The 72,089-nt window shown below is 47.7% G+C and overlaps 2 protein-coding genes across 2 annotated transcripts; both read left to right on the forward strand.

Annotated features, from left to right (window-relative positions):
- The first annotated feature begins 14,007 nt into the window (after positions 1–14,007).
- LOC148140858 (class I histocompatibility antigen, F10 alpha chain-like) lies at positions 14,008–18,381 on the forward strand. Its single transcript, XM_087979037.1, has 5 exons — positions 14,008–14,194; positions 14,619–14,894; positions 15,011–15,289; positions 17,273–17,392; positions 18,308–18,381. The coding sequence occupies exons 1-5, from the start codon at positions 14,008–14,010 to the stop codon at positions 18,379–18,381; spliced, it is 936 nt and encodes a 311-aa protein (XP_087835163.1).
- Positions 18,382–25,958: 7,577 nt separating this feature from the next.
- LOC148140859 (cytochrome P450 2K1-like) lies at positions 25,959–60,109 on the forward strand. The gene is made up of 10 exons (XM_087979622.1): positions 25,959–26,128; positions 32,870–33,187; positions 38,083–38,245; positions 40,384–40,533; positions 48,951–49,111; positions 50,140–50,313; positions 51,656–51,797; positions 54,356–54,540; positions 57,019–57,160; positions 59,560–60,109. The coding sequence occupies exons 2-10, from the start codon at positions 32,996–32,998 to the stop codon at positions 59,736–59,738; spliced, it is 1,488 nt and encodes a 495-aa protein (XP_087835748.1). The 5' UTR covers positions 25,959–26,128; positions 32,870–32,995; the 3' UTR covers positions 59,739–60,109.
- Positions 60,110–72,089: the final 11,980 nt, after the last annotated feature.

Below are 72,089 nucleotides of genomic sequence, written 5' to 3' on the forward strand. Positions count from 1 at the left end.
CACAGAGCCATGAAGACAGCCAAGGACCAAAACTGATCCAAACTCGAGACCCAGACAGACACCCGGCAACTATGGCAAAGGCTGAATGACATCACAGGCTTGAAAAAGAGACAGTGCAAGATAGCAGACGATGACACATCCCTCCCAGATCGTCTCAACACCTTCTATGCTTACTTTGAGCAGACCTCTGGTGGAGAGGTAACACCTATTCCAACAAGTCCTGATGAACCTCTCCCAACCGTCGCTGCATCAGAGGTCAGGTCAGTTTTCCTGCGTGTGAATCCAAGCAAAGTGAAGGGACCAGAGTACCAGGCCGTGCACTCAGATCATGCGCAGATCAACTGGTAGAGGTCTTCTCAGACATCTACAACCTCTCTCGGCTCCCCACTACTCTTGACCCACTCCAATTTGCCCATTGGACCAACAGATCCACGTCAGATGCCATGTCACTTGCCCTTCACTCGTCCCTAGAGCATCTTGACTCCAAGAACAGCTACATAAGAATCCTACTCATTGACTACAGTTCAGCCTTCAACACTATTATCCCCTCGAGACTGATGACTAAACTTACTGATATTGGACTAATCCCCACTCTCTGCAACTGAATCCTTAGTTCCCTGTCCCACAGGCCACACTCAGTGAAGACTGGGGACAATATTTCATCCTCACTAACACTCATCACTGGAGGCCCCCAGGGGTGCGTACTCAGTCCCCTACTGTACTCACTGTATACCCATGACTGTGTCACCAAATACCAGACTAATGCCATTTACAAGTTCGCTGATGACACAACCACAGTCGATCGAATCTCAGATGGCAATGAACAGTCTACAGACGGGAGGTGGAAGACCTGGAAAAACGGTGCACTGAGAACAACCTAACTCTCAATGCCAGCAAAACCAAGGAACTCATTATTAACTTTCGGTGGGATGTTACTCATGCCCCCCCTACACATTAACAGCACAGATGTGGAACGAGTGGAGAGTGTCAAGCTCCTGGGAGTGGTCATCCACAACAAGCTTTCTTGGACTCTTCATGTGGACACACTGGTGACAAAGGCCCAGCAATGTCTCTTCTTCCTCAGGCAGCTGAGGGAATTTGGCATGACGCTCTGCCAACGTTTATAGGTGTGCCATCGAGAGCATTCTGTCTAGATGTATCACAACCTGGTATGGCAACTGTACCATTCAAGATCGGAGACGGTTACAGAGAGTGGTGAACTTGGCCCGGACAATCACAAAGGCCAATCTCCGATCTATAAAATCCATCTACCAGGCCCGCTGTCAAGGAAAGGCCGCCACCATTCTCAAAGCTCCATCCCACCCTGGCAATGTTTTTCTATAACCTCTACCATCAGGGAGAAGGTGAAGAAGCCTGAACACATGCACCAGCTGGTTTCAAAACCGTTTCTACCCGACTGCTGTTAGAATACTGAATGGACTCACAAACTCTTAACATTCGCCTGTACCTGTGTTTTTGTTTTAGCCGCTGTTTACCTATTATTTACTATTTCTGCTATTTCAGTCTGTGATCTGCCTGTATTGCTCGCAAGACAAAATTTTTCACTGTGCCTCGGTACACGTAACAATAAATTCAATTCAATTTAAAGTTTGATGTCACTGTTCTAATACTCCCCCATTTCTGGATGGTACACAATTGATTTAAATTATTTAGATGCCTGATCTCTTCATAATTTCCTTGAATAACTTTGATGTAAAATTTGATCCTTGTTCCAATTGCATTTCTACGGTTTGTCTGTAATGAGGGAAAAATACTGAGTAATTCTTCTACACTCCTTTCAGCCATGCTATCTCATTCTGGAATGGCCTCTGGAAATCTCAGAGACACATCCATTATGGTCAACAAATATTGATCCCCACTTTTTGTTTTAGGGTTGGGTCTGATGCAAATAATTAAAACTTTTGTAAAAGATTCATCAAATGCTGGAATAGGTATTAAGGGTGTTGGTTTGATCAATAAATGAGTTTTCCAATTATCTGACATGCCTGACATGTCTGGCAAAATGCAACAACATTTTGAAGGGCTTTTGCCAGAACCATGGATTTTCCTGCTCCACGGATACGGCCTGACCTGCTGTGCTTTTCCAGCACCACTGTAACCTTGCCTCTGATCTCCAGCATCTGCAGTCCTCACTTTTGCCGAACATCTTTCTGCAGTCCAGGCCAATAAAAATAAACTTCTATTTTCCTTACTTCCAAATGACCTCCTACTGGTAACTCTCATGGTGCTACCCACAATACCTCCTTTATATCACACACCAGTAATACAACTTGATGAGCTTCTGCCCATTTTTCATCCACTTGAATATGTGATGGTCTCCATTTCCTCATCAACATTTCATTTTTAAGAGAGTGACATTGTGGGACAGGCGCAGATTCACCTTTTCAGTAAAACTGTGTTATCTTTCCACCTTTCTGTTGTAATTTCGCTAACATCTCTGAGCTACAAAATGTATGCTTTGTTCTCCAACAGTTCTTGCTTTTTCTCAACAAATTGAATAAATATAGTTTCTGATAATTGAATTTTAACTTGCTTATCTTTTCTCTTTGATCTGTCCTTCTGTTCAACCTGTGGCTTTGTGACCTTGTTATCACACATTCAAGAATCATTCCAGAATGAACTGTTTGGAACCGAGAATTTCTCTGTTACTCCATCCAGCACTTTTCATCAGACCCTCTAACTTCACCTTACATGAAAAAACACTATGTTTCTCACCATGGACTCCATGAATTCTAGCAATACTTTTTCTAATTACACATCTCTGTATCTCTCCCTAGCAAAGATTGACTTGCTCCCATATCTCTAAAAATCTTAATTTCTTTTCCTACTCGTCTTGGTAAACATGAGGAAACTTTCCTCGCACAAGTGCTGCAAAGTTGAAGAGAGTACTTGTGGATTGGAAGGTAGAAAGTTAGAATTTGGTATTTGTAAAAGGCGAGGGGTGGGTGGGGGAAAGCATTGCTTGGTCCCTTTAAAAATCTAGTGCTTTTTCCATGTTTAGAGATTTAAAATGGATGTCTGTGAACAGCAGCTTGAAGGTTTGCAAATCCACAGACAGCACCCAAATTGAAACACTATATTGAAAGGCTATACAGTTAGCAGGCTAAACACCAGTTATTTTTTCAATACAACTGGCTTTTGAATTTAGCCAATTAATTTGAGCAGTGACTTAGATACCAAAAATCTATTAAATTTAAGGCTGATGATTTTAACAACAGAGGACCAATCCTATTGTGTGAAATATTGATATGTCATCAAGGAGATGAAGGTAGGGGGCAGTTGGATAAAGACCCCAGAGCTTACTGCCCTCCAGCAGAGCCAACGGCCCTCAGCTCTTAAGAGAGAATCATTGGCTCTCACAGCCTCATTTATGTTTCAGAGAAAGTGCCATGAAAATAAAAATGGTACCAGTGGTACAGCCAGTTAATATTCCTGAGAAGAATTGTTGGAGAAGGCACAGAACATTCCAGAAGGCACGTAACATGGATGTAATTTTGAGAGACTAAATATTTTTATGTATAAGTGGGACTGTTCTTTATTGGAACAGCATACCATTAGAATCTTGCTGTAATTGGGAATAGTTAGAAGTTAATCGGGATTAATTCTGCTTGTTAATAGTTTAGTTAATTTGTTCACTGTTCGAGTGAGATAAATAGATGGTACCGAGTTGATTTTAAAGTGAGTGTCAGGGATTTATTTTATTGAACCACTTGAAGTTGCTGAGGTACACCACTCTGCAAACCCCCTTTTACAGATTATGAGGTGAGGTGTTCCTCTTTGGGGATGGGGGGGGGGGGGGGGCGAGCAGGGTCAACCTCCACTTTATAACACAAGGAAATTCTTCGCAGTTTTAACTCTCTGCTCTTCATCATGAGTTGCCAATACTTCACAAAGTGAATTCTTGAACTCCAACAAAATAGTCTCTCCAAGACTGTGATATGTGTCTGATTTATTTTCATGGCCTTATCCACTTCGCAATGTTACTTTGTTTGAATTTTTCAAACTTTGACCAAGTTCTTCCATTAGATTTTGAAATTGTTTTCTTTCAGCTTCTGGTACAAGCTCATATGAACTTGAGAGGCTGTTTTTAGAATCATGGATTCATAGACTCCCTACAGTATGGGGACAGGCCATTTGGCCCAACAAGTCCACCCTGACCCACCGAAGGGTATCCCACAAAGACCCCACACCCTGTGTCCTGCCAACGGGAGAAAGGTCAGTTTTCCCTGTGTCTGTTTCACAGCGAGTAACTCAACCTGTCTGTGTCTGATCTCCCTGGGAACTGGTGACAGAAATCTGTTCACCTCTTTATTGGGTTTTTTACTGAGACTGGGACTGAGACTGGTTCGGCAACTTCAAGTTCAGCAAATGATCAAATTACTTTGTCGATCGGGAAATGGCATCATGGGTAGGAAAGAATGTTTATTTTGTTAATTTTTCAGTTTGTGAACAGCAGATATTTTCCAATCACTTTTTATTCCCAATCCCTGACTGGAATAGGGAGAGTGGATTCACAGAATGTTGCTGATCCTTTTCTCCATCTCCCTGTGTTTTTCCTGGGTCTCTCCCGGTAAGTACAGAATTCAGCTTTCCACTCTCTCTCTCTCTCTCTGTGTGTCTGGGTGAATGTGAATCTCTTGGTGAGAGTTAGAAATGGGGGATATTTGATCAGCCGCCTGTTATACAGTCAGCCTGATCTTTTACACATTGAAGGCAGCACAGTCTGGGAGACTCTGGGATTTGTGTCCAGGTTCGTAATCTAAAAGCTTCTTAACAGTGCAAGGTTTGTGAAGGTTTGTAGCTCAGGTTGAGGTTTAGGTTGTAGGTTTGCTCACTGAGCTGTAGGTTTGATGTCCTGACGTTTCATTACCTGGCTCGGTAATATCATCAGTGGCGACCTCCAAGTGAAGTGGAGCTGTTGTCTCCTGCTTTCTATTTATATGTTTGTCTTGGATGGGTTCCTGGGGTTTGTGGTGATGTCATTTCCTGTTCGTTTTCTGAGGGGTTGTTGATGGGATCTAGATCTATGTGTTTGTTTATAGCGCTGTGGTTGGAGTGCCAGGCCTCTAGGAATTCTCTGGCATGTCTTTGCTTAGCCTGTCCCAGGATAGATGTGTTGTCCCAGTCGAAATGGTGGTTTTTTCATCCGTGTGTAGGGCTACGAGGGAGAGAGGGTCGTGTCTTTTTGTGGCTAGCTGGTGTTTGTGTATCCTGGTGGCTAACTTTCTTCCTGTTTGTCCTACGTAGTGTCTGTGGCAGTCCTTGCATGGAATTTTGTCCGCTACGTAGATGACACTTTTGTCATCACAAAACAAAACAAGATAGAAGAGACATTTAACATCATCAACAACACCCTCACAGGCAGAAAGTTCACCAAGGAGGAAGAAACCGACAACAAACTCACATTCCTGGACGTCACAGTCGAAAGAAAGGACAACGGAGAACTACAAACCTGCGTATACAGAAAACCGACAAACACTGACCAAATACTTAACTACACCAGCAACCATCCCAACACACACAAACAAAGCTGTATCAGAACACTATTCCAACGAGCCACCACACGCTGCAGCACAGACGAACTTCGGAAAACAGAGGAGAACCACCTATACAACGTATTCAAGAAGAACGGATCCTCAAAAGAAAACAGTCCGCAGATTCCTCAGGAACAAACCATGACAAGCAGACCAAACACAGCCAGAAACCCTAACCACCTTACCATACATCAAAGAAGTCTCAGAAATGACAGCCAGACGACTAAGACCTCTCGGAATCCTAGTAGCACACAAACCCACCAACACTCTCAAACAAAAACTAACAAACTTAAAAGACCCAGTACAACCCATGGACAAAACCAACGTCATCTACAAAATTCCATGCAAGGACTGCCACAAACACTACGTAGGACAAACAGGAAGAAAGTTAGCCACCAGGATACATGAACACCAGCTCGCCACAAAAAGACACGACCCTCTCTCCCTCGTAGCCCTAGACATGGATGAAAAAAACCACCATTTCGACTGGGACAACACGTCTATCCTGGGACAGGCTAAGCAAAGACATGCCAGAGAATTCCTAGTGGCCTGGCACTCCAACCACAACGCCATAAACAAACACACAGATCTAGATACTATCTATCAACCCCTCAGAAAACGAACAGGAAATGACATCACCACAAACCCCAGGAACCCCATCCAGGACAAACATATAAATAGAAAGCAGGAGACAACAGCTTCGCTTCACTTGGAGGTCGCCACTGATGATGTTACCTAGCCAGGTAGTGAAACATCTGGGTATCAAACCTACAGCTCAGCAAGCAAACCTACACCCTTCTTAACAGTAAATATGTTCATTTTCTTGGAAGGCAATAACAAAATGTGAAATATACAGGCAGGAGACTGGAAGAACATAGCAAGCAAGGCAGCATCAGGAGGTAGAGAAGTCGAGGTTTTGCATATAGCCTTTCTTCAGGATTGGGGGTCGATTTCGGGGGGAGCTACAGATAAATGAGGAGGCGGAGGAAGGACGGTGAAGTAGGGATTGGTAAAGACAGATAGAGGATATGACCTGGTTGGTGAATGGGAGGTATGTATCCCGTTGATGGCAGGGGCCAGTGGGAGAGCTGGGAAGTGAGTCCGGGGATGGGGAGGGAGGTTATTGAAATCTGGAGACCTCGATGTTGAGTCCTCCGGGCTGGTGTCTGCCCAGGTGGAAGATGAGATGTCGTTCCTCCAATTTGCGCTGTGGCTCATTTTGGCAATGGAGGAGGCCAAGGATGGTCATGTTGGAAAGGGAGTGGTTGGGGGAATTGAAATGGGCAGTGACTGGGAGGATGGTCATGTTGGAAAGGGAGTGGTTGGGGGAATTGAAATGGGCGGTGACTGGGAGGATGGTCATGTTGGAAAGGGACTGGTTGGGGGAATTGAAATGGGCGGTGACTGGGAGGATGGTCATGTTGGAAAGGGAGTGGTTGGGGATATTGAAATGATCTGTTACGTTTGGTGAACCATTCCCTAAGCTAACGTTCAGTCTCCCCGATGTAGAGTAGACTCCACCGGGAGCACCTGATGCAGTAAACTGGGTTGGAAGAGAGGCAGGTGAACCTCTGTCTCACCTGGAAGGACAGTTTGTGGCCCTGGATTGAGGTGAGGGGTGTGTTGAGCAGGTTTTGCATTTCTTCTGGTTGCACAGGGAGGTATCTGAGGGTTCGGGGGTTTGGTGGGGAGAGTGGTGCAAAGCAAGGAGTGTTGGAGGGAATGGTCCTTGTGGAAAACAGAGAGGGTTGGGGAGGGGAAGATGTTGCTTGGGAAGGGGGAGATGTTCTTGGTGGTGGGGTCTAGTTGGAGTTGGCAGAAGTGTTTAAGGGTGATGTGCTGGGTGTGGAGACTGGCGGGATGGTAGGTGAGGACAAGAGGGGCCACCCCCTTTATCTGCAGCTCCCCCCATACCCACCCCAAGTCCTGAAGAAGGGTTATCCCCAAAACGATGAGCTCTCCACCTCCTGATGCTGCCTGGCTTGCTGTGTTCTTCCAGCCTCCTGCCTCTCTGGTTTGGATTCCCAGCACCTGCAGTTTTTTTTGTCTCTGTCAATAATAAAATGTGAGCTGTGGTGTGGATGGTACTCAGTTTGAAATGTGTAAAAACAGTGTATTTTTATTGTGATTTTTAATATTGTGGACTGAAATGGGAAAGCCCTGTTTTCCAGCAGGGATTTACAAGGATGGCTGCACATTTTGGAAGTAAGGAATTCGATACCTTTTGTGAACCCTGTTTGTGTAGCTGTTGGTTTCAGCTGAAATATCTCCACCAAGGCTGGGATCCTGTCACCAAGTCACATGTTCATAAGATCTAGGAGCAGAATTAGGCCATTCTGCCCATCAAGTCTGCTCTGCCATTCCATCATGGCTGTTCTGCTCCTCACCCCCATTTTCCTGCCTTCTCCCCATAACCCTTCACCCCATTACCAATTAAACATCTGTCTCACTCCTCCTTAAATTTACTCACTGTCCCAGCATCCACCGTACTTTGGGGGAATGAATCCCACCGATTCACAACCCTTTGGGAGAAGTCGCTTCTCCCCAACTCTGTTTGAAATTTGCTCCCTCTCATCCTACAACCTCCCGTCCGAGGATGCCCCACAAGGGGAAGCATCCATTCCCCATCTATTTTATCCGTGACTTTTATCATCTTGACAACCCAATTTGAAGTCTCCTCATTTTTCGAAATTCTAGACAGTATCAGCCTACACTGGTCAATTTCTCTTCATGTGACAAACCCCTTATCTCTGGGATCAATCTCATGAACCCTCTTGGGAACTGCCTCCAATGCCATTACATCTTTCCTCAAATAAGGGAACCAAAGCTGTGCACAATACTCCAGGTGCGGTCTCACCAATGCCTTGTATAGCTGCAACAATACGGCCTTCCCTTTATATTCTATTCCCTGAGCTGGGAAAGACAACATTCCATTCACTTGCTTTACTATCTGCTGGACCTGAATGCGAGCTTTCTGTACCTCATGAATGAGGACACCCACCTCCCTCTGTACCTCAGCATCACAAGTCTCTGCCCATGTAGATAAAAGGTCACCTTCCCATTGCTCGACCCCAATGCATGACCTCACACGTATCCGGGTTAAACTCCATCTGCCACATTTTGGCTGACTCCCCTACCCTATCTGTTGTAAGGTTCCTATTTCCTTATTGCAATTTACCATCCCACCTATTTTTGGCAACCTTCCCTATATCCAAGTCGTGAATGTAGATTGTCAAAAACTGGGGCCCAAGGACCAAACCCTGTGGCACCCCACTCGTAACCTTTTGCCATCTGGCAACAAAACCCTATTTATCCCGACTCTCTGTCTTCTGTCCATCAGCCAGTCATCTGCCCAAGATAATAAATTACCCATAATCCCATATGATCCAACTTTATGAATTATCCTTTTGTGCGGCACCTTATCAAATACCTGCCAAAAGTCCAGATACATTACATCTAAAGGATCCCCAGTATCCACTTTGCTTCTCACATCTTCAAAGCCATCCAGCAAATTAGTCAAACATGATTTGCCCTTCACAAACCCATGCTGACTCTGATGGACCACATTCTGACTTGCCACCTGTCCTGATATTGCTTCCTTGATAATTGATTCCATCAACAGATATTAAACTAACTGGTCTATAATTTTTGAATAAGATTAGTATTTTTCTAATCCATGGGAGCTTTTCCCATGTCGAGGGAATTTTGGAATATTGTAATGAATGGATCCATGATCTCCACCGTCACTTCCTTTAATACCCTCGGCCCTCGGCTCTCGGCCATCTGGCTCAGGAGACTTGTCTGCCCTCAATCCTAATAGTTTGCCGAGTACCTTTTCCTGATCAATGCTGATTGTTTTACGTTCTCCCCTTTCTATTGCCTCTGACTCGAACCAATAAGAATGGTCCTTCACTGTGAAAACTGGGGCAAAGCATTGATTTGGCATCTCTGCCATTTCAGTTGTCCCCACGATTAACTCTCCAGTTTCACCTTCCAAGGGACCAACATTCACATCAGCGGCTCTCTTCCCTTTTGTATACTTATAGAAGCTTTTGCTATCCTTTTTGATATTTTGTGCCAATTTTCTTTCTTCATTTACCTTAGCTCCTGTTATTAATTTTTTAGTATCCCTTTGCTTATGTTTGATAGTTTCCCAAGCTTCCAGCCTGCCACTGGCCTTTGCAATATGGTAGACCTTCATTGTTGACTTTATATTGTCCTTGACTTCCTTTTTTAGCTATGGAAGTTTTTGACCTTCTACCCCCTGCCCTCCACCCCACCTTCCCCCCACCCCGCCCCACCACAACGCTTTACCACCTTTCTTACTCACTGGGATATAGTTTAGTTGTGAGGAATTTTACTAGCCCCTTAAACAACTGCCACTGCTCATCCACTCTCTTACCTTTGAGCCTTCCCGCCCAATCTACTCGAGCCAAATCTGTTCCCATGCCTCTCTCATTTCCATAAGACCATAAGACATAGGAGTGGAAGTAAGGCCATTCGGCCCATCGAGTCCATTCCGCCATTCAATCATGGCTGATGGGCATTTCAACTCCACTTACCAGCACTCTCCCCGTAGCCCTTAATTCCTTGTGACATCAAGAATTTATCAATCTCTGACTTGAAGACATTTAGCATCCTGGCCTCCACTACACTCTGCAGCAATGAATTCCACAGGCCTACCACTGTCTAGCTGAAGAAATGTCTCTGCATTTCTGTTCTGAATTTACCCCCTCTAATTCTAAGGCTGTGTCCACGGGTCCTAGTCTCCTCGCCTAACGGAAACAATTTCCTAGCATCCACCCTTTCCAAGCCATGTATTATCCTCTAAGTTTCTAAGTTTCCCCTTAATCTTCTAAAGTCCAATGAATACAATCCCAGGATCCTCAGCCGTTCCTCATATGTTAGACCTACCATTCCAGGGATTATCCATCTGAATCTCCACTGGACACACTCCAGTGCCATTATGTCCTTCCTGAGGTGTGGGGACCAAAACTGAACTCTAGGATGTAGCCCATCGGAGCCAAGAGATTTATCAATTTTAAGACCTTTTAGCTTTTCTAGCACTTTCTCTTTTGTGATGGCAACCATACTCCACTCAGTCCCCTGACTCCCTTTAATTGTTGGGATATTACTCATATCTTCCACTGTGAAGACTGACGCAAAGTACTTGTTACGTTCTCCTGCTATTTCCTTATCTCCCATCACTAGGCTTCCAGCATCAGTTTGAAATGGTCCAATGTCTACATTTGCCTGTCATTTGTTTGTTTCTTATGTATTGATTTCCTATGTTTAATTCCAGAACACGAGTGTGGACTCCACTTTCTCCCCCCAAACTGGAGTCACCCTTTATTTACAGGTACATAGCACATGACAGTGACTCAGCTAGCACGGAGCCAGCTCCTCGAGTGGACAGAACCCCTGACCCTCCTGTTTATATCTGTCAGCTGGGGCTTCCTGATAGGATGAAGTTAACAGCCACAATCAGGGAACTCATATTCGATGAGGGAAACCTGAATGATAACATACGGATCAGTACACCAGTAAACTGGGGCTGAGGGGTGGTTTAAAGTGAAGCTGATTGGTTTGTGGCCTCATGGCCAGTTGTAATGACAGAGCTCCTCTGCCCGCCAACAGCAAGGTGATTGGTTGTCAGGGAACTGAACAGCTCAGGGCTGACCGCAAAATTGTATTGAATTTATTGCCAAATGTACTGAGGCACAGCGAAAAGCTTTGTCTTGTGAACAATACAGGCAGATCACAGAGTTAAGTAGCACAGGTAAGTAAATAATAGGTAAACAGCAGCAAAAGCAAAAACGCAGGTACAGGCGAATGTTAAGAGTTTGTGAATCCATTCAGTATTCTAACAACTTAGGGTCGAAATGGTTTCAAAACCAGCTGGTGCATGTGTTCAGGCTTCTGTACCTTCTCCCCGATGGTAGGGGTTGTAGAAAAACATTGCCAGGGTGGGATGGATCTTTGAGAATGCTGGCGGCCTTTCCTTGACAGTGGGCCTGGTAGATGGATTCTATAGATGGGAGATTGGCCTTTTTGATTGTCCGGGCCGACTTCACCACTCTCTGTAACCGTCTCCGATTTTGAATGGTACAGTTGCCATACCAGGTTGTGATACATCCAGACATAATGCTCTCAGTGGCGCACCTATAAATGTTGGCAGAGCGTCATGCCAAATTTCCTCAGCTGCCTGAGGAAGAAGAGACATTGTTGGGCCATTGTAACCAATGCATCCATGTGAAGAGTCCAAGAAAGCTTGTTGTGGATGACCATTCCCAGGAGCTTGACACTCTCCACTCGTTCCAGCTCTGTGCTGTTAATGTGCAGGGGGGCAGGAGTAACATCCCACCGAAAGTCAATAATGAGTTCCTTGGTTTTGCCGGCATTGAGAGCTTGGTTATTCTCAGTGCACCATTTTTCCAGGTCTTTCATCTGTAGTCTGTATCGTCGCCATCTGAGATTTGACCGACTGTGGTGGTGTCATCAGCGAACTTGTAAATGACATTAGTCTGGTATTTGGTGACGCAGTCATGGGTATACAGTGAGTAGTGTAGGGGACTGAGTATGCACCCCTGGGGGGCTCCAGAATTAAGTGTTAGTGAGGATGAAATATTGTCCCCAATCTTCACTGATTATAGCCTGTGGGTCAGGAAACAGGTCAGGTTCAGAGAGTGGGGCTCAGTCTGAGATCACAAAGTTTAGTCATCAGTCTTGAGGGGATAATACTGTTTTAATTTTTTTTAGAAGTTACATCCTCAAGTGCATTTTAACAAGTGGTATCATGTCGGCCCAGATAAAGTATTGAAGGTGTAAACTCCCTGTGTGAGAATGTCTGTGCCACAATGGTCAGAATGATTCAAATCTAAAAACGGATTTACAGACTCTTACATGGATTCATGCAGTTTTTGAGCAAAGTACAATGTAATTCTGCAAGTACAAATTCACCCACAAACTTATATGTATATGTGTGCATGTGGGTGTGCGTGTGTGTATGTTATGTGTGTGTCGGAGTGTCTGTGTGTGCCCGTCTGTGTGTGTGTGCATGTGGGTGTACGTGTGTGTATGTTATGTGTGTGTCGGAGTGTCTGTGTGTGTCCGTCTGTGTGTGAGACATAACAAACAATCCAGGTCTTTTTCAATATATGGTTTCAGTTATATCACACTGTAAACTTTTGCTGTAAATTCTGTGTCCTACAATCTTATTCTCCACAATCACCTGATGAAGTAGCAGCTCTCCGAAAATTAGTGCTTCCAAATAAACCGATTGGACTGGAACCTGGTGTTGTGTGATTTTTAACTTTGTCCACCCCAGTCCAACACCAGTGCCTCCCAATTAATGAAGCAAATCCCAGTTCGAATACCGAATGAAATGATGTGGCACAGCTCCTGTTTAAATGACAGGGATAAATGAAGCGAAATTGGACATTTTTAACATCCAATGGCAGAACTAGGAAACATCAACCAAATCATTGAGCAAACTTCCTCGTCTCTTGCTTTCTCCCAACAATCTCTCTCTCTTCCTTCCCGCTGTTCTCTCTCTCTCTCTCTCTCTCTTTCCCCTCCCCAGTGTCTCTCTCTTCTTCCCTTCTTCTTCCCTTCTTCTTCCCTTCTTCTTCCCTTCTTCTTCCCTTCTTCTTCCCTTCTTCTTTCCTTCTTTCTTTTTCTCTCTCTCCACCTAACCTCAGCCTCTTTCCCATCCCCTCCCCAATCTATTATCCAACCTTCCCCAGAGTCTCATTTCCCTCCCTGGTCTCAACCCCCCCCCCCGCTCCCCATCCCAGTTTCTTTCTGTCCTGTGTAATCTCTCTCTCCCCCTCCTTCACAGTCTTTATCCCCTCATCAGTCCCTTTGCTCCTCCCAATCCCTTTCCCTCCCCTGCAATATCTTTGCCTTCTACGCCTGCCTCTCGCCCTTCTCGATCTGTAACCCCTCCCATTCTATTCTTCCAGGTCCCAGTCTCTTTTGTCCTCATCCCAATGTTCTCTCTTCACCTCTGACCTTCCTTATCTCATTTCCAAACCCTCCACATTCTCTCCTCACTCCTCAGTGTCCCTCCTCCATGCTGTACAGTCTCTCTTCCTCATTTCCCAGTTCCTCCGCAGTGTGTCTCTCTCTCCCCCATCCCCAGTATTTATTTTCCAATGCTAGTCTCCGTCCCTCGTCTGTCTCCGTCCCCTCGTCTGTCTCCGTCCCTTCCCTGTCTCTGTCCCTCCCCAGTCTGGCTCTCTTAATCCCCCAAGTCTCTCTTCCTCGCCCCCACCAGCCACATTCTGTTTTGTTTGCTAGTTCCTCTCCCTCCCAGTTTCCCTTCCAGTGCTTGTTCTGCAGTTTGATAACCAGCTCCTCGAACTGTTTATATTACAGAGACTAACTCACGAACAATAAAATATACAATTGTCTCAGGAGAACAAGATTTCCCTAAAATACTGTTGTTGCGATGGTCAACGGAATACAAACAGGTTACTTTGACAGTGATACACGTCGCTGTGTCCCTAGGCAAAAGTTCCTGGCTGATTCACTCAGTGCGAAATTCTGGGATGATGCTACAGATCAGGCGATCACACACACCGGGCTGGCAAAAGGGAATCTGAAATCGATCATGAAAAGGACAAACCAGACTTCAGGTAAAATCTCACCGTCAATTGTCCACATTATCTCCCAGGTCACTCCACTCAGTCCATCTCCCAGCACTGACCCCTGGGTCTGTCCACTCAGTCCATCTCCCAGCACTGACCCCTGGGTCTGTCCACTCAGTCCATCTCCCAGCACTGACCCCTGGGTCTGTCCACTCAGTCCATCTCCCAGCACTGACCCCTGGGTCACTCCACTCAGTCTATCCCCCAGCACTGACCTTGGAATGTAAAGTGAAATGAGGACTGTCAACTAATTCTGCAACTTTAACTTGAGATTGGAATCCTTTCCCCTCTGATCAGACTGTGACCCTCATCCCCTATTTCCATCTGATATTTGATCCCCTTTCCCTCTGATCAGACAGTGTGTGATTATCTATTATTTATTGATGATTGATCCCTGTCTGGTCACTGACAGGAATTCACCCTCTCCAATGGATACATTCTGTTGAGGTCAGTGAAGATGGCTCTGTGAAGAGATCGATGAGATTTGGATTTGATGGAAAGGACCACATTAGTTTAGAGCCAGACAGAATGAGATGGGTTGCCGCAAATCACTTTGCAGTGATCAATAAAGAGAAATGGAATTCGGATCAATCCTGGAACTACTATTGGGAATCATATCTGCAAAAAACATCTGTTGAACATTTAAACAGATATCTGGAAGTTGGAAAGGAATATTTCACAAGGAAAGGTATGTATTTCAGTTTTGTTCCATGTTCGGATCTAACCTCACTGATCTATGAAACCGTTCTCCCATTCCATTCAGTGTCTGTCTATTGTTTGTGGTTTCACCCTTTCCCATCACAGTTCAGCCTGAAGTGTTCATCTCCAGGAGGGAGCCCAGTCGTCAGGAAAAGCCGCTCACTCTCTCCTGCCTGGTCACTGGGTTTGATCCTGCAGACATCGAGGTGACCTGGCTAAGGAATGGAGAGGTCATGTCTGAGACCCAATCCTCGGGGGTTCGACCGAACCACGATGGGACCCATCAGATCCAGAAAGAGATTGAGATCAATGCTGGGGATGAGGAGCAATACTCCTGTCACATTGAACACAGCAGCCTGGCAGAGAGCAAGCTCTATCAGTGGGGTAAGGGACTGGAGAGTGTGTGTGTGTGTCTGTGCCTGTGTCTGTGTGCCTGTGTCTGTGTCTGTGTGTGTGTGTGTGTATATATATATATACATGTGACAGATGAAACTATTTAGAGGACACTTTTTCACTTCCTTGTTTGCAACTACCCATCTTGTTCTCTGCGTTGATATGTCATGTTGGTCTCAGTTGCGTTAAAGATTTCAATTCTAAGTTTGAAAGGGTCTCCGAATCCCAAACTTCCAGCACCTTTTGGGGATTCCAGATTCCCACAGCCCTGTTATTGGTGAAGTACTCATCGATTTCACTCCGGAATAATCTCACCAGAATTACAAGAAGATTTGCTTGTATTCCAGGCTTCAGCACCAGACATGGGCCCAGATTGTCCAGCAGCCAGACAGTCAGAGACTGGACACACCTTGAGAGAGGAGGGTCTGGACCCCTCAGAATTCCTGACTCACTGAATGGGATTTGTTTGGGAAGTTTCAAACCGTACCCGGAACCCTCTGGAAAGATCTCAGGTTCTGAGGTTAGGGATTGGAAGCTTCTTTAACTCCTAGTGTGATGATGCTGTCACTTTAAAAGGTTGTTGGTGTCCTAGTTTTTGTTTTGAAGAGAGGTTGTAAGGCAGAGGCACCAAACTCGCTGCTGATCATGACTGAGGTAAACAAGTTGTGAGGTCTTGAAGTTTTTTTTTAAACTGGAACAATAGAAGCAGTCTGAATGGGCGTGGCCAGCTCTCACAGATCCAGATTTCTCAGTTTGGTTTTTATCAGTTACGTCAGAAGCCTTTGGGGTCTCAAAAGAGTTGGCAGGTTCAGTGAATGTCACCTGGCTACTACTGTCTGCATTTTCTTCTTGATATTGTTTCTCCGGGATTGGAGAACTGCATGTAAGAATCTGTGTCTGAATTTACCTTTTTGCCAAGGTGTTTATAGGATGTTACAATATTGCAACAGTTAATTAGTAATAGGTACTATGTTCAGTTACATTTTTCAATCGTTAAGTTATTCAAAATTCCTTTTTCTTTTGTTTGTATTTTAATTACAGCGTTTAAATAAATTGTGTTTTGCTTAACATTGAGTTGTTTGAACACTTGCATTGCATCTGGAACACTGCACTTCCCATCCAGTTTTAAAAGAAGAAACGGTTCAGATCTCGACTCCCTTCTTCAGATATTTTGAGGGGGCCTGGTGTGGTCCCTAACACCAGAGAACTAGAAAACCGACCATGTCCAAACGTACTGCTGATCCCTCCATTCACACACTGACGAGGATATCTGGTCAGCGTGGGAAAGTTGGACAGAACACGCACACTTGTTGTGTGACTCTTTAACTCTTTGACTCCATCCCCTCAAACCTATGACCTGATACTCTGCAACCATTACTTGACCTCTCCCCAGCACCAACACCAGCTCACCGCCTCCAGACGTCTGTCAGACTCGCAGTGCATCACCCTGGACAGACAACTGGGACACAACACAGAACTCCACAACTGGATCCCTAACAAGGCCCCCTCACCAGCCCACTGTGGCACCCAAACCCCATTCCATTGGTACTCAACATCCCCAACACTCACCAGTGAGTTCCCAAACTGCCCCTTGCCCAACCACTGAGGAAGTGCCTTTCTGGGACACCGAACGACAACCCTCCAACCATTCACTCACTCCTTCACCTCACCCAAGGCCGATCTACCCCACCAGCACTAGTAAGGACAGGACACAGAGATATTGGGGAGAATGGGAACTGAACTGTCTGGGGAGGTAACCCCCAGGACAGGTACAACACGATGTTTATACCCCTATCAATGGGATCCTTGGTGACTTCACTGGAGAGTAAAATCGGGAGAGGGTCAAACCAGCATTTCAACCAATCCCAACAATTCCCAACAGCTCGGAGCAGTTATAATTGTTCCCAATCAACACAGAGCTAGAAATAAATCCAGGAACAGAGAGAATCCTGATATATTTCCAATGTGTTTCAGAAAATCTGAAAAGCAATTGGCTGCATTCCCAACTTGGAAGTCTCATTGCATCAATGGTCATTCTATTGGCTGCTATTGTCGGGATAGGCGGAATAATCATCTGGAAATGGTCACGGAGAGGTAAGAATCAGAGAGAGGGGAATGTGGAACTGAGGGGACTGGGTGAGTGCTGGGAGTACAGGGCACTGTGGGGAATGGAACTGATTGAATTCCCACACACAGATACACTCGTATAAACACGTCTCGTTCCCTGTCTGATCTTCCTTTACATGATCAGCCCAGACCAGGTCTAATATTTATCATTAAACCCACTGCACCTAATCAGATCCTCACTGACTGACTATTAATGGAATGGAAGGGATTTTCTGCATCTCCATTAAGTGTAAGGATGGACGGGAGTATGGGGATGAGGATTTCTGACACAATCCCTGTAAAACCTTCCTTCCTGCCTTGTTTGGGCACCATCTCCTTGATAAATTTTGAAGATCTCTCTCCCTTAATGAGTTTGTGCAGTTTTGGATGACTTATTACTTTGGTTTGACCCTCGGCGTGTGACTCTGATACCGATCATGTTATTCCAGGCATTTGGTTTGTCTCCAGTACCACCGTATTTTTAATGTTTTGGAATGATCTCTCTGCCCCATTTAATGGGATTCTGGATCATCCCTTCTCTTGTTATCCAGCTGTTGGCACTTTCCTCCCACCATCTGACATTTGTGATCACCTGCAGAGACTCCACTCACCCCATTTGGATGATCTTTTGATCTCTCTGCCCATTGATCTCCCTGCTGATAAATTCGGTGTCTGTGTGCTTCTCTCTCACTTCACCTGAGGAAGGGGCTATGCTCAGAAAGCTTGTGATTTCAAACAAACCTGTTGGACTGTAACTTGGGACCGTGTGTGATTTCTGACTGTGTTCACACGAGTCCAATACCAACACCCCCACATCAATCTCCATTCCCTCACTTGTTGTGTTCTCACTCTCTGAGAATGGATTATTCCCCATCCTAATGGACATTTATTTTGTTTCTGCAGATTCACCAAATGGGACCTACACAACAGCTCCCAGTCAGTGGCTGAGGGGACAGAGTGTTGGGAATGATGGATAAGGTAATGGGAGGTGTAGAGTAGATTCCCTACAGTGTGGAAACAGGCCCTTCAGGCCAACAAGTCCACACAGACCCTCCAAAGGGTAACCCAACCAGACCCATTCCGCAACCCTATATTTACCCCTGACGAACACACCGAACACTATGGGCAATGTAGCATGGCCAATTCACCTGACCTGCACACCTTTGGATTGTGGGCAGAAACTGGAGCACCCAGAGGAAACCCACACAGACACGGGGAGAGTGTGCAAACTCCGCACAGTAACCCGAGGTGGGAATTGTACCCGGGTCCCTGGTGCTGTGAGGCAACAGTGCTAACCACTGAGCCATCCGTGCTGCCCCTATGAGAGTGTAGAGTTATATTTGCCAGGGTGTTGCTCAGGGTGATGGGTCCGTCTCCTCACAATGCTGTTTCTCAGCCAACACTCTCTTATCGTCCTGTTTCTCTACTCCATGTCCCCAGTGTCTCTCCTTCGAATTGTCACCCTCCATTCTCTTCCCCCACTGCCCCTCCCTCCACTCACTCACCCTTAATTCCCACTGGGGGGTGGGCTCGGAGAGTCTGGTTAGTTAGTGCTGAGGGCGATTAAATCCTGGGTCCAGTGAGTGATAGAGAATATCTCACACTGTCTCATTTTATATTTGATATTCTGTCACATTCTGTTTTTATTTTCTCAGCTTCTGATATCTCTGGTGCAGCTTCTTCATGATTCGGTAAGTGACATGTCAACTTTTCTCTGACTTAAATTTATTAGATTTAGATTCTCTCGATTTATTTGGAACATTTTCACATCCCTCCTGACCCTGTCCCACCCTCCCATACACTGTTAAACCCTATCAGACTAATTCCCCTCCCCTCCTGACCCTGTCCCACCCTCACAGTCACTGTTAAACCCTGTCAAACCATTTCCCCTCCCACCCCCCCTGACCCTGTCCCACCCTCTCAGTCACAGTTAAACCCTGTCAGACTAATTCCCCTCCCCTGCTGACCCTGTCCCACCCTCCCAGTCACTGGTAAACCCTGTCAGACTAATTCCCCTCCCCTTCCCAACCTGAAGTGATTGCCTCCTGTCTGTCCATTCCTGACCTTGTGGGTTTCCTGGGCCCCAGTACAGGATATTCCCGGAGCCTCATTGCAGAATAACGACTGCTCCTGTTCCAGTGTGAACATGGACACCATTGTCTATCCTTCCATATCACAGCAGACACACAGAATTACAGCTCATTGTTCACACTCAATTCCTTCAGGACTGAGATCAATTTTTCTGGGAATGTGTTTCCACAGGTTGAGCAGTGGATCCCAGATCCCCAGGTTTGGATCCTGGTTCTTCAAGTGAGACCTTCTCAAGTCGTGTTTTCATCCCGTCTCAGAAATGTGAGCAGTGCCACCGTCAGAGGGATCTTCACAGATGGTTCCTCCCTCACACTTTCTCATCTGAAATGAAGCAACGTCCTGAGGGAACTCAGAGACAGTTTTTATATTGAAAGAAATTGATTTTGCATCTGACGTTAAGAAATTTCAAATGTTATGCAAATTACTGTACATAAATATCAGTTTTACATATTCTAATTCTTAGATAAATATATAAATATTATAAATCTGAGTTATTGTTGAATACTAAAATCTATCACTACTTATCACCATTGTTTAACTACAATCACCAATATGTGTCATTTGTAATCATTAAAAGTTATATATAGACTTATTGATTGTGATATTTTTATTAATGATTTCACGAGAACGATTATATTCATTTACACAGCAGCAGCTTGTGGCAGTTGCAGAGTTCAATTTGGGTGGCACGGTGGCACACTGGTTAACACTGCTGCCTCACAGCGCCAGAGACCCGGGTTCAATTCCTGCCTCAGGCGACTGTCTGTGCTGAGTTTGCACATTCTCCCTGTGTCTGCATGGGTTTCCACCCACAGTCCAAAAATGAGCAGGTTAGGTAAATGGGCCATACTAAATTGCCTGTAGTGTTAGGTGGAGGGGTAAATGTAGGGGAATGCGTCTGGATGGGTGGCGGGTCGGTGTGGACTTGTTGGGCTGAAGTCCTGTTTCCGCACTGTAAGTAATGTAATCTAATCTAATCAGTGTGAACTGGGGAGTTAAAACCATATCCATCTGCCTCTATTGTAAAATCCAAATCCCAGATGATAACTCCATACTCGTCAAAACAATCAGGGAAAGTCCATTCCCAGAGAGTGGGAACACGCAAGTGTGAGGGAATGGAGATTGTGTCAGAACCTGATGGAGATTCTGGACATCGCTTCCATTCCATCGATATTCCCTGAGGATGTGAGTGTGTGTGTGTGTGTGTGGTGGGTTTGATGACCAACATCAGACTTGTACAAAAGGACATACCTACTAGACTGGGTCTGCAGCAGGTGGTGAGGGAACCAACAAGAGGGAAAAACATACTTGATTCCATCTTTCCAATCTGGCAGCTGCAGGTGCAAATGTCCATGACAGTCTCAGTGAGAGTGACCATCGCACTGTCCTTGTGGAGGCAAAGTCCCACTGTCACATTGGGAATAACCTCCATCGTATTGTGTGGTACTATCACTGTGTTAAATGGAACAGACTTGGATCAGATCTAGCAGCTCAAGCCTGGGTATCCATGAGGCACTGTGGGCCACGAACAGCAGCAGAACCGTACTCCAGCACAATCTGTAACCTCATGGCCTGGCATAGCCCCCACTGAACCATTAACACCAAGCGAGGGGATCAACCCTGGTTCAATGGGGAGTGTAGGAGGGCATGCCAGGAGCACCACCAGACATACCTGAAGATGAGGTGTCAACCTGGTGAAGCCACCAAACAGGATGACTTGCATGTCACACAACATAAGCTGCAAGTGACAGACAGAGCTAAGTTATCCCACAACCAACAGACCTGATCTCAGCTCTGCAGTCCTGCCACATCCAGCCAACTCACTGGAGGCTCCACAAATATTCCCACTCTCACTGATGAAACAGCCCATTACATCAGTGTGAAAGATAGGCCTGAAGGTTTCACAGCAATCTTCAGTCAGAAGTGTCATCTCAGCCTCCTCCAGTGGTCCCCAGCATTACAGATACCAGTCTTCAGCCAATTCAATTCACTTCATGTGATATCAAGAAACAGTTGAAGACACTGGGTACTGCAAAGGCTTCAGGCCCTGACAACATTCAGGCAATAGTACTGAAGGCTTGTGCTCGAGAACTTGCCACTCCCCTATCCAAACTGTTCCAGTCCAGTTACAACACTGGCATCGACCCAACAATGTAGAAAATTGCCCAGGTATATCTTAGACACAAAAAGCAGGACAAACCCAATCTGCCCCATCAGTCTCCTCTCGATCATCAGTAAAGTGATGGAAGGTGTCATTAACAGTGCTATCAAGCAGCACCTGCTCAGCAATAACCTGCTCAGTGACGCCCAGTTTGGGCTCTGCCAGGGCCACTCAGCTCCTGACCTCAATACAGCCTTGGTTCGAACATGGACAAAAGAGCTGAATTCCAGAGGGGAGGTGGGAGTGACAGCCCCTGACATCAAGGCTGCATTCGACCGAGTGTGGCATCATGGAACTCGAGCAGAACTGGAATCAATGGATATTGGGGGAAAACTCTCCAGTGGATAGAGTCATACCTGACACATAGGAAGGTGGTCTTGGTTGTTGGAGGTCAGTCACCTCAGCTCCAGGAAAGCTCTGCAGGAGTCCCTCAGCGTGGTGTCCTAGGCCCAACCGTCTTCAGCTGCTTCATCAATGACCTTCCCTCCATCATAAGGTCAGAAATGGGGATGTTTGCCAGTGATTGCACAATGTTCAGCACTATTTGCAACTCCTCAGACACTGAAGCAGTCCATGTTCAAATGCAACAAGGTCTGGACAATATCCAGGCTTGGGCTGACAAGTGGCAAGTAACATTTGCGCCACACAAATGCCAAGTTATAACCATCACCAACAAGAGACAATCTCACCACCACTCCTTGGCATTCAATGGTGTTACCATCACTGAATCCCCCCACTGTCAACAGCCTGTGAGTTATCATTGATCAGAAACTCAGTTGGACTCACCACATAAATGCAGTGTCGTCAAGAGCAGGTCAGAGGCTAGAGATACTGCAGCAAGTAACACGTCTCCTGATTTCCCAAAGCCTGTCCACCAACTACAAGACACAGGTCAGGAGTGTGATGGAATACTCCCTGCTTGCCTGGATGAGTACAGCCATCTCAACACTGAAGAAGCTTGATACCATCCAGGACCTAGCAACCCAACTGATTGGCACTGTATCCACCAACATCCAGTCCCTCCACCACTGACACTCAGTTACAGCAGTGTTTGCTATCTACGGAAATTCATCAAAGATCCTTAAACAGTGCCTTCCAAACCCACAACCACCTCCATCTGGAAGGTCAAGGTCAGCAGATATATGGGAACACCACCACCTTCATGTTCCCCTCCAAGTCACTCACCATCCTGACTCAGAAATATGTCACCATTCCTTCACTGTTGCTGGCCAAAATCCTGGATTTCCCTCCCAAATGGCATTGTGGCTCAACCCACAGGAGGTAGACAGCAGCAGTTCAAGAAGGCAGATCACCACCACCTTCTCAAGGGCAACTAGGGACGGGTAATAAATGCTGGCCAGTCAGAGACACCCACATCCCACACAAACAGAATCAATACAAAAACTGGGGGAGGTGTGATACATGGTTATTGTCTCTGGAGGAGGAATCCCGTGACCAAAGTATCATTCCAGAATGAGAAGCCTCTTTCTCCTCCAGGGAGTTGTTCAATGTTCACACCTGGATGTGACAGGACAGCAGAGCTTCGATCTTATCTATCGTTTGTGGAATCACTAAGTTCTGACTCTACTCCCTCTGCTGTTTACTGCACAATCAGTCCTGATCTGTCACTTCACTGACCAACACCATCACTTACAATTTCGCCTCCAAGCCATTCACCAACCTGACTTGGAAGTATATTGCACTTCCTTCACTGTCACTGGGTCAAAATCCTGGAATTCCCTCCCTAATGACATTGTGGGTCTCCCACCACCACATGAGCTGCTGCTGTTCAGGAAGGTAGCTCACCCCCACCTTCTCAAGGACTGTTAGGGACGGGAAATAAATTCCAGCAGCCAGTGATTCCCACATCCCTGCAGTGAATAAAAAAGACATCATTTTTCATCTCTCCTTGGTCCTGCTCATGTGATCCCTCCCACATTCCTCATTGAACCGGGGTTGGTCCCCTGGCTTGGTGGTAATGAGAGACTGGGGGTTGGGGTGAGCCATGAGGTTACAGTTTGTATTGGATGGCAGTTCTGCTGGTGTTGATGACCCACAGTACCTCATGGACACACAGTCTTCATCTGCTCGACCTGTTCACATCCCACAGGAGGGGAGGGAGGGGGTGTGCCATGAGGTTTAATGGGGAAATATGTTCTCACAAGATGGTTATTGGCAGGAGCAGAGTGCAGTGAACAGTCTGTTTCCACCCCACCCCCACCCGACACTGGGTTCTCTGTACCTGACTCTCACCGTCAATCCCCCCCCCCCCCCACTGGGTTCTCTGTACCTGACTCTCACATTAATCTCCCCCCCCATTCCTCACTGGGCTCTCAGTACCTGACCCTCACCATCAACTCCCGCCCCCCCCCAACACTGGGATCTCTGTACCTGATTCTCATCATCAATTCCCCCCCCCTCCGGGTTCTCTGTACCTGACTCTCAACATCATTCCCCCCCCCGACCCCCCCCCCGGTTCTCTGTACCTGTACCAACCGGATTCACTGTAATTAAAAGTTTCAATCAATTCTGAAATAAATCCTTTTCACAATAGCCCACAGGCAACCTGACTCTCTGTAATTAAACCACTCCATGTTCCCTCACATTAAACTCTCTGTCAGGTTTAGGTCATTGATCACTGACTGGGTGAAGAATCTCTCTCACTGTAACTGTGTCCTCCTGTTCTGAATCTCTCGGTGTCGTTTAAAACCAATCTCAGATTTCCCTTTTCCAGACTGTTTAATGTTTTATACATCCCATCAGGTGCTTCCTTTCCTGGTAGAATAGCCCAATTCGCGTTGCCACATGACCCAGAACCTTGACCCTGGGGGTGAGCCTGGGTGTTTCTCTCTCTGCACTCCCCCCTTCCACACTCCCCCCTCCCAGGGTCTGAGTGTCTCCCCTGTGACTGTGTCCTGAATTAGACTCAGTACCAGGAAGAACACCAGGGTCCATGGGATTCCCAGCCAGCAGAGGGTTAGCAGTGACTGATACTGACCTGTGACCCATGACCCAGGGTGGCACCATGCTTCAGTGGTTAGCACTTCTGCCTCACAGCCCCAGGGACCTGAGTTTGATTCCAGCCTTGGGTGACTGTCTGTGTGGAGTTTCCCTGAGTCTGCAGGGGGTTCCTCCGGGTGCTCCAGTTTCCTGCCACAGTCGAACAGGTGCACCCTGGGTGGATTGGCCATGCTCAATTGCCCACAATGTCCAGGGTTTATTTTTTGGCTAACATATGCAGGGATGTGTATGTTGGGTGGATTATCTGTAGGGATTCTATGATTCACGAATGGCCTTTTAATCTCCCAGTTCACAGAGAGAGAATGGAAAGCTGAATTCTGTACTCATCGGGAGAGACTCAGGAAAAATACAGGCAGGTAAAGGAAAGGATCACAACATTCTGGGAATACACTGTCCCTATTCCAATCAGGGACTGCGAATTAAACACTCTGATGGGGAAACAGCTTCTGTTTACAAACTGGAAAAACCAGTAATACAACAATCTTTGGAGACTGCATCCTATTTGTTGAGAAATTTGATCCATTGTTTGATGTGAAGCTGCAGAAGCAGAAAAATGGAACAAGTGCTAAATGATGACCCGGTCCCAGCACAGCCAGGCTGAGGTTCAGGCTCTGAGCCAGTAAGGCTGGGGGTGAGAAGAGGCCTTCCCCACCAGCTCAAGGAGTATCTGGACAGCACTAGGACCCTGGGATCCCCTTCTCACAGTAAACATATGGCTCAGTCCTTCCAACTGGGGGAGGTGACGGTACATCAGGAGAGTCCCTCGGGCATAGAGTCATAGAGATGTACAGCACGGAAACAGACCCTGCAGTCCAACTTCTCCATGTATCTGACATTGTACCTATTACCCGTGTGTGTACATCTTTCTACAGTCCTGAGTGAGCTGTGTATGGGTGCACACTGAACACTCTATGTGTATCTGCCTATCTCCCTTCCCTTATCCCGGTTCCGTAACTTCACTATCAGCCTCTTCTCGGCCACTTTGTGTTATTGCCTGTCCTGAAGTCTGCATTGGAGGATGGTCACCGGAAGATCTGAAGCTGAATGTCCCTGCCCGCTGAAGTGTTCCCCACCTGGGAGGGAGCACACGCCTGCCTGGTGATGCCTGAGCTGTTTCCCTGAGGGTAACTCAACCTGTCTGAGTGTGACCATCCTGGGAACTGGTGACAGGAATCTGTTCATCTCTTTATTGGATATTTTACTGAGACTGGGACCAATCATTGACTCTCTGCTTCTGCAGCTTGAAGTTGAGGAAATGATCTGCAGCTCAGCATTGACATGGAGTGGCGGGGAGAAGGTGGTTTGTTCTTATAGACTCTAACAGCAGTTGATCCCATTCCCTCACCCTGAATGTTTTATTCCCAATCCCTGATGGGAATAGGGAGAGTGGATTCCCAAAATGTTGCTGATCCTTCTCTCCATCTCCCTGTGTTTTTCCCGGGTCTCTCCCGGTAAGTACAGAATTCAGCTTTCCATTCTCTCTCTCTCTCTCTCTCTCTCTGTGTCTGTGGTGAATGTGAGTCTCTTGGGGAGAGTTTGAAATGGGGGATGTTTGACCAGCTGCCTGTTATACAGCCAGCCTGATCTTTTACACATTGAAGGCAGCACAGTCTGGGAGACTCTGATGGGATTTGTGTCCAGGTCTCCTGACAGCAGGATGTAGAAACCCCGAGATCAGAGAAGCTCTGAGCAAATGGGAAATGGTTCCAATGGACAATTTTAATTTTCACATCGATTGGGAGAAACCAAACAGCTTCATCATTCCTGATCTAAAGTCTTGTAAACACTGCGGGGAGGAGAAGGAGACACCATGTTTAACTCAGCCCAGGCTCAGGGATCCATGATGGAGGTGACTCAGCAAGTCTGAGTCGATAGTGCTTCTCCCAAGACCGAGGCAAAGTGGGCCATCCTCCTCCACCACACTCACCAAGTCCTGACCTTCTTGAGAAGATATGTCCAGGTCGAGGAAGAGAGTACCGATGTGGTCGATCCTTTCGGGATCTGGACCAGCAAACGACAGGTCAGGGTAACCTTGGGGGTCGATGCCAGTGGGAACATCCTCCACCCACCCTCCAGCTTTGCCATCGGATGAAGCAGAGGTTACCTGACATACGCAGGGCAGCCAAAAGTGTGCCAAACCTGCGGGAGGTCAGGCCACATGGCGGCGGATTGTAAGGTGACCATCTGCCGAAACTGTAAGCAGGAAGGCCACCCGACCAAGGAATGTAAGGAGGCCAAGAACTGTAATCTGTGCGGAGAGGCGGGCCACATGTACAAGGCCTGCCCAAGACGAGGGGCCGCCACCTACGCACAGATGGCCGGAGGTGGCAACACGAGCCGTGGACCGAGTAAGACCAGCGAGGTACCACAAAACAGCACGGGAACGGTGTCTGGAGGCACCCAGAAGGAAGGGCAGGCTGTAGGGGAGCAGACGGCAGACAGCGGGGAGGTGCAGCAGCCGATCCAAGCTCCTTCAAGACAGACGGAGGAAATGGAAGAGAAGGGATCAAAGGAGGCAGAGGATTGGATTACCGTGAAAAGCAGGAAGAGGAAACCTTCCAAAGCCACCCAGCGAGGGGGGAAGCGACACCTACACGACGAGGATACAGGCAGCTCTTCCGACGGTGAGGACGGGCGCAAGGAGGGTCGTCACCAGAGGAAGAGACAGAGCGCCGTGGGGAAAAAGGAGGGCAGCACCGCCCAAGCAGGAAAAGACCATCCCTCTGAGGGGATGGGTAAAGGCCTCCCCCCACCCGGTGAGAACCAAGAGGTACCCACCGGCCCACAGCTCCAGGTAACGGGGAGCAGCGGTCCTGTGACAGCCCCGCTGTCAGATGGAGAACTGGACCATGCGGAGCCTGGGCCCGACCCGAAGACACCAGAACGGGGAAATGGCTCCAGCGTGGAGCCGGACAGCTACCTCAGCCCTGGGATGGTCCAGCAGTTTGCCGTCATCACGGGGGTGCACACAGCTACCCCAGAGGGGCACGACCAGCAGCAAATGGACACTGTTAACCTCGTAAACTGTTAAAATGGGGTTTAAAATTGCCAGCATCAATGTGCGTAGCATCAAATCGGCTACACGATGTGTTTCTACGATGGCCTTCCTGGCCAACGTTAAAGCCGACGTCCTGTTTCTGCAGGAGTGTGGGATACCGCACCTCAGCAGCTACAGGAGATGGTCGAACTTGTGGGCCCATGGGTCGTCAGTTTGGTCGGGGGGCAACGATAGCCGCGCCTCTGGTCTGGGTATCCTGTTGAGAGGAGGCAACTTCACCATCTCCGAGGTTAAGGAGGTGGTGGGCGGGCGCCTCCTCGTCGCCGACGTCATGTACAGGAATGCTCCCCTGAGACTGATTAATGTGTACGCCCCAGTGGGTAAGAGGGAACGGTTGGCCGTCCTGCAGCAGCTTCCACTGTTGCTGGCTACGTCCAGGACAGTCATTCTGGCCGGAGACTTCAACTGTATCATCGATGCAGATGGACGATCCGGCGGGGGGGACAGTAAACTGGACACCACGTCCAGAGCCCTGATGGACACGGTAAAAGATGCCAAGCTGCACGACGTCTTCAGCACCCCTGCAGACGGAGCGCAGCGTAGATACACCTGGTCACGGGCAGACGGGTCTATCCGCTCAAGGATAGATTACCTGTTTGTGTCCCGAACGCTCTCGGTCAGATCCACCGACGTCAAGCCGGTGTTCTTCTCTGACCACTGCCTCCTGCTGGCCGAATGTCACCTACAGGACGAGCAGCGGGCTGCTAAGGGAATGTGGAAGATGAACACACAGCTGTTGACCCCGGGAAACATTGAGGAGCTCAAGAGGGACTATGCAGGTTGGAGAACCGTGAAGCCCCTCTTTGAGTCCCCAGCGGACTGGTGGGAAACAGTAAAAGGGAACATCAAGAGACTCTTCATCCTCAAAGGTGTTCAGGAGACGAGAGAGAACCGGGGAAAACTGTCCCAGCTCCAGGAAAGTATGCAGAACCTGCTCCTGCTGCAGACGATGGAGGTGGATGTCACGGAGGACCTCAAGGAGGTGAAGGGCTAGCAAGCCTCGCTCTTTGCCTCAGAGGCCTCCAAGATAATCTTCCGGTCCAGGGTCCGCTCGGTGGAGCAGGACGAGATGTGCTCACGTTTCTTCTTCCAGAAGGTTGACAAAGAGAGCTCTGTGCTCAGCAGCCTGAAGGAAGAAGATGGCTCGCTAACGTCATCTCAGGCTGACGTCATGAGGATCAGTAAATCCTTCTATGCCAGTCTGTATGGCCCGAAGCCAACTGACAGCGTGGCCTCCCAGTCGTTCCTGTCCTCTATCACGGAGTTCTTACACGAAAGAACACGGGAGAGGCTGTACCAGCCGCTATCTCTGGACGAGCTGACCAAGGCCCTCGAGTCCTTCGAAAAGCATAAAACTCCCGGAAGCGATGGCTTACCGGTCGAGCTCTATTCCGCTCTGTGGGACTTGATTGGCCAGGACCTGCTGGAGGTGTATGTCAGTATGCTTCGGGCAGGTACCATGAGTGAATCCATGAGGAAAGGCATCATCACCATCATCTACAAGCGGAAGGGGGAGAGGGAGGAACTCAAAAATTGGAGACCAATCTCACTGTTGAATGTGGATTACAAAATTCTGTCAAAGGTAATTGCCAACCGGGTCAGGTCTGCTTTGGGGTCGGTGATTCACCCTGACCAAACCTGTGCTGTGCCGGGCAGGAAGATCGCTGAGAGTCTCGCACTCCTCAGGGATACGATCGCCAACGTGCAGGACAGGGGGTTGGACACCTGCCTGATCAGCCTGGACCAGGAGAAAGCCTTTGACAGGATATCGCACAGGTATATGAGAGATGTTCTCTCCAAAATGGGCTTTGGGGAGGGAATCTGTAATTGGATCAGACTGCTCTACACCAACATTGTCAGTGCAGTCTCAATCAATGGGTGGGAATCAGATAGCTTCCCAGTCAGATCTGGAGTCAGGCAGGGCTGCCCTCTCTCTCCTGCCTTGTTTGTGTGCTGCATAGAGCAATTTGCCGAGTCCATCAGGAAGGATGCGAGCCTGAGAGGGGTGACTATTCCTGGCAGCGGGGGCCTGAAAGTTAAGTCCTCCCTGTACATGGATGACGTCGCCGTTTCCGGCTCGGATCCGCTGTCCGTGCGCAGACTCATGTGCATTTGTGACCAGTTCGAACGGGCCTCGGGGGCCAAGGTAAACCGAGGCAAGAGCGAGGCCATGCTCTTCGGGAACTGGGCCGACCAATCCTCGATCCCCTTCACCGTCAGGACCGACCACCTGAAGGTGCTGGGTATTTGGTTCGGGGGGGCTGGGGCGTGCGCCAAGACCTGGGAGGAGTGTATCAGCAAAGTGAGGCAGAAACTGGGCAGATGGAAGCTACGGTCGCTCTCCATCGCGGGAAAAAACCTGGTCATCAGGTGTGAGGCACTGTCATTGCTGTTATACGTGGCACAGGTCTGGCCTATTCCCAGAACCTGTGCCGCTGCAGTCACCCGGGCCATCTTCCAGTTTATATGGAGGTCAAAGATGGACCAGGTCCGAAGGGACTCGCTGTACAAAGATCTGGGTAACGGGGGAAAAAATACACCCAATGCCACCCTCAACCTAATGGCCACCTTTGTGTGTGGCTGCATCAAGCTGTGCGTGGATCCCCGGTACGCAAACACCAAGTGTCACTACGTACTGAGGTTCTCCCTGTCCCCGGTGTTGCGAAGGATGGGCCTGGCCTCGCTGCCGCGGAACGCTCCGAGTAGTTGGACCGTTCCGTATCACCTGTCCTTTGTGGAGAAGTTTATGAAGAAAAACACCTTTGACCACAAGTCCATCAGGAAGTGGTCAGCACGTAGTGTCTTTGAGACCCTTCGGGAAAAGGAGAGGGCGGATCCTATCGAGCAGTTCCCTGAGCAGACTGTCAAAGCCATTTGGCAGAATGCCTCATCGCCAGAACTTTCCAACAAGCACCAAGACATGGCTTGGCTGGTGGTGAGAAGGGCTCTGCCTGTGAGATCTTTTATGCACGCCCGGACCCTCAGCCGCGCCGCACGCTGCCCTCGAAGCGGCTGCTGGGGGGACGAGACTGTCACACACCTCCTTCTGGAATGTGTCTATGCTGAGGAACGCAGTGGTGTTTTTTGAGGTTCGTCCCGAGCAGCGCCGTGTCGCAGGACTCCGTGCTCTACGGCCTGTTCCCCGGGACGCACACCGAGACAAACATCAACTGTGCCTGGAGGATCATCAACTTGCTGAAGGACGCTCTCTGGGCGGTCCGAAACCTCTGATCTTCCAGCTGAAGGAGTTGACCCCGACTGAATGTTGCAGACTGGCACATTCCAAGGTCCAGGACTATGTGTTGAGGGACGCGCTGAAGCTTGGGGCAGCTGCCGCCAAGGCGCGGTGGGGAAAGACCACCATGTAACATCTGCCTGCCTAAAGAAGAACAGGGGGCCCATGCAGTCATTTGGGCTCTGCTGACGCCTCAGCTAATTATATGGGCATATGATCAAAGAATGTACAGAAAAATGTACAAAATGATAAATTCTGATCTCTGTATGTAAATGTTTACATATGTATGGCATGACCAACTGTACAGACCATCTAATTATTTTATGAATAAAGTATATTTTTGAAATAAAACAAAATAAATTGGCAGGGCAGGAGCAGCCTCATTAAACAAGCTGGGACTGATTGTGGGACCAGGAAGCATTCCAAATTGTCAAAAATTCACAAACTGTTTTTCATTTTTCTTCTGCCAAAAGTTTCAAAACATCACAAACAAGTGTTGTATGCTTACAGATCCAAACTGTAGTTGCTTAACACTTTTATGCAAACCTTGAACTTTGAGTGCAATAGAGCAGGGGCATGATCGACTCTGAAGAGAATGACAGGATTGTGGGCCAAGAGACTTTGGTTCAAATGAGCAGCTCTGGAATTGACACACCTCTCTCTCCCGAAGTGGATTCCTGCTGTTCTTCAATGTGGAACTACAAGTCAGAGACAAAAACACTGCAGATACTGGAATCCAAAATAATCAGGCAGGAGGCTGGAAGAACACAGCAAGCCAGGCAACATCAGGAGGGAGAGAAGTCCACATTTCAGGTGTAACCCTTCTTCAGGACTGGGGGTGGGGGTGGGAGGGGACCTGCAGGTAAAGGGAGTGGTGGGGGCAGTGTGTGAGGTGGGGGATAGGTGAATACAGGTAGAGGACACGACCTGGTTGGTCAATGGAAGGAGTGAATCCTGTGGGTGTCAGGGAGCAGTGGAAGGGAGGGGGGGGGAGGGGGGGTGGTGGGCTGGGAAGGGAGTCAGGGAATGGTACAGGAGGTTATTTTGAACAACGAGTTTTTCCTCCCTCTTGTCATCCAGAAGCCCTTTGCTGGACCATCTCCATTCCAGGTTCCACGGCTCTAAACACCCCACACCCCAATGCAATAAAGACAGAGTCACCCTTGTCCTCACCTATCACTCCACCAGTCTCCACATCCAACGCATCCTCCTTAAACACTTCCACCAACTCCAACTAGACCCCACCCCCTCCACACCGCCCTCTGCCTTTCGCAAGGACCATTCCTTTCAGCAGCCCTTGGTTTGCACCACTCTGCATCGGGGAGACCAAACCTAAACTTAGGGAACGGTTCACCGAGCATCTCAGGTGGGACCGCAGGGACTGACCGGACCTCCCATTTTAATTCCCCTTCCCACTCCCTTTCCAACACGACCAGCCTTGGTCTCCTCCACTGCCACAATGAACCCAACTGCAAATTGGAGGAACAACACCTCATCTTCGTCTGGACAGCCTCCAGCCTGGAGGACTCAACATTGCGTTCTCCAGTTTTAAATAACCTCCCTCCCCAACCCCCCGACTCCCTTCCCAACCCCTCCCCCATCCCTTCCACTGCTCCCTCCCACCAACTGGATTCATTCCACCCATTGACCAAATGGGTTGTACCCTCTACCTGTCTTCACCTATCCCCATTTCACCACCCTGCCCTCACCACCCCCTTTATCTGCACCCCACCCCGAACACCCACCCCTAGTCCTGAAAAAGGGTTACACCCGAAACGTTCACCTCTCCACCTCATGATGTTGCCTGGCCTGCTATGGGATTACAAGAGAGGGCAGCACCGTTTCTATGCCAAGAAGCTCAGGTTACTGTGTACCCAAATGTTTAATGGAATTTCACAGGGAAGGTGGGGCTTAAAAACACTCGGTGAGACAAATCAGGAAAACAGCTTGTTGTTTGCCAGTCGGGGACTGGACTGAAGGACATAACACACTCTAACGTCACTGGTGCCTGAGCACTCTGACACGATGGCTCTCCTCAAGCTCTTCCCCACAGACTACACCTTGGCCCTATCGCTGCTGGCCCTCTTTCTCTTCCTGGTCGTGTCCGTAATTCGGCGGCGAGTTCCCATGAATTTCCCTCCTGGACCAAACCCGCTTCCTCTGATCGGAAACCTGCACCAACTGGACCTCAAAAGGCTGGACTGGTCTCTCATTGGGGTAAGTGAGAATCCTTCACTGGGGGACTGTCTGAGGGATGGGGCGGTGTGAGGGAACAGCTCCCAAGGTGAAGCTCACAGAGACTGAGAGAGACACAAACCGAAGCAGATCCCTAATCCCTGACCGAGGAATCTGTTAGCCCTGGGGGCTGTGTTCTGAGAGTCTCTGATCTCTGGTCGGACTTTAATTCTAAACAGAACGGGAGGCAGAAAAAAAACAAAGCAATTGCAAAGTTATGGCACCTCAGAGAGTGACCAATCTGGGAAATGTTCAATTTAATTAACGTGACAGTAAAGCAAGAGCGACGCTGGACGATGGACCGAATGGCCTCTGACCATGCTGGATTTGGTCTGAATCCTGAAGCCTATTTGAGAGCTTATCAGATCCTGACAACCAGATATTTAAAGCAGAGAGGGGATCGATATAAAATGATGGAAGAAGATTTGGGAGAATCAAAAATCTCTGGATTTTTTATTTCAGGCCATTATAACCAGATAATGACATTGTGAAAGTTCAGGAAAACACCTGAATTCACGTCCTGATCAAAAACCTGATCAAAAACCGAAGTGAGGTCAGTGCAAAGGGAAGGGACTGGTTTGTGAGAGTGAATGTTCCTTTGAGGAATATCCCAGAGCCAAGTGCCCATCAAATACGTGTCACAAGGGAAAGAAAAAAAAGTCTTAAAATTCAGTCCAATAATCATGAACAAAATGCGGACTGATTTGTCTTTTTGTTTTGCAAATACAATCACTGCTTCCCAACGCAATTTAAAGTGCAAGGGTCCATACCACTAGAGGGGGGGCCCAAGGTTGGGAATGGGGTGGAGGAGGGTTGCAGGGGGAGGATTGGGAAAGCAACAGCTCTAAGGAATTTGGGACTTGGGAGATATGGCATGATTTGGAGGAGCCGGTGTTGGATTGGGGTGGACAAAGTTAAAGCTCACACAACACCAGCCAATAGCACTGCTTCTGCATCAGGTGGTTGTGGAACAAACACAGGATTTATAGCAACAGGATTGCAGTGTCATGGAGTGTCATAGTAAACAAATAAAGATCCAGTCTTTCATCTTTTAGAATGATCATGTTCGTTTCAGTTCTTTCATATGTAAATCCTAGAACTTCTTTTAAAGTTACATTCTCGAGGGATCTTGAACAATAGGTACCACCTCAACTCAGATAATGCATTGAAGGTGTGAGGTTAAAATCTGTCGGTGTCCCAGTTTACAGAATCTGACATGTATTTATGCAGTTTTTGAACAAAATAAAATGTAATACTTCAAGTACAAACTCACCCAACAAACATATATTCTGGATTAGTGTGTGTGTATATTTATATATATATATATACATTCAAAGTTTGTGAGAAGATTTGTAGCTCGGGTGCTTGTTGTTGTGGTTCTGTTCGCGAGCTGGGAATTAGTGTTGCAGACATTTCGTCCCCTGTCTTGCTGACATCCACAGTGCTTGGGAGCCTCCTGTGAAGCGCTTCTGTGATGTTTCCTCCGGCATTTGTAGTGGTTTGAATCTGCCACTTCCGGTTGTCAGTTCCAGCTGTCCGTTGCAGTGGTCGGTATATTGGATCCAGGTCGATGTGCTTATTGATTGAATCTGTGGATGAGTGCCATGCCTCTAGGAATTCTCTGGCTGTTCTCTGTTTGGCTTGTCCTATAATAGTAGTGTTGTCCCAGTCGAATACTGGCCAACATTGGCCTTCTTGGTCAACGTTAAAGCCAACGTCCTGTTTCTGCAGGAGTGTGGGATACTGCACCTCAGCAGCTACATGAGATGCTCGAGCTTGTGGGCCCATGGGCCGTCAGTTTGGTCGGGGGTCAACGATAGCCGCGCCTCCGGCCTGGGTATCCTGTTGAGAGGAGGCAACTTCACCATCTCCGAGGTTAAGGAGGTGGTGGGCGGGCGCCTCCTCGTCGCTGACGTCATGTACAGGAATGCTCCCCTGAGACTGATTAATGTGTACGCCCCAGTGGGTAAGAGGGAACGGTGGGCCATCCTGCAGCAGCTTCCACTGTTGCTGGCTACGTCCAGGCCAGTCAGTCTGGCCAGAGACTTCAACTGTATCATTGATGCAGATGGACAATCCGGCGGGGGGGACAGTAAACTGGACGCCACGTCCAGAGCCCTGATGGACACGGTCAAAGATGCCAAGCTACACGATGTCTTCAGCACCCCTGCAGACGGAGCGCAGCGTAGATACACCTGTCACGGGCAGACAGGTCTATCCGCTCAAGGATAGATTACCTGTTTGTGTCCCGAACGCTCTCGGTCAGATCCACCGACGTCAAGCCGGTATTCTTCTCTGACCACTGCCTCCTGCTGGCCGACTGTCACCTACAGGACGAGCAGCGGGCTGGTAAGGGAATGTGGAAGCTGAACACCAAGCTGTTGACCCCGGGAAACATTGAGGAGCTCAAGAGGGACTACGCAGGTTGGAGAACCGTGAAGCCCCTCTTTGAGTCCCCAGCAGACTGGTGGGAAACAGTAAAAGGGAACATCAAGAGGTTCTTCATCCTCAAAGGTGTTCAGGAGGCGAGAGAGAGGCGGGGAAAACTGTCCCAGCTCCAGGAAAGTATGCAGAACCTGCTCCTGCTGCAGACGATAGGGGTGGATGTCACGGAGGACCTCAAGGAGGTGAAGGGCCAGCAAGCCTCGCTCTTTGCTTCGGAGGGCTCCAAGATAATCTTGCGGTTCAGGGTCCGCTCGGTGGAGCAGGAGGAGATGTGCTCACGTTTCTTCATCCAGAAGGTGCACAAAGAGATCTCCGTGCTCAGCAGCCTGAAGGAAGAAGATGGATCGCTGACGTCATCTCAGGCTGACGTCATGAGGATCAGTAAATCCTTCTATGCCAGTCTGTATGACGCGAAGCCGACCGACAGCGCGGCCTCCCAGTCGTTCCTGTCCTCTATCACGGAGGTCTTAGACGACAGAACACGCGAGAGGCTGGACCAGCCGCTATCTCTGGATGAGCTGACCAAAGCCCTTGAGTCCTTCGGAAAGAATAAAACTCCTGGAAGTGACAGCTGACCGGTCGAGCTCTATTCTGCTCTGTGGGACTTGATTGGCCAGGACCTGCTGGAGGTGTATGTCAGTATGCTTCGGGCAGGTACCATGAGTGAATCCATGAGGAAAGGCATCATCACCATCATCTACAAGCGGAAGGGGGAGAGGGAGGAATTCAAAAATTGGAGACCCATCTCACTATTGAATGCGGATTATAAAATTTTGTCAAACGTTATCGCCAACCGGGTCAGGTCTGCTCTGAGATCGGTGATTCACCCTGACCAAACCTGTGCTGTACCGGGCAGGAAGATCGCTGAGAGTCTCACACTCCTCAGGGATACGATCGCCTACGTGCAGGACAGAGGGTTGGACACCTGCCTGATCAGCCTGGACCAGGAGAAAGCCTTTGACAGGATATCACACAGGGATACGAGAGATGTTCTCTCCAAAATGGGCTTTGGGGATATTTCTAACATGGGACAGGAAACAAGGTGGAGGATAAGCAGATGGATACGTGCCAGGGGATATGGCATTTGTGGGGGTGAAAGTTTGGGGGAATTAGGCTCCTCAGAGGTTAGTAACAATTCTGGAGCAGTTGAGACTTGTCCCGGCCGGATGGTTTGCACCTGAATAGAGGCTAGACCAGCGTCCTGATGGGATAGTATATTAATGTTATTGAGGAGGGTTCAGATTAATTTTTCGGGGGGGATGGGAATGAGAAGATAACACTAGAGAGGAAAATCCAGGAATTGGAAGAGACAGCTAGCAAGAGAGTGAAAAAGGTTACTTACATTCTGAGTAAGAGGAACAGCAGTAAGGTCTAAATGACCATCACTGAGCCTACCCATGAATTCATGGAGTGTGGTCAATGATATTGGTGAGCCGCTGATGCAGATAGCCAGCCATATGGGAACATGACAACATGGAAATAAGTTAGACCTTAATCTACAAGGAGAAAGTATTGCTGTTCCTTCAGTGTCACTGGCTCAACAGTGGGTGTGCAAAGAGACTTGAGAGTTTGGGTGCACAGATCTTTGAAATATTGTAAGTAGGTTCAGAAAAAAATCAAGAAAGTTGGTTGAATGTTGGCCTTCATACCTGGAATACAAAAGGATGAATAGATTATGCTGCAGTTAGACAGGACCCTGGTCAGAGCACTGTGAGCAGGTCTGGGCTCCACACCTCAGGAAGGATGGAATGGCCTTGGAGGGAGCACAGCGAAGGTTTACAGGAATAATACATGTCCTTCAGGGGTAGGTTATGAGGAGAGATGATCCAAATAAGTCCTGCTTTCTCTTAAATTTAGAAGGATAAGGGGTGATCTGATCAAAATCTTCGAGATTGTTAACATGAAAAGGGTGGATAAAGATAAACTATTTCCACTGTTTGGAGAGTCTTGAACGAAAGGACACAGTCTGGGCCAGACCGTTCGGGAGGGAGATATGAGAAAGGGTGGTAGAACACTCTTCCACAAATGGCAGTGGGTGTGGGATCAGTTATTAGTTTTAAACCTGAGGTAGATACATTTTTATGAAGCAAAACCATGAGGGGATATGGGCCAAAGGCAGGAACATGGAGTTCGGCCAAAGATCATTCATGATGTCATTGAGTTGTGGAGGGAGCTTGAGGGGCTGAATGGCCTCCTTCTGTTTCTATGTTCAACATTCTGGAATTCCTTTCCCAACACCATTGAAGGTTTACCCACCTGCACTGCAGTGGGTCAGGAAGGCAGCTCACCAACACCTTCTAGAGGGAAAATACAGATGGGCATCAAATTCTTAAGAATTGGGGATTAATATTCTTTCCTTCATTTTTCGCCCCTGACTTGTGCTACAGCTGATTAGAAATGAAACCTTAATGAAATAAATCTCTCTTTGTTAGCTTGCAGAGAAGTATGGCAGTGTATTTTCAGTGGAGCTCGGCCCGCTGAAGGCAGTGGTGTTGACTGGTTACGACACAGTGAAAGACGCTCTTGTGAATCACGCTGATCAATTCAGTGGGAGGCCACACTTACCGATATATGACGCAGTTTCATTCCAAAGTGGTAATTTCCCTCTTTCATCTCTGTGTTACTCTTTGGTCATTTCTGTCTTCAACTCAGCTCACCCGATCATGCTGGTTAAAGTGACACAAAATGTTCTGGAATTGAACTGTAGCCTTTTAGCCACTATTTCCCTCAATTTATAAATACCCAAGCTTCTCATTCTCAATAATCCTGGGTTAGGCCAATGTTTATCAGTGATTACAACTGAAATGGTCCTGCTCCCCTGCCCTTTCCCTGCATCCCTGAAAAGCCTTTCCCTTGTCAGGCACTTATTCAAATCTTTTTTGAAAACTTCCATTGAATTTCCATTGATCAGGCACTTCTGATCATCACCATTCAATGTGTCTTTCACAAACCCTCTTTGTTTCTTTTGCCATTGCTATGAGCTCTGTGCCATCTGATTCTCAGTCCTCCAGCCAATGGGAAACAGTGTCTTTTCATTGACTCTGACGAGATCCCTTATGATCTTGGATATTTCCATCCAAAAGCCCACACAACCTTCTCTTCTCCAAGGCGAACAACACCACCTTTGACAAGTGATCATCTATCATTCGTCTGATGGCGACCCTTGCTCAACCATTTCCCAACAATGTGGCACTCAGAATTGAATACATTGCTCCACTTGAAGCCAAACAAATGTTTTATTAAATTTCAACGTAATTTCCTTTGGTTTTGCTGAAGAAATACACATTTTGACAATCGGAATTCTTGCAATGTGCTAGAAAATGCCAAAGTAATGCCAACCAAAACTTGTGCTGCGTGAGAGGAGGGCTACTAGCAATTAAAATCATTACATTTCACATCCACAGAAATACATTGTGCAACTTTGGCATCTCATTCAAAACCCCAATATGCTCGAGCTTCCTGCTGTCATAGTAAATGGCAGGGATCAGATCCCGAGCTGCTAACAGACCTCACACCCCTCCCTTGGTTAAGCTGCTGGGTTGGCAGTCAGACCCTGTTACCTTCCTACTTTTTATTTCCTGCCAATTGGCCACTTGCCAATACCTTGCTGTTTCAAGGTACTGCACTTCTCCCTCACCTCCCTCAATATACTGGGAGTCATTGAATACCTGGGACAATCCCCTGCATCAACAATTTGGCGAACTCCATAAATGTTGCTCAAGCTACAGAACATTAACCTTCACATGATATATTCGAGTTGTTCAATATTAAATCAACAAATAAAAAGGGCACATTTTACTGTGGGACAACCTTAAATATGAACTGACAAATACAGAAATTGGGAGTCATAGATCATAGAGTCATAAAACACTGAAACAGACCCTTCGGCCTAACCAGTCCATGCTGAACGTAATCCCAAACTAAACTTATCCCACTTGGCTGCGCTTGGTCCACATTCCTCCAAACATTTCTTATTCGTGTACCTATCCAAATGCCTTTTAAATGTTATAACTATATCCATTTCTCCCACTTCCACTGGAAGTTCACTCCACACACAAACCGCACTCTGTATAAAACAACTGCCCCCATGACTTTTTTTAAAACCTTTCTACTCACATCTAAAGAATATGCCCCTTGCCTTGAAATCCTCCATCCCGGGGAGAAAAGACACTTGCCATTCACCTTATCCATGTCCCTCATGATTTTATAAACCTCTGCAAGGTCAGCCCTCAACTTCCCACACTCCAGTGAAAAACGTTGCAGCCTATGCAGCCTCTCCCCATACCTCAAACTCTCTAATCCCAGTAACATCCTGGTGAATCTCTTCTTAACCCCGTCCAGCTTAATAATATCCTCCCTGCAACAGGGAGACCAGAATTGGGCAGACTACATCAAAAGAGGCCACTTGGTTACAAAAATCAGAGGGAAGATGAGATTGGGTTTTAGAGCTCTCATTGTCATCTGGAATGCAGTACCTGGGATGGTTCTGGAAGCAGGGTCAACAGGAACATCCAAAGGGGAATTGAGAATGACAACATCAAGAAGAATTTTGTGAAGTCAGACCAATGGGCTCACTCCCCCAAAGAGCACTCATGGATACAATGACCTTCCTCTTGGTTGTAGAATGGTGTAATTCTCAGGAAAGAAAAGGGTGTTAGAAACCTGGGGTTTGGCAGCACTCACAGCAGAACCCGTGTACGATATTTGATCAGCTTTTCGTGTGTCACTTTCAGGCGTGATATTCAGTGAGGGGAAGTTGTGGCGGGAGAACCGAAAGTTTGTGATCTCAGCTCTCCGAGGATTTGGCATGGGCAAGAAATCCATTGAAGACAGGATCAATGAAGAGGCCAGCTTTCTTGTCAATGTGTTTGAGAGTCACAAGGGTGAGTGCTTGGTAGGTCATGACATGCTGGGATTCATGGTTCCCTCGAAATTGACATCTACAGAAAAGATTTTCACTTGAATAAATGATCCCAACACCAACTTCAAGAGAATGTTCCAGGGCAGCATCCACACATCAATGCTGCTGCTGCTGTGAAGATTCAGGACTGTACTTCCCCTCAGTTTAACTCGGTCCTGCCTGATCAGCAGAGACTCTGCCACTCTGGTTCTTTGGTCATCGCCTCCACATGTTGGTGACAAAGGCAGAGATGTGGGTGTCGAGGTAACTAGACTTGCTGAGCTATGGCTGTGGTGAGGCTCCCAGGTCAGTCACTGTTGGGGTGGCCCTTGGGGGCCCTCTGGTTCCAGGTCCCAATACAACTTGGAGACGAGTGGAAAGCATCCGTGTGGGATTTCTTATTTTAAAATGTGGGCTGGTCCGTGCACACCAATTCCCACAGGACACAACAGGCTGTGACATTGGTGCAGTGGCAAGGGAGTTTGAAGGTAATTTGAGTCCAGACTCTGGTGTGTAAGCACGGACACAATATGGTCTGTGTCTGGTTGTCTGCTCCTGCACAAAGCTTACTGAATTGCTTCCATTCCTTCAGTGTGGACGGTGGTTGCTAAAAGTTAGGTGTGATGGGGAATTAACAGCCTTTCTCATGCTCTTCCCAACTCTCGGGTCAATTTAGGCATTTGTTTGTTTAAGCCATTGATCCATTTCACCCCTAAGATCTGTTTGTTCCTCCTCGACTTGGTGTGACATAATTGACAGGTGAAATCACTGTCGTCCCTCTCTCTCACTGAGTAGACATGACTGGTGCTGAGTTTAACCTTAAACATGCCTCAGGTGAGGGACGAGATTGAAAAGGTGGGACCTTTACAGCAATCACAGCCAGTGTGAGAATTGAGACCATGCTATGTGTTCAAACCTTTACACATGGCATTGGCACTGCTGACTGCCAGCAACATTTTGCCTGTGTCTAGTTGCCTCTTGAGAAGGAGATAGTGAGCTGTCGACTTGAACAATTCCAGTTCACGTGCTGTAGGTTGACCCACAATGTCCTAACGGAGGGAATTCCAGGAGTTTGATTCAGTGATGTTAAACAATGATACATTTCTTCCTCCCACACTCCAGTCTCTTCAGAGATGTAGCTTTGAATCCCATCGCTGCCAAGTCATTTTAAGCTGAAGGATTCTTCGTAACCTGAGGTGGAGGATGGGAAAAAATTGTGGCTGTAACAGCTGCTCCATATTGGAGATATTGCAGTGTTGGAGATGATTTCCTGGAATCTTTGGAGCAGTAATTACTGTTTTATAAGCTGTTGCTTTGATTATTTGGGAAGAAATCAAAAGAACAATGGTTTTAAAAATGATGAAGCGAGACAAAGCAAATATCACATGGAAGGTTAGAAATGGAGAAATCAAACCGAAATAGCTGAGCAACCCAGGAATGACCCTGTACAGCTGTGTGACCCATCAGTGAATGTGCATAACTGAGTTACACAGCAATGACCCTGAACAGCTGAGTGACCCAGCAATGACCCTGTACAGCTGTGTGACCCAGCAGTGACCCTGCACAGCTGTGTGACCCAGCAATGATCCTGTACAGCTGTGTGACCCAGCAATGACCCTGCACAGCTGTGTGACCCAGCAGTAACCCTGCACAGCTGTCTGACCCAGCAGTGACCCTGCACAGCGGCATTACCCAGCAATGACCCTGCACAGCTGTGTGACCCAGCAGTGAATGTGCACAGCTGTGTGATCCGGCAGTGACCCTGTACAGCTGTGTGACCCAGCAATGACCCTGTACAGCTGTGTGACACAGCAATGTCCCTGTACAGCTGTGTGACCCAGCAGTGATCCTGTACAGCTGTGTGACCCAGCAATGACCCTGTAAAGCTGTGTGACCCAGCAGTGATCCTGTACAGCTGTGTGACCCAGCAGTGACCATGTACAGCTGTGTGACCCGGCAGTGATCCTGTCCAGCTGTGTGACCCAGCAATGACCCTGTAAAGCTGTGTGACCCAGCAGTGATCCTGTACAGCTCTGTGACCCAGCAGTGACCATGTACAGCTGTGTGACCCTGCAGTGACCCTGTACAGCTGTGTGACCCAGCAATGATCCTGCACAGCTGTGTGACCCAGCAATGATCCTGTACAGCTGTGTGACCCAGCAATAACCCTGTACAGCTGTGTGACCCAGCAGTGACCCTGTACAGCAGTGACCCAGCAATGACCCTGTACAGCTGTGTGACCCAGCAGTGACCCTGCACAGCTGTGTGACCCAGCAATGATCCTGTACAGCTGTGTGACCCAGCAATGACCCTGCACAGCTGTGTGACCCAGCAGTAACCCTGCACAGCTGTCTGACCCAGCAGTGACCCTGCACAGCGGCATTACCCAGCAATGACCCTGCACAGCTGTGTGACCCAGCAGTGAATGTGCACAGCTGTGTGATCCGGCAGTGACCCTGTACAGCTGTGTGACCCAGCAATGACCCTGTACAGCTGTGTGACACAGCAATGACCCTGTACAGCTGTGTGACCCAGCAGTGATCCTGTACAGCTGTGTGACCCAGCAATGACTCTGTAAATGTGTGACCCAGCAGTGATCCTGTACAGCTGTGTGACCCAGCAGTGACCATGTACAGCTGTGTGACCCGGCAGTGATCCTGTACAGCTGTGTGACCCAGCAATGACCCTGTAAAGCTGTGTGACCCAGCAGTGATCCTGTACAGCTCTGTGACCCAGCAGTGACCATGTACAGCTGTGTGACCCTGCATTGACCCTGTACAGCTGTGTGACCCAGCAGTGATCCTATACAGCTGTGTGACCCAGCAGTGACCATGTACAGCTGTGTGACCCTGCAGTGACCCTGTACAACTCTGTGACCCAGCAGTAACCCTGTAAAGCTGTGTGGCCCAGCAGTGATCCTGTACAGCAGTGTGACCCAGCAATGACCCTGCACAGCTGTGTGACCCAGCAGGAACCCTGCACAGCTCTCTGACCCAGCAGTGACCCTGCACAGCTGCATTACCCAGCAATGACCCTGCACAGCTGTGTGACCCAGCAGTAACCCTGCACAGCTGTCTGACCCAGCAGTGACCCTGCACAGTTGTGTGACCCAGCAATGACCCTGCACAGCTGTGTGACCCAGCAGTGACCCTGCACAGCTGTGTGACCAAGCAATGATTCTGTGCAGATGTGTGAGACAGCAGTGATCCTGTACAGCTGTGTGACCCAGCAGTGACCCTGTACAGCTGTGTGACCCAGCAGTGATCCTGTACAACTGTGTGACCCAGCAGTGACCCTGCACAGCTGCGTGACCCAGCAGTGACCCTGCACAGCTGTGTTACCCAGCAGTGATCCTGTACAACTGTGTGACCCAGCAATAACCCTGTACAGCTGTGTGACCCAACAGTGACCGTGCACAGCTGTGTTACCCAGCAGTGATCCTGTACAACTGTGTGACCCAGCAATGACCCTGTACAGCTGTGTGACCCAGCAGTGACCCTGCACAGCTGCATGACCCAGCAGTGACCCTGAACAGCTGTGTTACTCAGCAGTGATCCTGTACAACGGTGTGACCCAGCAATGACCCTGAACAGCTGTGTGACCCAGCAGTCACCCCCCGCACAGCTGTGTGACCCAGCAGTGACCCTGCACAGCTGTGTGACCCAGCAATGACCCTGCACAGCTGTGTGACCCAGCAGGGACCCTGCACAGCTGTGTGACCCAGCAGTGATCCAGTACAGCTGTGTGACCCGGCAGTGACCCTGTACAGCTGTGTGACCCGGCAGTGATCCTGTACAGCTGTGTGACCCAGCAATGACCCTGTACTGCTGTGTGACCCGGCAGTGATCCTGTACAGCTGTGTGACCCAGCAATGACACCGCACAGCTGTGTGACCCAACAATGGCCCCGCACAGCTGTGTGACCCAGCAGTGATCCTGCACAGCTGTGTTACTCAGCAGTGACCCTGTGCAGCTGTGTTACCCAGCAATGACCCTGTACAGTTGTGTGACCCAGCAATGACCCTGCACAGCTGTGTGACCTAGCAGTAACCCTGCACAGCTGTGTGACCCAGCAGTAACCCCCCGCACAGCTGTGTTACCAAGCAGTGACCCTGCACAGCTGTGTGACCCAGCAGTAACCCCCCGCACAGCTGTGTTACCAAGCAGTGACCCTGCACAGCTGCGTGACCCAGCAATGACCCTGTACAGTTGTGTGACCCAGCAATGACCCTGCACAGCTGTGTGACCCAGCAGTAACCCTGCACAGCTGTGTGACCCAGCAGTGACCCTGCACAGCCGCGTGACCCAGCAATGACCCTGCTCAGCTGTGTGACCCAGCAGTGATTCTGTACAGCTGTGTGACCCAGCAGTGATCCTGTACAGCTGTGTGACCAGGCAGTGATCCTGTACAGCTGTGTGACCCAGCAATGACCCTGTACAGATGTGTGACCAGGCAGTGATCCTGTACAGCTGTGTGACCCAGCAATGACCCCGCACAGCTGTGTAACCCAGCAGTGATTCTGTACAGCTGTGTGACCCAGCAATGACCCTGTAAAGCTGTGTGACCCAGCAGTGATCCTGTACAGCTGTGTGAGACAGCAGTGATCCTGTCCAGCTGTGTGACCCAGCAATGACCCTGTACAGCTGTGTGACCCAGCAGTGATCCTGTACAGCTGTGTGACCCAGCAGTGATCCTGTACAGCTGTGTGACCCGGCAGTGATCCTGTACAGCTGTGTGACCCAGCAATGACCCTGTACTGCTGTGTGACCCGGCAGTGATCCTGTACAGCTGTGTGACCCAGCAATGACACCGCACAGCTGTGTGACCCAACAATGGCCCCGCACAGCTGTGTGACCCAGCAGTGATCCTGCACAGCTGTGTTACTCAGCAGTGACCCTGTGCAGCTGTGTTACCCAGCAATGACCCTGTACAGTTGTGTGACCCAGCAATGACCCTGCACAGCTGTGTGACCTAGCAGTAACCCTGCACAGCTGTGTGACCCAGCAGTAACCCCCCGCACAGCTGTGTTACCAAGCAGTGACCCTGCACAGCTGTGTGACCCAGCAGTAACCCCCCGCACAGCTGTGTTACCAAGCAGTGACCCTGCACAGCTGCGTGACCCAGCAATGACCCTGTACAGTTGTGTGACCCAGCAATGACCCTGCACAGCTGTGTGACCCAGCAGTAACCCTGCACAGCTGTGTGACCCAGCAGTGACCCTGCACAGCCGCGTGACCCAGCAATGACCCTGCTCAGCTGTGTGACCCAGCAGTGATTCTGTACAGCTGTGTGACCCAGCAGTGATCCTGTACAGCTGTGTGACCAGGCAGTGATCCTGTACAGCTGTGTGACCCAGCAATGACCCTGTACAGATGTGTGACCAGGCAGTGATCCTGTACAGCTGTGTGACCCAGCAATGACCCCGCACAGCTGTGTGACCCAGCAGTGATTCTGTACAGCTGTGTGACCCAGCAATGACCCTGTAAAGCTGTGTGACCCAGCAGTGATCCTGTACAGCTGTGTGAGACAGCAGTGATCCTGTCCAGCTGTGTGACCCAGCAATGACCCTGTACAGCTGTGTGACCCAGCAGTGATCCTGTACAGCTGTGTGACCCAGCAGTGATCCTGTACAGCTGTGTGACCCAGCAGTGATCCTGTACAGCTGTGTGACCCGGCAATGACCCTGTACAGCTGTGTGACCCAGCAGTGATCCTGTACAGCTGTGTGACCCGGCAGTGATCCTGTACAGCTGTGTGACCCGGCAGTGACCCTGTACAGCTGTGTGACCAGGCAGTGATCCTGTACAGCTGTGTGACTGAGCAATGACCCTGTACAGCTGTGTGACCCAGCAGTGATCCTGCACAGCTGTGTGACCCAGCAGTGATCCTGCACAGCTGTGTGACCCAGCAGTGACCCTGCACAGCTGTCTGACCCAGCAAAGACCCTGCAGAGCTGTATGATTTTGCTGTTTAGTAATAAGTGTATCTGGACATTGGCGTTCATTCTGAGAAAAATGAACAAACAGTAAAATTCGAAGCTGACCTTTGAGAAACCGTGTGGGGATCTCACAACAGGGAGCAGTGAAATGGCTAGCTTTAAAGTGTAACCTTACTGTGGTTTTTGGTAAATCTACGACAGTGAGTACAAGGGGTACTTTTGATTATATGTTTTTATTAAGATCTCTCTCTTCAATAAACTTTAATGATATAAAACAGAGGTACGAAGTTATCCTTGTTTGAGCGGTACGACAAGGCTATTTTCTGCGTCTGTCGATTAAGGTGTAAAGATGGCTTTTAGTAGAGTGATGTGCTCTTCCTGTTGGATGTGGGAGATTGGGGAGAGTTTCCAAGTTACTGATGATTACATCTGCAGGAAGTGTGTTGTTTGCGAATTCTATTGGATTGCATGGATTGGTGAGAGTGGCAGGTTGAGGAAATGAGGAATTTACAGGAGCGAGGGGTGTGGTGGATGGCAGCTTCAGGAAGGGAGAAAAACTGCACAGACAGTCCGGTAGATGGGTTAACTCCAGGAAAGGTAGGCAGATAGTGCAGGAGTCTCCTGTGGCTATTCTATCTCAAACAAGTATGTTGTTTTGGAAAATGTAGGAGGTGGTGGGCTCTCAGGGAAATGTAGCACCAAGTTTTTAGTAGTGAGACTGGCTCTAATGTAACAAGGTGGTATGTCTCCTTCAAAGTGATTTCTTGTAACTAAGAGGATTGATGTGGGCAGAGTGGTGGATGTGATCCAAATGGACTTCAGAAAGGCATTCAACAAGCTTCCGCATGGTAGACTGGTTAGCAAGGTTAGATCTCATCGAATACAGAGAGAACTAGCCATTTGGATATAGAACTGGCTCAAAGGTAGAAGACAGAGGGTGGTAGTGAAGGGTTGCTTTTCAGACTGGAGGCCTATGACCAGTGGAGTGCCACAAGGATCAATGCCTGGTTCATTGATTTTTATCATTTATATAAATGATTTGGATGTGAACACAGGAAGTATTGTTGGTATGTTTGCAGATGATGCCAAAATTGTAGGTGTTGCAGACAGCAACGAAGGTTATCTCAGAGTACTACAGGATCTTGGCGAGATGGGCCAGTGGACGAAGAGTGGCAAATAGAGGTTAATTTAAATAATGTGAGATGCTGTAGTTTGGAAAGGCAAAGCAGGCAGGGCTTATGTACTTAATGGTAAGGTTCTCGGGAGTGTTGCTGAACAAAGAGACCTTGAGGGCAAGTTCATAGTTCCTTGAAAGTGGAGTTGCAGGTAGATAGGATAGTGAAGAAGGCATTTAGTATGCTTTTCTTTATTGGTAAGAGCATTGAGTATAGGAGTTGGGAAGTCATGTTGTACAGGACATTGGCTCGGCCACTTTTGGAAGATTTTGTGCAATTCAGGTCTCCCTCCTCAAGGAAGGATGTTGTGAAATATGAAATGGTGTAGAAATGATTCACAAGGATGTTGCCAGGTTGGAGGGTTTGAGTTATAGGGAGAGGCTGAATAGGCTCGGGCTGTTTTCCCTGGAGTGTCGGAGGCTGAGGGGTGACCTCTTCGAGGTTTATAAAATCATGAGAGGCATGGATTAGGTAAATAGACAAGGCCTTTTCGCTGGGGTAGGGGAGCTCAGAACTGGGGAGCATAGGTTTAGGGTGAGAGGGGAAAGATATAATGGACGCCTAAAGGGGCAACATTTTCATGCAAAGGGGGGTACATGGATGGAATAAGCTGCCAGAGGAAGTGGTGGAGGCTGATATGGTTACAACATTTAAAATTCATCTGGACATGTGTATGAATAGGAAGGGTTTAGAGGGATATGGGCCATGTACAGGCAAAAGGCACTAGATATAGATGAATTGGATGGAATGGTCTATTTCCATGCTGTACATCCCTATGACTATGACTCATCTAAAAGCTGCAATTTTGACTTCCTGCTTCCTGATTAATCTTAAATCTTCCCAATTCTGACAAAACTCAGCAGGTCGGGGCGTATATGTGGGAGAGAAAACAGCGTTTACCTTTCGAGTCCCCTTCTTCAGAACGGGAACATTGAATAGGGAACTGGACCGATTCCTGAAGAAGCAGGGAATAGAGGGATATGGAGTGTGTGGAGGCAGAAACGTTTTAGTTCAGAAAGGTTTCATGCATCAATACAGGCTCGATGGGCCGAAGGGCCTGTTCCAGTAATGTACTGTTGTTTGTTAAAACACTAACTCTGCTTTCTCCCCAGGGATGCTGCCAGATGTGCTGAGTTTCTCCAGCAATTTCTGTTGTCGCTTCAGATGTGCAGCCTCCGCGGTTCTTTGTTTTATATGAGTAACTTGTGCTTTGTGAAAGAGGACAATGATTGAAGTATTATTACTGTTTAGAGGCCTTTTTGTAATGGAATTCTGTGTTTATTCACAGGTCAGCCTTTTGAAACTGCACAGATTATGTATTTGGCTGTGAGCAATATCGTCTGTTCCATCATATTTGGAGACCGTTTTGATTATAACAATGAAGTATTTATCCATCTCACAAACATGGTTAATGAGAACACGAGACTGATTGGAACAGCTCCAATACATGTAATTGTCGTTTTGTGGTATTGTACTCAGGCTGAGTGTTGAGGTCATTTGCAATTTGGTGTGTGTGACGGTTTCCACATCTGACTTGTTACAGGTTGAAGACTCTTGTTAACATTGTGTCTCAGTCATAAATGCTGATATGTGAGACAGGCTTACGTGAGCTAAATTGGAAAACTTTTGGTCAGAAAATAAACGTGGAAATCTATTTTAAAATAAAGCAAAGAACTGCAGCATTGCTGGCAATCAGAAAATGGTTGGGAAGTTGCTGGAAAGACCCAGGAGGTCTGGTAGTCTCTGAGAGAAAGTTTCAGGTCCAATGGCCCTCCTTCAGCACTGACAAAATTAACCTGGCCTGGCACTGAACGTGTTGTCACCGTAATGAGTTTTCTGAACTCATTTAGAATGAAGTGAGGCATTTTATAGAATCACAGAAAGATTCCCCGAAGTGGAATCATTCTCCCAGACTCTTGATATGGAGAGGGAGTGGGTGGGGTCGGTGTGTGGGGGGGGGAGGTGGGGTAATGCTTTCAAGAGATGTGATTCCCTCAGCTTCCCACATGAAGGAAAATGATGCAAGTGACATCAACCTGGGGGAGCCGGGTTCAAATCCTGCTGTAGTGGATGGCGGAATTTCAATTCGCTTTAACAATACAAATCTGGATTTAAGAGTATAATGATGAATATAATTGGCAAGAAAAGCCCAGCTGGTCCACTAATTTGGAGGAAATCTGCTGTCCTTACTTGGTCTGACCTGTATCTGAGTTTTGGAATCCATATGTAACAGATGATAGCTGATAGGTCACCCATTCTGGATGAGAGCTAAAGCATTCAAACTAAAGCTGTAAATTTGGAGGGTTTATGGGTTGGGGTGGGGGCACTGAGGAGAGGAGAGGAAGTGCGGTGTTGCCATGACAATCTCCTATCTCCCATGAAGCATCACTGAATATAAGTAGTTGCTGCACTGACCGTGGACGAGCGATCACTGGATCCTCCAAAGGCCTGATCCTTATGTTTTTGTTCCAATCCAGCTGTTCAACTCTTTCCCATCTCTGGGATTTCTGATTCCGAGCCGCAGGAAGATTATTCAAAATCTCGTGAAGGTGCATGAAATCATTGAAGATTTCTTCAAAGCTGCCAAAGAGACGTTGAGCGAGAACAGCATCCAGACACTCAGCGAGGCCTTAATTCTGAGGCATCAGCAGGTATAGTGACACACCTCTTCAGCACTAAGGGGAATCTCCCCAGATTTCAGACTCCACACCAGGACTTTGTGGGTTTTGATGGAGGAAGATTCTGTGTCAAACATCTGTTAAAATGTCGCTCAGTGCTGCCCCTCGTTTCTGGCTACAACTACGAATGTGTAGCTTCAAGCGCTCACTGTATCTGATTATTTATCTCATCGTAGTGCTCATGACATCACGTGGATGCTCAATGTGTCCAGAATATAGCATTGATGGTGTGTGAGCTTCAATCTTGCAAAAGTCAACACGGAAAGTCTCATGAGTAATATAACTGAGGAGAGGTCTTTCCTAATTTTACACATTATTTTCCCCGAACACTGCCCTTGAAATTACACCTGGATCTGTTGTTCAGTGCTTTTGGAGCCACACTATTCTCATTTTGACGAGGAAATCAATCTCTTTAATGAATTTAAACCCCACATTCATTAAGTCCTGCCCCTTCATCTCTGCTTAGCTGCCAGAGTGGATTGAAACCTAATGGTGAACTCAGACAGGAGTTCAGAGAATTGGAGGGTGATACAGCAGAGGGGAAGGTTGCTCGGCCCATCATATCGATAGCTGCTCCCTGGCAGAGCTATCCCACTCCCCTATTCTTTCTCCACTGCCTTGTCACTTTTTTCCCTTCAAGTTTATCCCCGACTCTCGTGTGAATGTAGCTTTGTGTCTGTGTCAGGAATTCCAGTCACTCAGCATCGCATTACAGTAGAGTGCTCCTTGTTGCCCCCTCCTACTGGACTTGTCCCTTGACCCACCCTGCTCCTGCAATCATCTCTCCTTACTTATCCAGTCAAACCCATTCATGATTTCCAACGGTTCTATCGAATCTCCCCTTGATCTTCTCCCCTTCAGTAAATCTGCCCTGCCCCAGCATTGACATTTTCCCAAAAGTGTGACACCAGAACTGGATGCAATATTCCAGCTGAGGCCTCACCAGATTTTTATATATATTTGTATATAAAACAGAATGGTGTGGGTTAACTTCCTGATGTACGTACTTATTCCAACAAAAGCTGTAAAGTTGCTTTAAAGGACTTCTCGACCTGTCCCTCCACCTTCAAATTGGTGAAATCTATTGCCTCCCCAAAGCCTGACCATGAGTGAGTGTATTTCTCCTCTCTCCACTTCCCATTTCCCTGCATTGTATTCCATCTGCCAAGTCTGTCATTGTCATCGTGACGTTCATGACCAGAGGCTGGAAGGATCACTATCCTCGGGCATACATACCCCTGTCCAGACATTTATGGAGCTGAATATTTTCCTGAAGGAGGCGACACACTCTCCTTTGTTTCATTTTATCTTGAAGGAGCTGGGAGGTGAAGATTTCGAGAGTAAGAAAAAGGATATCGTGGTTACAATCGCTGACCTGTTTGCTGCTGGCACAGAAACCACCGCCACTACCCTTTGCTGGGGACTTCTTCTGATGGTAAACTACCCAGAAATCCAGAGTAAGTAATCCTTCACTCTGTGTTTGTTAGTTTGGTAGTTGTGCCTAAATTGGCATCTGAATCTAATATAATATTGTTGCTTGTATAATTGTATCTTGTTGCTTGCAATGTATATAGATGGTTGGGAGGGGAATGCAGACATGGTCTGATTGATGCGTTTGTGGATGACACACAGTTCAGGGGTGCTGTGGATGGTGAGGAGGATTGTCAGAGGATACAGCAGGATAGAGATTGGTTGGAGAGTTGGGTGGAGAAATGGCAGATGGAGTTTAATCCAGACAAATGGAAGGTGATGCATTTCGGGAGATCGAATGCAGGAGGGAAGTACTGCACACAGTAAATGGCAGAAACCTTTGTAGCACCAACATACCGAGGCATTTGGTGTGCAGGGCCACAGTTCCCTGAAAGTGACAACACAAGTTGATAAGGAGGTCAAGAAGACATCTGGTTGTGCTTGCCTTCACTAGTCAGGGATAGAGGATGAATAATTAGCAAGTCATGTGGCAGTGGTGTGGTACTTTAGTGAGGCCACATTTGGAATATTGTGTACAGTTCTGGTTGCCACACTCCCAGAAGGATGTGGAGGCTTTGGAGAGGGTTCAGAAATGGTTGATAAGGATGTTGCCTGGTGTAGAGGGCATTAGCCATGAGGAGACAGTGGAAAAACTCAGTTGTTTTCACTATAATTTCAAAGGATGAGGGGTGACCTGATAGATGTTTACAAATTATGAGAGGCATGGATAGATGGAGTCCTTAATGACAGTTCCTGGGTGACATCAATTTAAGGTAAAAGGGGGTAAGTTTAACAAAAATATGAGAGCCAAATTTTTTTTACCCAGAGGGTGGTAAGTGCCTGGAGGAGGTGGTGGAGGTGGAGACAATAGTAACGTTTAAGAGACATCTTGACAATTGAGGAACAGGCAGGGAATAGAGGGATACTGACCACGTAGTGGCAAAAGGGTTTTAGTTAGAAAGGCATCACGTGTCAGCACAGTCTTGTTGGGCCGAAGGGCCTGTTCCTGGGCTCTACTCTCCTTTGTTTTGTTTTAGTCAGTCCTTTATGTTCCCTGAGGGAGGTTAGTTCCTGTCATGAGTGTCTTGGCACGTGGCATTTCATATCTACATCTGGTGCTCAAACCCACCCTCCCCTCAGGGTAAAATACTGACCCCTGTAAGAATCTGATTGAGAATAAGACAAGACATTGTCAGTCAGGAACCCAGTGACCATCAAGAGCAATACTGAAACAGCTCTGGGTCAGCACGATATTGGCCATCTCAATCAGAAACCCCTCCAATGGTTGGGATTAGAAAGAGCTGATCATTAGTGAGCCAGCAAGTGGAGTCTTCCTGAGCTTGAGCCCAAGGTGACACCTCTGGGCACAGAGGAGACAACTTTCATTGCAGGTTCCGGAATGATACCCAGGGTGACGTTCATAAAGACACAAAATCAATATTGACACATCTCATCAATCCACATTTTAAATTCTGTATTTGATTTCTGCCCTGGAATTGGAGCACAAAAACTTTATTAAACACCAGAGAAAGTGCTAGACCTGGGAGTGCAGGTTTGAAAGAGAGCAGAGCTATAACCTGTTGACAGTGTGGCACAGTCATACTCCTGCATCTACACACCAATCCCACTAGGTGGAGCCTTGCAGTCCAGCACTGAGCTCCATTCCTGGATCGATGTTCGGAGAATTATCAAATTTATCACAATTTTCCTGAGTTTAAGCCCAGGTGAACACACCAGTAGCTGCACAGTGAACACTCCAATCTTGTGGATCATTGTGGTCAAGGGGAACCAACAGCATGGAATGTGGAGACAGAGCATTGATAAGCCTCGAACAAGTTGTATCCAAGACCTCTCTCGCTCTCTGACAGAGAGACAAAGCCTCCCTCAGGGACATCGGGAATCCAACAGAATTGGCAGATCCTCTGTCAGTCTGATTCACTTGGGTAAATAATTACCTCACTGTCTGATTCCCAATTGGACTGAAGGCAAGAAGGCTTTATGTAGGTTGAGGTGAACAGTTATCCCAATAAACAGGTCACTGCAGAGGGGATAGGCCACTTGGATTGATTTGTTATACTTTCGATCTAGGTTGAGGGGGGAATACTCTGGGGGTGGCCCTAAAATGTCCCTCCTGGGATCATCCTGCCCCTGCCGAGTTTCCTGCCCAGCACTTTGTTTGTGGAAATTATGACACTCGACAAATCAGCACTTTCAATCGGTACCTTCTCAAGGGTAATAAATATGAATAATGGCATGGAATTATTTTAAATAGATTGTCAAATTGTCCTCAGTAGTGAACAATAAAAATTTACCTTGGAGGTTAGCACACAGTGGGTGTTATCACATCAGCTGTGTGTTTGGGGCAGTTTGATGTTTATGCCTGTCAGAGTTGATGAAGCAAAGTATTGAGAGGGGAATGTACTGGCAATGGAACTGATCGAGCCCATTCCGTGTCACTCAACAACACAAAGTTCTCCACTTCAGTTCAGTCTGCTGTAAACTGTTACCCTCCATCCAAAGATCTTTACCTTTTTGTCTGTTTCAGGGAAAGTTCAAGATGAAATTGATCGGGTGATAGGAGCTGGTCGATTCCCGAGGACAGAAGACCAGAGACACATGCCCTACACTGAGGCTGTGATTCACGAAATCCAGAGGTTTGCCAACATTGTCCCGAACCTTGCTCATTCGACAACCGAGGACACACATTTCAGAGGGTATTTCCTTCCAAAGGTATCAGAGATACAAGGCTTACTTTTCACAATTTCTGCCACTTGGAGCATTGTTCGAGACAAAAGAAACTGCAGAGACTGGAAACTAAAATAAACAAACAGGAGGCTGGAAGGACACAGCAAGTCAGGCAGCACCAGGAGGTGGGGAAGTGGGTGTTTTGGGTGTAACCCTTCTTCAGGACTGGGGGTGGGGGTGAGGGGATAGGGTGGGGGAGGGGGGGTCAGAGTGGTGAGGTAGGAATAGGTGAACACAGGGAGAGGGCACGATCTGGTTGGTCGATGGGAGGAATGTATCCAGTTGGTAGCCGGAAGGAAGGGTCGATCAGAGGAATGGAAGGGAGGGGGAGGGGCTGGGAAGGGAGTCAGGGGATGGAGAGGGAGGTTATTTGAAATTGGAGACCTCAACGATGAGTCCTCCTGGCCGTAGGCTGCCCATGCAGAAGATGAGGTGTTGTTCCTCCAACTTGTGGTCTGGCAATGGTAAAGGTTGAGGATGATCATATTGGAGAGGGAGTGGGAAGGGTTATTAAAATGGACAGTGACTGGGAGGTCAGGTCGGCCCCTGTGGGCCCGGCTGAGAGGTTCAGTGAACCGTTCCTTAAGTTTACATTTGGCCTCCCCAGTGTAGAGAAGACCACATTGGGAGGACCTGATACAGTAAACTAGGTTGGAAGTGAGGCAGGTGAACCCCTGTCTGACCTGGAAGGACTGTTTGGGGCCCTGGAGGGAGGTGAGGAAAGTGGTGTACCAGCAGGTTTTGCACCTTTTCCGGCTGCAGGGGAGGTACCATGGGTTGGATGTGGGGTGATGGGGAGATGTTGGTGGGAAAGTGGCACAAATCAAGGACTGTTGAAGGGAGCGTTTTTTTCCTGAGGGCAGAGAGGGGTGGGGAGGGGGAGATGATCTTGGGGTTGGGTCTAGTTGGAGTTGGCCAACCTGACCTCCCAACCACCGCCTATTTCAATTCCCCTTCCCATACCCTCTCTGACATGTCCATTATCCTCCGCCTCAACATTGAGCTCTCCAATTTCAAACAACCTCCCTTCCCAGACCCTCCCCCTCTCTTCCACTGCTCCCTGCCACCCGGCCCACTTCCTACCCAAAACCCTCCCCCACATCCCCCCCCACCTTTATCTGCAGCTCCCCTCACCCCCACCCCAGTCCTGAAGAAGGGTTCTACTTGGAACATTGTCACCATGGTAATAATATTATGGTACTTTCTGAATAAATACAGGAACTGAGTTAGAAGGGAAACAAATTAAAAGGGGAAATTTCAATGTTGAGAATTGCTAATAAAAAAGTCACATCGAAGGTTCCCATCACACAACCTCAATGGTGAAAAATGAGGCCATTTCTCCCATCTTATCTGTACTAGCTCTCTTTAGCATTTTGACAGAACCAAACGTCTGCCTTTCCCCCATAAGCCATTGGTCCTATTGAAATAATCATCAAGTGCTCTCCTGAATGCCTCATGTGACCCTGCCTTGACCATACTTCATTCCAAACCCAGTCACTAACTGTGGGAAGAGGTTTGATTTTAAATCTCACCTCACATTTGTATTTTTTAAAATGCGTCAAATCGCACCTCACACATGCTTTTTTTCAAAATGTGGTTAAAATGTGCCATCTGACTCTCAATCCTGTTACAAACACTTTGCACTCATCAATGAAAAGGGAAATATTATTGTTTTTTTTCTTTTCTTTCTTTTTTCTGTCGGGGAAGGGGATAGGGTGGCCAGTGACAAGTACTGCCCTTCACATCAAAGGGCAGTGCTGTGTGATCAAAACAGTGAAGGGGAGGGTAGGGACTAAATCAAAAAAGAGTTGGAGGGAGAAACAATGCACTCCACTCCCTGCGGCGCCCACCTCTCCCTGAACAACCCCAGAGTATTGGTCGACACCGCGTGCTCCTTCTCCAAGGACACCCGGGCTCTAACGTAACTGCGGAAGAGGGGCAGGTAACATTATTGTTAATGAATGAGAGGAGAGTGCTGATTGGTTGGCCAGTAGACTCTGATTAGCAGAGGTCAAAGCAAATGCACCAGTTAATGATGACTGGCGCTTAACTGCCAAGCTCTGTTTAAGTTTTAAACTGGGCAGGTTGACTATGATTGCCCTGAAGAGTGAACTGGATAAAGGCAGTCACCTATTTTATTGAATTGAACAGGCACAATCTATGTACGTGTTCCTTCTGTCAGCAAACAGCAGGGCCCTGTGCACTAATCTACCCAGCCTCCACTGCAGGTAATTATGTCCCACTGCAGGCCAAACAGCAATTTGGATTTTAGGAACTGAGTTTCTTTAATAGTGGGGAAGAGCCGTTACATTTGACAATAAGGTGGAGCCGGTTATAACCTGAGGTATCTAGTGAAACTAACAGGATCAGGGAGAAAACTGGGTTTTCCACATCCTGCATGACTCACTCTCCATTAAACACAGGCACAGTAACACATTCAGAACGACTTTCCGTGTTTTTCAGGGAACGTACGTTATTCTTTTATTGACCTCGGTGCTGTACGATAAAACCCAATGGGAAAAGCCCCACCAGTTTAACCCGGCTCACTTCCTGGATGCTGATGGGAATTTTGTGAAGAGAGACGCCTTCATGCCTTTCTCTGCAGGTAACCGGTTGTAAAAGGGGCCGTGTGTTCCGTTCCTAAAATATTCCCATTTCTGAAGTGAGGCAACTGACTGTGGAGAGCCAGCTCTGATTTGAACTGGGAGCAAGCTCCAAAATTTCACAATGGGTTGAGCTCCCCCATTTGGCTCTTACTTCATCCACGGTATGTGGGTGTCACTGGCTGGGCCCAGGATTTATTGCCCATTCCCAAGTCGCCCCTTAAGAAGGTGGTGGTGAGCTGGTGTCTTGACCCACTGCAGTTCATGCGCTGGAGACAAATGCTGTTACGGAGGGAACTCCACGATTCTGAGCCAGCGACACTGAAGGAATGGGGAGATGGAAAAGGCAGGCCAGTGGATGTGAAGAATGTGGGATGAGCCATTATCCTATTGAATGGCAGAACAGTCTCAAGGGGCCGAATGGTCTGCTCCAGTTCTTATTTCTCGTGGTCTTAAGGTCAGGATGGTGAGTGGCTCGGAGGGACTGTAGTGTTTCAAGAAGCCAGCTCACCACCACCTTCCCAATGGGACAAATCAGGAATGGGCAATAAGTGCTGGGCCCAGCCAGTGATGTTCATGTTCCATGAGTGAATAAGGAAAAGGGAAGTTAAATACGAAGGCTATGACCAGCAATGTCAACTAATTCAGCTCAGGAGGTGGCACAGGTCCTGCGATCCCATCGGGGTTTGGTGGGACCACACTCAGTCACAGTTTTGGTCTCTCCACCCAAGGAAGGGTAAAGTTACCTTAGAGAGAGTCACTGAGCTGACTCCTGGAACAGGGTCTTGGTGCTCTATTCCTTAAAGACATTGAAATAAGTATAATTCTTCAGGTCCTGGAGAGGGGATGTGTCATAGAGTCAAAGAGATGTACAGCATGGAAACAGACCCTTCGGTCCAACCCGTCCATGCCGACCAGGTATCCCAATCCAATCTCGTCCCACCTGCCAGCACCCGGCCCATATCCCTCTAAACCCTTCCTATTCATATACCCATCCAAATGCTTCTTAAATGTTGCAATTGTACCAGCCTCCACCACATCATCTGGCAGCTCATTCTATACACGCACCACACTCTGGGTGAAAAGGTTGCCCCTTAGGTCCCTTTTATATCTTTCCCCTCTCACCCTAAACCTATGCCCTCTAGTTCTGAACTCCCTGACCCCATGGAAAAGACTTTGCCTATTTCCCTTATCCATGCCCCTCATAAATTTGTAAACCTCTATAAGGTCACCCCTCAGCCTCCAACACTCCAGGGAAAACAGCCCCAGCCTGTTCAGCCTCTCCCTATAGCTCAAATCCTCCAACCCTGGCAACATCCTTGTAAATCTTTTCTGAGCCCTTTCAAGTTCCACAACATCTTTCATATAGGAAGGAGACCAGAATTGCACGCAATATTCCAACAGTGGCCTCACCAAGTCCTGTACAGCACCAACATGACCTCCCGACTCCTGTACTCAATACTCTGACCAATAAAGGAAAGCATAACAAACGCCTTCTTCACTATCCTATTTACCTGCGACTCCACTTTCAAGGAGTTATGAACCTGCACTCCAAGGTCTCTTTGTTCAGCAACATTCCTTAGGACCTTATTATTAAGTGTATAAGTCCTGCTAAGATTTGCTTTCCCAAAATGCAGCACCTCGCATTTATCTGAATTAAACTCCATCATTTCTGTTCAATGGACAGCCTCACAGTAAAGGAGTGTCCATTTCGGACGGGGAGAGGACAATGTTCTCTCACTCAGAGTGGGGTGTGTCTTTGGAATTCCCTGCCCTGAGGGTCTGTGGATGTTCAGTCATTGAGTAGATTCAGGACCAGGCTATTGGATCCGAACTAAATGGATAGGAATGGAGAAGGTTTGGGAGGGTGGGGTGGAGGGAGCAGATCAGCCAGGTTCTTATTGAATGAGCAAAGAGCATGAAGGGCCGAATGTATTCCCAGCAGTTCGAGTTCTGTCTGTACGGGGATAGAGAGACACACTGTGGGAATGAGATTTCTTGCAGTTGGTGACCATTGGGATGGTTTCAGCGATGGGGGTTTGGAAGATGGCGGTCTATGAACAGACTGTGTGTGTGTGTGTGTGTGTGTCTGTGTGTGTGAGTGGGTGGGTGTGTGTGGGGGAGTCAGTGTGGGTCTGAGTGTGTGTTGGTGTGTGTCTGTGTCTATGCGTGTTTGTGTGTGTCTGTGTGTGTATGTGTATGTCTGCGTGTGTGTATATGTGTGTGTATGTGTGTGTTTTTGTGTGTGTGTATATTGTGTGTATGTATGTGTGTGTCTGTGTGTGTATGTGTGTGTGTTTATGTATATGTGTGTGTGTGTCTGCCTGTTTGTGTGTGCGATTGTGTGTGTGTGTCTGTGTGTGTGTGGGTGAGGTACTGACCGTCCCCTGTTCTTTTTCAGGTCGGAGGGTGTGCGCTGGTGAGGCACTGGCTAAAGTGGAGCTTTTCCTGTTCTTCACCACCCTGCTGCAGAAGTTCCACTTCCAGGCCCCACCAGGCGTGACAGACCTGGACACCAGCCCGAGAATCGGCTTAGTGTCCAACCCGAAACCCCACCGGGTTTGTGCTGTGTCTCGCTGATGGGACCCAGCGACAGGCCCAGTCGGTCTTTCACTGCTGGCTTTATAAAGGTGGGAGCTGCAGCACAAAGTGTGAGGCAGCACCAGAACCGGATTCCCCTGTCTCTATGTGACGTGACACACAATCATTTACTCTTCGTACAAATCTATATCGTCCCACCTTCACTTCTGTAACGATAATGTTTCCAGGGAATCGGCTGAGAATGTTCTCCCATTACAAAAGGAGGCAGGCATTTCATTGAGGGTTTGAATGCTCTTTGCAAATTAACTCAGACCCCATTCCAAACCTGTCTGACTGATTCATTTTGAGGAGAATCCTTGCTTTTTGGAGCATTACATTCATTGAGTTATTTGAACTGATGCATTGCAATGACTGAATGATTAAACCATGTTCCCGAATCTTGCAATAATTCACATTTCTCTCTGAATTGTTTGTTTGGGAGGTTTCACACAGCCTAGTCAGACTGGTCGGTCTAGTTCCATACAAACCTAATTGTGCGAAAACTATCAGATTAAAATGAATAACTGAATGGTTTAACCATGTTCGCTATTAGAGTCGTGCAGTCATAGAGATGTACAGCACGGAAACAGGCCCTTCAGTCCAGCTTGTCCATGCTGACCAGATATCCCAACCTAATCTAATACCTTTTGCCCACACTTGGTCAATATCCCTCCAAACCCTTCCTATTCATACACCCATCCAGATGCCTTTTAAATGTTGTAATTGTTCCAACCTCCACCACTTCCTCTGGCAGCTCATTCCATACACTCAACAGTCTCTATGTGAAAAAATTGTCCCTCAAGTCCCTTTTAAATCTTGCCCCTCTCACATTAAACCTAACCCCTTGCGTTTTAGACTCCCTACCTTGCGGAAATGACATTGGCTGTTCACCCTCTCCATATCCTTCACGGTTTTTGTAAACCCCTAGAAGGTCACCCCTCAGCCTCCGACACTCCAGTAAAACCAGCCCCAGCCTATGCAGCCTCTCCCTGTAGCTCAAATCCTCCAATCCTGGCAACATCCTTGTAAATCTTTTCTGAACCCTTTCAAGTTTCACAACATCCTTCCTATAGCAGGGAGACCAGAACTGAACACAGTATTCCAAAAGGGCCCTAACCAAGGTCCTGTACAACCACAGCATGACCTCCAACTCCTATACTGAAGTGAATTGTTAATCTGCGACAGCCCATTTTGCTCTCTGTAATAATTGAGGAGTCACAGCTGGAAAGGAAAATTGTTTCTTATTGGACACCAAAATAGAGCCATTACTTGTTTTGTATATGAGCCAGTCCCAGCCTGGGGCAGACACACCCCTGAGTCTGCAGCACGATGGTCCTGTGGTTAGCACTGCTGCCTCACAGCGCCAAGGACCCGGGTTCGATCCCAGCCTCGGGCGATTGTCTGTGTGGAATTTGCACAGTCTCCCCGTGTCTGTGTGGGTTTCCTCCCACTATCCAAAGATATGCAGGTAAGGCTGGATTGGCTGTGCTAAATTACCCCAAAGTGTTCAGGGATGTGGTTAGATGCATTAGTCAGGGGTAAATGTAGAGTAATAGGGTGGGGAATGGGTCTGGGTGGGTTACTCTTCAGAGGGTCAGTGTGGACTTGTTGGGCTGAATGGCCTGTTTCCGTCCTGTGAGGATTCTACTCTATGAATAGTGCCCAGAGTGTGGGGCCCGGACTGGTGGCTGGTTGCTTGCTGTTTTGAGTCAGAGCATGGAGATGAGCAGGTTTGTACTTTACCTCTGTTACACAGGCTCATGTATATCACACTGAGAGGCCACATGATAGAGAATTCATGGTGCCTTTTTGAACACCTCTGTATCCCTGGGTCTGTCGCTTAAACAGATCTCTGCTCGCAACTCACAGTGTCTCCGGGACCAGACCAAGATTAATCTTTGTGCATTTAGGGAAGAGATAGAATCCCCACAGTGTGGGAACAGGCCATTTGGCCCAACAGGTCCACACCAACCCTCCAAAGAGCATCCTACCCACACCCATCCTTAACCCTAACCCTGCCCTCCTCGTGGCTAATGCACCATCCTGCACATCCCTGGATACTGTGGACTATTTAACACAGGCCAATCCACCCTGACCCACAGCCCTGAACACTCTGGGCAATTTACTGTGCCAATCCATCGAACCTGCACATCCCTGGACACAATGGGCAATCCACCTAAGCTGCACATCTTTGGACTGTGGGAGGAAACTGGAGCACCTGGAGGAAACCCACTCAGACACGAGGAGAATGTGCAAACTCCACACAGACAGTTGCCCGAGGGTGGGATTGAATCCGGGTCCCTGCCGTTGTGAGGCAGCTGTGCTAACCACTGAGCCACCTGTGGTGAAAGGGTTAAAAATTATGTCCCAATACATGTGTGAATCTAACCGGAATGGAGGTGTTGCTTAGTCCCGTGTGAATCTTATTACACACCTCCCCGTGTGAATCTTCTTATCTGTATGTAACCAGAATGGAATGTGTTTTTTAGCCTTGCTCTGCTGTTCACATGAATGTTTATATCTGGAAAAGAGTATATCAGCTGGAAAAGTCTCCAGTTCGGTGAGTCTGCTCCGGGGTTACGTTTAACCGCCGAGCGTGGGTTGTTGGCAACCGCTCTACGAGAACTGACGGCTCCCAGTTCCGGTAACATGTAGAGTGAGTATAAGCCAGACCCAGGAGTCTGCTCCGGGGTTACGTTTAACCGCCGAGCGTGGGTTGTTGGCAACCGCTCTACGAGAACTGACGGCTCCCAGTTCCGGTAACATGTAGAGTGAGTATAAGCCAGACCCGGGAGTCTGCTCCGGGGTTACGTTTAACCGCCGAGCGTGGGTTGTTGGCAACCGCTCTACGAGAACTGACGGCTCCCAGTTCCGGTAACATGTAGAGTGAGTATAAGCCAGACCCGTTGTAAGTATGAGACCTGGTTGTGGCGACGCTGCGGGGAATAAAATGCTCATATTCTAGCAGACTCGCCTCTTGGTCGTTTGTTCTGTGTCAGACTACTCTCCTACGAACCTGACCTTGAGAATTTTTTAAAACATTTTGGCGCTGCGAGCAGGGTCAATCGCAATTGAGGAGAGATTTTGATACAGAACAATGTTTTGGAAAAAGACTAAGAAACCAGAAGAACAAACTGTGGAGGTCCCGACCGTCCCGGGATGGCATGGATGTGGGCATGTACGTGGCAGTTTGTTTGAGAAATGGTGGGGGGCGACCGGAGGAACCCCAGGGTCGCTGCTGTCCACCCTTGAGAGGATCCCAGTCCTGCCGAAGAACCCCTTGCCTGGGGTACAGCGGAGGATGTGGGCATGTCCAAAAAGCTGAAGCGGAGTTAACAGAATTGAATGGGATTGAACTGAACTGAACTGAATGGAACTGAAGTGAATCAAATTGAACGGAACAAAATGGAACTGAGCTAAATTGAATTGAAATGGACGGAACTGAATTGAACACAATTGAATTGAACTGAACAGACCTGAACTGAGCTGAATTGAACTACACTGAATTGACTGAACTGAAATTAACTGAAACGAATTGAACTGAATTAAGCATAATGTAACACATGTATTGGGCCAAGCAGTGGAATGTGGTGTAAAATTATGTCCCAACACATGTGTGAATCATAATGTAACACATGTATTGGGCCAAGCAGTGGAATGTGGTGAAAGGGTTAAAAATTATGTCCCAATACATGTGTGAATCTAACCGGAATGGAGGTGTTGCTTAGTCCCGTGTGAATCTTATTACACACCTCCCCGTGTGAATCTTCTTATCTGTATGTAACCAGAATGGAATGTGTTTTTTAGCCTTGCTCTGCTGTTCACATGAATGTTTATATCTGGAAAAGAGTATATCAGCTGGAAAAGTCTCCAGTTCGGTGAGTCTGCTCCGGGGTTACGTTTAACCGCCGAGCGTGGGTTGTTGGCAACCGCTCTACGAGAACTGACGGCTCCCAGTTCCGGTAACATGTAGAGTGAGTATAAGCCAGACCCAGGAGTCTGCTCCGGGGTTACGTTTAACCGCCGAGCGTGGGTTGTTGGCAACCGCTCTACGAGAACTGACGGCTCCCAGTTCCGGTAACATGTAGAGTGAGTATAAGCCAGACCCGGGAGTCTGCTCCGGGGTTACGTTTAACCGCCGAGCGTGGGTTGTTGGCAACCGCTCTACGAGAACTGACGGCTCCCAGTTCCGGTAACATGTAGAGTGAGTATAAGCCAGACCCGTTGTAAGTATGAGACCTGGTTGTGGTGACGCTGCGGGGAATAAAATGCTCATATTCCAGCAGACTCGCCTCTTGGTCGTTTGTTCTGTGTCAGACTACTCTCCTACGAACCTGACCTTGAGAATTTTTTAAAACACCACCTCAGTGCTGTCCCTAGATTTCCACTGTCTTTCTCTCCCTTCCATGTCACCTTCTCCTGCTATTGCTGAAGGCATCTCACTGACATAACAATGTAGGAACACAAGAAGTGGGAATGGGACTGACCAATTGAACCCCTTGATTGAATATGACCAAGGCTGAACTTATCTTGACTTCAACTCCACTTTGCTGCCCACTCTCCATATCCCTTCAACCCATCACTAATTAAACATCTGTCTATCTCCTGCTCAACTTTAATCAATGTCCTGGCATCCACCACATCCGTCCACATTCAACAGAGATTTGCCTGCACTTCCACACACTACTGTGTCCGTTGCTCCCGATGCGGTCTCCTTTACATTGGGGAGACAGAATGCCAATTTGTGGAACGTTTCATGGAATATCTCTGGGATACCTGCACCAAACAACCCCTCCACCCTGTGGTCAACCACTTCAACTCCCCCTCCCACTCCCGCAAGGATTTGCAAGTCCTGGGTCTCCTCCACCACCAAATTCTGGCCACCCGACGCCTGGAGGCAGAATGCCTCATCTTCTGCCTTGGTACCCTCCAACCACACGGAATCAATGTTGATTTCACCAGTTTCCTTAATTCCCCTCCAATTCCAGATCCAACTTTCCAACTCGGCACCTCCCTCTTGAACTATCGTACTTGTCCATCTTCCTTCCCACCCTCCACTCTGTCACCGTCACCCTCCCCTTCATCGACCTATTGCATTCCCAACTGCCTTCCCCCCCACCCTCACCCACTCTCCCATTTATCTCTCAGCCCCCTTGGACACCCCCTCTCATTGCTGTTGAAGATCTTATGCTCGAAACGTTGACTCTCCTGCTCCTCGGATGCTGCCTGACCAGCTGTACTTTTCCATTACCACACTCTCGACTCTGATCTCCAGCATCTGCAGTCCTCACTTTCTCCTGCTGCCAGATCTGCTGAGTTTCTCCATCCAGACCCCGATGTTTGCAGCAGATTTCCAGCACACACTGTATTCGACATTACTTTTCCCAGGTCTCGGACCTCAGTGGTATTTCGAAACAGGGGCTCGGAAAAATTGCTTAAGTGAAGGAAAATGCAGAAGTGGCATTCATGGGGAGGTAATAAATGGCAGAGAGAAAATCATACGTGTGGAGAGAATTGCAAGTAAGTGTAGGAATTATGTAGGATAGGGACAATCACTTGGCAGTTACTGCGGTATGGAACAATGTGAAAGGGGGGAAGTGATGATTGGAAGGGGTATCTGTGGGGTGAGTGAACGAAAGCTCAATAAACATGGGACTGCCCAGAGCAAAATGGCAGAAGTTCTCTCAAGGATTATCCCTCTGCTGGACAAATACAAAATCGTCTTCTCTGTGGATTGGAAACCAGAGGAGGGGTGGGGAGGTGGTGGGTGGGATAGAGAGAAAGAAAGAGAGAGACAGGATCCACCAATTTTGGCATCATCCGCAAACTTACTAACCATATCTCCTGAATTCACATCCACATCATTGATATAAATGATGAAAAACCATGACCTAAATGAGCAGTAGGGCAACATCTACAGGCTGAATGGTCTACTCCTGTTGCTACCTTGTGAGGGGAGCATTGTAACTGTGCAGGCAGCTGGGGTGACTATCTTCCTTAATGCTGGAAAACGGTCAGCTCCAGTCACAGTCAGCTCCACAGACCGCAGCAGATGGACCACTGCCTCCCTCTGCTGGAGTAGCCCCTACACTGCACATAACGGCCAGTTGAAGTTCCAGCACAAAAACAAGTGAAAAGCCCTTCCTCATGAAGAGTTTATGCCTGAAACGTCGACTCTCCTGTCCCTCGGATGCTGCCTGACTTGCTGTACTTTTCCAGCACCACACTCTTCAACTCTGACTCTCCAGCATCTGCAGTCCTCACATTCTCCTACGTTATTATCAGTACACCTCACAAACCACCTCTCATCCCCAGGGAACACAGGGACAGCAGACCATTTAGCCCGCCATTTAATGTAGCCATGGCTGATTGAACAGTTACCATTTACTCACACTATCGCCATAGTCCCTTTTACCAACGATACCTAAAACTCTAAACTTTAAAGACAGCTAATTCCTGATTTCTTAGGATTCAAATTCCAGCATCTGTCGCAATTGGATTCGAACCTGCGCCTCAGAACATCTCCTGAGCTGTGGTTTGTACCAATATCCCATCGCCTCCCCAACAAGCCACGCTCTTTTTCCCTTTTATGTCACGAATGGATCAAACTTTCTGTCAAAATGATGGATCCTGGTGCTTCAAATGCTCCATTCTGTGGGGAATTCCCTACCTGCAACACGACGTGGAAACAAATCCTCCAAAGTTCCATGCTCATTCCCATGCAACAATTGTAAGTGTTTCCTCTGGAGTTATCCGAAAAACAGGAATGGTTTCTGCATGCCCACTTCTTCAAATTCCTTCCCAAAGTTAAAGATGCCCATTTGTTGTCCCCAACACTCCACAGTATAAAGTCCGAGATTGACATCATATCCTCGCTGTGGCAGCTCCTTAACCTGAATCAATGATATGGAAACATGGGTGGTACGGTGGCTCAGTGGTTAGCACTGCAGCCTCACGGCACCAGGATCCAGTTTCGGTTCCACCCTCGGGCAACTGTCTGTGTGGAGCTTGCACATTCTCCCCGTGTCCAAGAGTGTGTAGGTTAGGGTGGATTGGCCATGGGAAATGCAGGGTTATAGGGTAGGGGGTGGGTCTGGTTGGGATGCTCCCTGGAGGGTCAGTATGGACTCGATGGGCCTAATGACCTGCTTCCACACTGTAGGGACTCGATGGTTTCTGTGCAATATTTCCCACATTTTCTCAAATGATGTCTATTTAATATGAAGATTGGGGATCCCCACTGGCAAAACACAAAATGCTGACATGAGAAAGTGGTTTGGATCTGGAATACATTGCTGCAGAGCACACAGGAGGCTCAATCAGTTGTGGCCTTCTGAGGAGAATTGATTAACTATCTGATTTAGAAATAGGGCAATCCTGTCTTACAGAGAGCTCTTCCTGGGATGTAAGCACTCTCTCGATTCTCTTATTCCCCAAGTGTCATCGATGCACATTGGCACATTTTGACCTGGCTACAGAATTGGCTATTTGCCAAGAAACACCGAGTGGATATAAGGGCTTCTTTTTCAGGTTGGTGACCTGTAACCAATGGGGTTCTCCAGAGGTCAGTGCTGGGACTACAAGTGTTTCTATTAACCACTTGGAGGAAGGAAGGGGATGTACCATCACCAAACTTACAGACAACATAAAAATGGGTGGAAAGGCAGGCAGTTTATGGAGGGAACTGAAAGAACTTTGGATGCTGAAAATCATAAACAAAACACCAATTGCTGGTTTCATCCCACCATCAGACTGACCATGGACTACTCCTTAGTAGCTGTCTCATTCTTCGACACATGTGGACCTCAGTATTCCACTCTCCCCAAACCCACAGATAATCTCGTAATGCTACAATTCTCCAGCTTCCACCCACAACATATTAAAACAGCCATCCCCTATGGACAAGCCCTACACATTCACAGGATCTGTTCAGATGAGGAGGAACATGACGGACACCTGAAGGTGCTCAAGGATGTTCGTAAAAGAACAGGGTTCGATGATCAACTCATCGACTGCCCGTTCCGATGTGCCACAGCGAGTACCCGTAATGGCCTCCTCAGGAGACAGATACGAGCTGCAACCAACAGTATCCTTTGTTGTTCAGTACTTCCTGAAAAATGACACCATGTTCTTCACAGCTTGCAACATGTTATCGATGAGGATGAGCATCTCGCCAAGACCTTCCCTATGCCTCCAGTTCTCACCTTAAAACAACCACCAGACCTTAAACAGACTGCCCAGCCTTCAGGATAACATTGACCACAACACTGTACATCCCTATCATGGGAACCCTGCAGGACATGTCAGAGTGTGGACACGGATACCACCATTACACGTGGGGACACCACCACCATGTACTGGCTGTATCCCAATCTTTGTCTCGGCCAGCGCTGTCTACCTCATACGCTGCAGGCAAGGATGCCCCGAGGTATGGTTCATTGGTGAGACCAAGCAGACGCTACAACAACAGATGATACCACACAGCAATCACCAGGCAGGGGTGTTCCCTTCCAGTTGGGGAACACTTCAGCAGTCAGGGAAATTTGGCCTCAGATCATCGGGTGACCATCCTCCAATGGGACTTTGGGATATACAACAACTCAGAATGGCCGAGCAGAGGCTGATAACCAAGTTCAGTATCCATGGGGATGGCCTCAACTGGGACCTTGGGTTCATGTCGCACTACAGGTGACCCCACTACACTACACACTCTCCCTCACACACAAGCACACATATACACACACACTCTTACATACTCACACAGTCACTCAGACCCTCTCTCATACACACTCTCTCTCTCATACACACGAACATACACCTCCCACACTCACACATTTTCACCAAGCTTTTACACATGCAAACACACTCTCTCACTTTCACTAACACTCACCTACTCACATGCACATACCAACTCTCTCTCTCTCTCTCTCAAACACATGCACACACATATTAGTCGATGGGGTGAAGTTATATCGGTAGTATTATATTTGCAGATACATTCTATTTTGCTCAAAAAATGCACAATCTGCAGGCAGTCAATACATGTATGTTTTGTAAATTTCATGTTGGAAATAGAATCAAAGCCCTTCTTCAGGAAAGGTTGGACACAGACAGACTCTAACCTCACACCTTTAATGCATTGTCTGAGCTGAATTATCACCATTTGTTATGAAACCTGAAGTTATCTTTTTTTATAATCAATTATAATTGCAGAATTGCAGAAGTAACATTAATTTACCTATATCCCACAAATTTCCCCTTTTTCTTTCTTTACCATTTGTTATCTTCTGCATTTTTCTTTTAAGCATCGCCCCCGAAATTCGCAAGCATCATTCCGGAAATTTCATCCAACTTGGTCTCACTCATCTCCTCAATATTTAGTTGATAAAGTTCTTCTGTCTGATTTCCTTTTAGGGGAATCTGTTTCATCAAGGCTGTCTCAATCAGTCTTTGGGTGAGCCCTCGTATACAGGGTACGATACAACAGCCAATGGCCACCAATACCCCAACTACTACTATCAGGAAAGTAAGGATGGAAACTACCACCCCCTTCCATTTTCCAAACCAGGATACAAGTCATCCCGTGAGAGATGTGTCTACTCCTGAATTCTCAGCCAGTTCCTCTGCTAAGGTAGTCAATCCCCTTAAGGCCCGAGTAATTGAACCATCAGATGCAGTGTTATCAGGAATAAAGGTACAACAGCTTCCTCCTAACATCACACACACTCCCTTTTTCTGCTAAAATCATATCAAGGCCATTCTGTTTTCCCATGCCATCCTACTTGTTGCATCAAGCTGTTCTGATATTCCTTTAACCGCATCTCTTGTATAATTTATAAATCACTGTTGATTATAGAAAATGTAATTTATCCAGTCTACATTTTTATTAATTGTTACCCACCAAAAGAGAGCTGACTCAAAGCCTGCTGCAATCTGGTTACGAGCCTTGAATTCATCAGGTACCCCCCTAGGGACTCCTACCGAATCGAGATAAATCCTGTCATCGAAAGAAGTGTCTAACAGTGATCTCTTATCCCTTCCCTTTTTCCCTATGATCTTTTCCTTCTCAAATGCCAGGGTAAATGGAATTGCCAATTGTACAATTGCACATATCCCTCTCCAATCCGGAGGGAGGGTGGGTCTCAATATTTTGCTTCCACAGTACCACCACAGATCCGCTCGGGGAACCTTTAGTGCTGAGTAGTTCCCTCCTTTCTCCGTTTTGGTAACATTTTTAATCTCTGTACACAATTTCAGCTCCCCCAAATCTGTAGACTGACTCGTCTACACACACATGACGTGTGATTTCCAACTGCGGCGGAAAATGTGGGGGGAGCTTGTACATCTTTCTTCTCCAAGGCAGGGAACATCAGAGATAGGGAGGTACAATTCCTATCATTCCATGCAGTCGCATCCTGGTACAGGGCTATCATACATTTCATGCCCTTCCTGTCTCGTTTCCACCCGAGCGGAAAGGGAACCACCTGGGCCACTGGCCGACCGGAGGCACTTGCATAGCAATTGCTTTTGTTCAGACTTTTTACAGTATACTTTCCCCATTCAACCCAGGCATTTGCATCCCCATACCCAGTCTCTATCTCGATGGTCTGCTTCAAATCCTTTACCTCTATAATTTTTACTACTTTAGGATCAGCGGGAGGGGTGAAAGGTTGTATCTAATTATCCAGTAATTCCGCCCGTTTTCCCTGTCCTATGCTAATTCGAAAACAACAGCCCACAGAATTCTTCCCGTGTGCTTTCATTTCGATCCCAAATGTTTCATTTAATTGTATCTCATCGGTGTGTGTCTCCCCCCCCCCCCCCCCAAATTGCTTCATGCCATGTGGTTTTCTTTATTGTCAGGTATATTGGGTTACACTTTTTATCGGGACAATCGCGAGCTGATTTGAAGGGGGTCCGGTGTACTGTGACGAGACCATTATACCAAATACCATCCCCAAGGCCATCCCCATAGGACTTAAGATGTATCTCTGAGCGGCAGTACTGTCTCTGATTATCTACATCCCCACAATTTACTAAGCTGCATACCTCAGCATCTATTACTTGTGGATTATCAGACTCAGGAACCATTAATAATACATATGAAAAGGATATTTGACAAAATCTCAATACTAAGAGGGCTAACATCATAACTCTAAGCATTCCCAGTGCTTTAAACATCATGCTGAAGCACAAAATGACTTAATATGCAATCCTACAGAAATAATCCCCGCACTCGTGTCGCCACTGTATAATCAGTTACTCAAAGTCTCTTTAGTCTGAGTTTCAGCGGGTCTTGCGTTGATTCGGCTGTCCAGACTTCTTCCTCAATTGGAGATTCCACTGGCCCTTTGATCCGAGTGTAGTGAGTCCAGCCTTTCTCCGCCGTCCTTATTGCCATTTCGGAAGTCAAAAGAGCCTGGTACGCCCCTTCCCAGTCCGGCTGCAATTTAGTCTCTGTCCATGATTTTACTAAGACCCAATCTCCCGGCTGGATGGGATGAACGGTGAATTCAAGGGGTGGAGTCTGTGCCAATAAACCCTGTTTCCTGAGGAAAGACAAAGAGGAGGACAAGCCCAGTATATACTTCTTTAAGAACAAATCTTTAGTTTCGGGAATTGGCAATTCTCCATTCGTTCCCAAATAAGGTAATCCAAATAAGATTTCATAGGGGGATAGTCCCAAATCTTTCCTTGGGGCTGTTTGTACTCGCAAAAGAGCTATAGGTAAACATTTGGTCCAAGGGAGTCTGGTTTCTATTATCAATTTAGAGAGCTGTCGTTTGAGTGTTTGGTTCATTCTCTCAACTCTTCCTGATGATGGCGGGTGCCATGGAGTATGGAATTCCCAGGAGATTCCCAACCCTCTCATTGCCCCCTGTAACACTTTAGAGATAAAATGAGTTCCTTGGTCGGAATCTATACGGTGTACTAGCCCATATCGGGGAATTATGTGCTCCAATATTGTTTTAGACACCTCACTCGCAGTTGGCGGTAGCTAGGGGGTATGCCTCAACCCAACCAGATAGATGATCTACTATGACCAACATATATTTTAGTCTCCCTACCCTGGGTAACTCAGTATAATCTAACTTGTATATCTGGAAGGGTCTCAATCCCGGGTCTCTTCCTCCCGGGGTCTGTTTTCTCAAGACTTTCTTATTTACCTTTCTGCATATTATACATCCCTCACATATTTGTTTAGCAATGGTATATATCCCTTTACATCCATATTCCCTAAGAACTAAATCACACATTGCTTGTACTTCCCAGTGACTGCCTTGGTGTAGGACAGCCATAATCTCTCGCATCATCATTTTGTTTAACATTTCCCTTCCATCAGGTAACATC

Source organism: Chiloscyllium plagiosum, unplaced genomic scaffold (assembly GCF_037043375.1).
Source record: "Chiloscyllium plagiosum isolate Xiang-an unplaced genomic scaffold, Cpla_swu_hap1 HiC_scaffold_35, whole genome shotgun sequence".
NCBI lineage: Eukaryota > Metazoa > Chordata > Chondrichthyes > Orectolobiformes > Hemiscylliidae > Chiloscyllium > Chiloscyllium plagiosum.

Excerpts from the sequence above, each read along its gene's own strand:
- LOC148140858 (XM_087979037.1), top strand. The coding sequence starts at position 14,008 with ATGGTCAACGGAATACAAACAGGTTACTTTGACAGTGATACACGTCGC. Across the intron at positions 14,195-14,618 it reads AAGGACAAACCAGACTTCAG|GAATTCACCCTCTCCAATGG; the intron begins GTAAAATCTCAC and ends GGTCACTGACAG. Across the intron at positions 15,290-17,272 it reads GAGCAAGCTCTATCAGTGGG|AAAATCTGAAAAGCAATTGG; the intron begins GTAAGGGACTGG and ends AATGTGTTTCAG.
- LOC148140859 (XM_087979622.1), top strand. The coding sequence starts at position 32,996 with ATGGCTCTCCTCAAGCTCTTCCCCACAGACTACACCTTGGCCCTATCG. Across the intron at positions 40,534-48,950 it reads TGTGTTTGAGAGTCACAAGG|GTCAGCCTTTTGAAACTGCA; the intron begins GTGAGTGCTTGG and ends GTTTATTCACAG. Across the intron at positions 54,541-57,018 it reads GAGGGTATTTCCTTCCAAAG|GGAACGTACGTTATTCTTTT; the intron begins GTATCAGAGATA and ends CGTGTTTTTCAG.